This window comes from Hordeum vulgare, chromosome 3H (genome assembly GCF_904849725.1).
Source record: "Hordeum vulgare subsp. vulgare chromosome 3H, MorexV3_pseudomolecules_assembly, whole genome shotgun sequence".
Lineage (NCBI taxonomy): Eukaryota > Viridiplantae > Streptophyta > Magnoliopsida > Poales > Poaceae > Hordeum > Hordeum vulgare.
This window is the reverse complement of record NC_058520.1, coordinates 228,718,573-228,790,661: the sequence shown is the minus strand read 5'-3', so window position 1 is coordinate 228,790,661 and position 72,089 is coordinate 228,718,573.

The following is a 72,089-nucleotide window of genomic DNA, read 5'->3' as shown; positions in this document are numbered from 1 at the left end:
TTTTTGTCCTACAACCTCCACCACATTCCACACCATCTATAGTGCTATAACCATGGCTCACGCTCATGTATTGCGTGAGAGTTGAAAATGTTTGAGAAAGTAAAGGTGTGAAACAATTACTTGGCCAATACCGTGGTTGTGCATGATTTAAATTCATTGTGCAATGATGATAGAGCATAGCCAGACTATATGATTTTGTAGGGATAACTTTATTTTGGCCTTGTTATTTTGAAAGTTCATGGTTACTTTGCTAGTTTGCTTGAATTATTATTGTTTCCACGTCAATAGCAAACTATTGTTTTGAATCTAATGGATCTGAACATTCACGTCACATAAGAGGAATTACAAAGGACACCTATGCTAGGTAGCATGAAAGCATCAAAAATTCATTCTTATCACTTCCCTACTCGAGGGCGAGCAGGAGTTAAGCTTGGGGATGCTTGATACGTCCCAAACGTATCTATAATTTTTGATGGTTTCATGGTGTTATCTTGCCTTCTTTGTATGTTTTATGTACCTTTTTATATCTTTTTGGGGCTAACTTATTAATTCAGTGCCAAGTGCCAGTTCCTGTTTTTCCGTGTTTTTGACTCTTTTCAGATCTGATTTTGGAACGGAGACCAAACGGGATAAAAAATCTGAAATGATTTTTTTCCGAACGAAAGAAGACCAGGGAGCCTTTGGGCCAAGCCAGGTGAGCCCCAGGGAGCCCACAAGCTCCCACCACACCACCAGGGGGGCGGCGGTGGGCAAGCTTGTGGCCTCCCTGGCCGCCCCCTAACCTAGGTCTTGCGCCTATATATTCCAAAATATTTCGCAAAAAATCAGGGGAGCCTCGAAAATACTTTCCCGCCGCCGCAAGCTTCCATTTCCGCGAGATCTCATAGGAGACCCTTCCCGGTGCCCCGCCGGAGGGGACTTTGGAGGTGGAGGGCTTCTTCATCATAATCATCGCCCCTCCAATGACTCGTGAGTAGTTCACTTCAGACCTACGGGTCCGTAGTTAGTAGCTAGATGGCTTCTTTTCTCTCTTGGATCTTCAATACAAAGTTCTCCATGATCTTCATGGAGATCTATCCGATGTAATCTTCTTTGGCGCTGTGTTTGTCGAGATCCGATGAATCGTGGACTTGTGATCAGATTATCTATGATATATATTTGAGTCTTTTCTGATTTCTTACATGCATGATTTGATATCATTGTAAGTCTCTCCGAGTCTTGGGTTTTGTTTGGACAACTAGATCTATGATTCTTGCAATGGGAGAAGTGCTTGGTTTTGGGTTCTTCCATGTGGTGACCTTTCCCAGTGACAGTAGGGGCAGCAAGGCACACATCAAGCAGTTCCCATCAAGGGTAAAAAGATGGGGTTTTCATCATTGGTTTGAGATTATCCCTCTACATCATGTCATCTTGCTTAAGGCGTTACTATGTTCTTATGGACTTAATACACTAGATGCATGCTGGATAGCGGTCTATGTGTGGAGTAATAGTAGTAGATGCAGAAAGTATCGGTCTACTTGTTTCGGACGTGATGCCTATAGAAATAAACATTGCATAGATATCGTTACGACTCTGCACAGTTCTGTCAATTGCTCGACAGTAATTTGTTCATCCACCGTCTACTTGCTTTCATGAGAGAAGCCACTAGTAAACACTACGGCCCCCGGGTCTATTCACATCATCGTTTACATCTCTGCTTTTACTTTGCTTTGTTACTTTGTTGCTTCCAGTTCTCACTTGGCAAACAATCTATAAGGGATTGACAACCCCTTCATAGCGTTGGGTGCAAGTTGTTTGTGTTTGTGCACGATCTTGAGATACTCTTCCGCCGGATTGATACCTTAGTTCTCAAACTGAGGGAAATACTTACCGTCGTTGTGCTACATCACCCTTTCTGCTTCAAGGGAACACCAACGCAAGGCTCCACTTGCCTAGGAAGTTCCTTAAGGCGCAGCCGCAGCTGAAGGATTCCTGGTGCCGTTGACACAACTATTTCTAGCGCCGTTGCAAGGGATACACAACAGCCATCAGTACTCGACATCGTGGTATTAGCCGAAGCTCTTTAGACATTAGCAATAGAGCTTCGCACACCCAAGTGGTCTCGATTATCACCGTTCTTGTATAAGAGGTGCCAGGACTGACATCGGCCGCCCACACAATGTGCAGGAGTGCAAAGGGTGATGGGCCCATGACCCCTGCGTGCTTAGCATTTAGACCGGCGGGTTGACCTCTCTGTTGAGTCTAGGTGGGGCTGCGACATGTCGATGTTTCGAGGCCCGGCATGACCCAGGAAAGTGTGTCGGGCCAGATTTTATCGAGCGTGATGGGTAATATGTGGTGCACACGTGGAGGGAAGAAATTATCTATTCCAATAGTCGTGTCCACGGTTATAGGATGACTTGGAGTTGTGCCCCGATCTTATACAACTACAACAGTTTCGTAACTAGAATGTTTGCTCTGGGATTGCTTCCTTGCAGGGAGACGAGGAAGATTCGTTGGGCGTGACTTTTATTAATATTGTTGCAACAATATGACTATTAATTGTGTTACTTGCTCTACTCTCATCTATTGTTGCAAGACCCATGAAGATGCTAGTCTTCGAGAGGACTAGGCCTTCTCTCTTTATTCTTGCATTGCTATAGTGAGTCCACATATAACCCCTTCCGTTGATACTGATGTATACTTAGCATAGTTCTGATGTCTGTCTTGCGAGTACTTTGGATGAGTACTCACCGTTGCTTTGCTTCCCCCTTTCCCCTCGATCTGTTGCTGCGACCAGACGATGGAGCCCAGGATATGGTGTATCCCACCGACAAGGACTGCTACCCCGACAGTGCCTTCTGCTACATGGAGGCAGCTGACGACTAGGAGTAGTTTAGGAGGTTCCCAGGGAGGAGGCCTCTCCTCGTTCGATCGTTATCCCTTTTGTGCTAGAATTCTCTGAGGCATTGTCATGTTTCATGTCTGTACTCAGATATTTCTTGCTTCCGTTGACTCATGTGTTTACCGAGCTTCTGTATTCTAGCTCTCGAGGCCCTTGGCCTGTAATATGAAGCTTGTATGTATTTATTTGTGTCTAGAGTTGTGTTGTCATATCTTCCCTTGAGTCCTTTAGCCTGGTTGTACGCATTTGCGTCTATGATTAGCGTATTGTTAAATCTAGGTCGTCATAAGTTGGTATCAGAGCCGACTGCCTATAGGTAGCCCCCTTTCCAACTCCTTGGCCGAAGTTGAGTCTAGTACTTGAAAACCTTTACTAACATTGTTGTGTGGCTTACGGGTCCACATCTCAATCAGGTGGTATTAGGATGTTTTACTCCATTTGTATACTCTGGGTTCTGATCTCTCTTCTCTTTCGGGTTAATGGTTTTCCTAACTCTAACTTTAGGTTCTCGTAAATACTTTCTTCCGGAGAGCCCCGCATTCCGGACAATGGCTTGATTTGTGAGAAGACTCCGAAGATACTCTCTGATGTTATCACGAGAACTTGGGCTCATCGCTTTTGTGATTTCCCTTCCTCCATCAACCCTTATGGATGACTACATAAAAATGTTGTTCATACTTTTCTTTCCGATTGCTCTTGTTTTTTTACGAGGTGCAATGAATTATCTTATCGGGGATTCATTCGTCCTCAGTAGCGTATTGCTCTTGACCTTCCTCACCTGCTTGCATTATGGTTAATTCCATGTGTCTAGCAACCATCATTTGAATCCTTTGTGATTTTCGTGTGTTCTTATTGACTTAAAGTTTGTGTGAATGCACACAATCATCTATTCATACTCATAAATTATCTTTCTGGCTCAAGTGTCCTTCCAGACAGGAGCTGGTTCTCGATAAATAAACTTTGGTTGGTCGTCCATCTAAGTCCACTCAACTTACTTGTATTTGATTGGACCATTTGAATCTGATACAAAGACCTGGAAATCATAAATTCCTTTGGTATTTAAGTATCAATATTTTTCAGATGTCCTATAATCCGATGCCTTCCATTCTATCTCCCTTTGATTGAGAACTGATACTCACATGAGGTCCTTTATGGACAGTCAGACACACTTTTGGGTTATTATCCGACGACATCCTTTATGTTCAAAATTCTTGCGATATTGTTCCCCTGATACATAATGCCATTGGTAAGTTGTGTCTTCTCCCTCTGATAAAGTTGTATCCTATGCTTTTGTCGGCCATGCTCTGTTGTCAAGCATGTGTTAGTTACACTTGAAGTTTGTGGTATATGTTCCTAAGATGCCCCGATGGATTGAACCTATGCCTTCCTAAACCAATGTGATCCCAAGTGTTTTCACGAGTCTTACCCTTCTGGTGGTTGGCGAGATAATCTTTCGAAGCTAGAACTTTATCAAGGCGAGGAGTAAATGTGAGGTGATGCATTGATGAAGTGGGAGTCGACCTTGAACTTTGTTTTCATGCCCATGGAAACGATGTTGATCCTATCATAGAAACTTCTTGTATCAATAATCATTCATTGTATGATTGATCTTGCATCTGTGATTTGGTACTTTCCAACCATGGTTCCGAGCATGATTGTTCTTCTTTGATCCCGTATGTAGAAAAGCTAAAGTGTTTGTCATCCACAGATCAATACACCAGTCTAACCTCTATTCTAATCTACCTCCGAGTATAGTCCATGGTATCTCGAAAATACCGTGGAGCTACATAACTTCTTGTGAGGTCCTCATCAACTATAATGTTACGTTGATTCCAGTTTCCTCGTGTTTTGAGTAGTTGGACACGCAAGTACACCAATAACTGAATCGAGTATGCATTGCGATTCAACAACTTTTAGTAATCTTCCTTCTTTACGAGTTTGTACTTGATCATGTCATTCCAATCTGTTAAGCTACATCATCATCGTCATGCTAAAGCTTGACCATGCTATCTATGTCCTCCCTCCCTCAAATACATTTACAACTATGCGTTCAGCTTAAATCGAGCTTTCAACATCATGTTTGTTGTCTTGAAAGGCAATTTTGATTCTGAGCTAGTAATCTTATGTGTGGCTCCAACAACCTTTGGCTTCACCATTCCTTTGATTGATGTCGTCCCTGAACATTACATCTTCATGAAACTTCTTGATAAATGTCTCGTGATCATCATCGGCATTCTGAGGTATTGTACGGTATCAATCAAATGCAAGTTGAGAAATATCATCCCTTCCCCTTGATGAATTGTATTATCATCGACATTCTTGTTTCCTTCCCTTCAACTAAAATGTGTTGGTGTTTTGTGTTGTCCTTTGAGTTCCTTGCTAATTCAGCTTATGTTATCTTCTACCTTGGAGTATTACATTCTTTTATGCCAAGAATGTAGTGAGCATTGTTGTACCTCTTAAAGGATTCTTGATATAAAAGATACTTCTCACCATCACCATTCATTTCTTGGTCCCCGTGTTGTTCCTAACAGGAATACCGACAAGTAAATTCTGATGTATGTTTCCAATACTTCTGGCAACCATATTGCCTTGAGGTTAGCAACTGATTGTTTCATTCTTGGTGTGTTGCTTGATGACTCACCATTCTAGCATTGGTCGTGCTACTCATTCCGTATTTTCGAGTGCACCCTTCGACCAATGTTTAATTGTTGATGTTCCCTCGATCATACGTCATCATACCATTTGATTTGACAAATGTTATCTCTCTGATCTTGTAATTTTGGAAATTCATCCCCATCGAAATCTTGAGGGATTGTTGCTGAGTCCATCGGCCACACCCTCAGCTTCTCCATGTTTCCACGATGAAGCTCCTGAAAGCATTATCTTTGTGCCTAGCTCATGAACAATACGTTTGATAGAAAAAGTATTTTCCCAAAGTTCCCGTGCATTCTTGCCGTCGTGAATATGGGAAAGTTTTGTTTCGCCGCCTATGGGGTTATCCCAAATCATTCACGCATGTGTGAGGTGTTATATGTTTTGAAGATTTGCTATCTGCACTTCATATAACTTCTCTTAGCTCCCCAAGCCACTGACTGATTTGATCAAAAAAAAGTTCCTTCATAAGACCTAATCGAGGCTTACACAAGGGCCTTGATATCATCGATGATGGTTCTCAAATCAGAACTCGGTTGCATTCTGTTCTAAGAATTCCGCGTGGGCACGAATGTATTGGCATTGTGTTCATGTGTCTTACAATCCAACTCATGATCCAATACTTGCTTCTTCAGTTCATATCCTGAGAATCTTGCAGCATCATCTTTTTTTCTCAGACATCTTGAGCCTGAGGTGTCCTGACACCAATCAGATCTGAATCTCGGGCGGGTATGATGGTTGGAACATTTCCCAATAATTATAACTTTGGTCTTTATGTAAACCGGTACGGTGATGTCTTGTGTAGAATTGCTAGCCGAAGGACCAATTGTTATAGCATCTTGTTCAACAAGATTCGCCATTCTTCCATGCGGAAACTATATGACTTAATATATAAGTTGTTTTTGATGAATCCTTTGTGTATCCAAAGTCCGACCTTTACCGGATGACCATGTCAATGCTACCTCGAAGCACGGATGTGGTACTTCAAATTTCAGCAGGAACATTGGAAGCGCGATGCTAAATTGTTCTTGATAAATTATCCAAGCCGTATGGTATGGGTAAACGTCATAATTCTCTCTACCCCTTTATCAAGATGGTCAGGTACATAATGCCTATCATGTATATATACCATACTCTATTTTTCCTGAGGAAATGTATACTCCAATACTTGGGTGTGTGAACACATTTTCCTTTCCATTGATCTGTTTGACGTGCCAGTCACATTTTCCTTCCCATTGGTAATTCCCTGCTTAGGTAAAAACCTCGGTGTACAGCTCTGTCAGTAAGAAGCTGTTACTATTATGGATAACATTTCGATAACCATCGGTGGACGAGAAACTTACCTATTGGTCCGCCTCGTTTCAACAAGCAGGAACATGGTTCTATTCATCCCCCGCCCTTGGTACCGACATTGTTGTCAACATAACTGACAGGCTATCCTCCAACATGTCTTGCTACCAAACTGTCTAAGATGTCACCGCTTTGCCTACTCCCAACCCACATGGTGGGTCCATTCCCCAAAGCTCCACACGATCGAAACCTGACTCTCCTGTAAATCTTTGACTCCAAAGTATCCTTTACGCTTGGCTTCGTATGAAATTCCCGAGCCACCGTCTAGTGGAACGATCTATTCTTGTATCAGACACAATATTTATTTCATTGCTCCAACCCCCCCCCCCTTCATATCTGTTTAAGCATCAAATGATTGCCTAATCGTTTGAAAACCTCTGTACCATAATGTTGTATTCCCAATGAATTTGGTGAGTTACAACTTGAGGAATAATTCATGTCCTCTTTTTTGAGTTCGCCATCACATGCCCAACTTTGTGTAGGTACCTTCTTGCAATAGTTTTCCCTATTATCGCATTCGTAAGATGATGAAGATTCTGAAGGAAGGATGGTGGATTTATCACGATGACCTAAGTCGGAGAATTGAAGACTTCAACGAAAAGGTTAAATTTCTTTGGGAAGGACAAACAAGAGCGAAAAGACTCGTTAGAATTTCATTTCTAAACGATTCCCCCTTACCTCTACCTCTTAATTCTCGGGACGAAAATTTCTTTTAGTGGTGGTGATGGGGTTATAGTCCTAGGGTATGGTCATAGGCCTGCCCTATAAGTCCTACCCAAGGACTACCCTTCATAAGGGATAAGGCCCTTAGTCAGTTCCGACTGAATTAAGGAATTCCCATCATCCAGTCGGTTATGAATCCTCCATCACCCAGTCGGAGATGAGCATTCGGAGTGTATCAAACTAACCACTGGATTCCACTCTGTGCATCGTAACCCCCCTGGAGGGAAACGGTCGTACGTTTCCATGTGCCTTTATTAGCATTTAAGATGTACGTTACCAGTAATGTAGGCATTTATTCACCACTACTCCACCCCTGTGCACCGAACCGTTATAAAGGGTAGCGCACTCTATATAAGCCACCCTTCCCCACTGGTGCAGGGGTTAGCAATTCACTGTAATCCATATTCCACTCGACAACAAGCTGCCAAGAGCACTGAGACGGAGGGCTATTACCTCCACCGTAGAGGGGCCTGAACTCATACAACCTCGTCGTAGCTAAGGCTCTGCCCATTCTTTCAAACCCTACACATCTACTGTCAGACTTATACCCACGACAATTGGCGCCCACCGTGGGGCAGGCGTCTAAGCGACTTCCGGCGAGTTTGCGACTACATCTTTCCGTCATGTCTTCCGGTGGAGATTTGAGCATGGTTCACGAGATCCTCTTCGGTGCTCTCTCCTTCATCGTCGGAGATTTGGCATGGCTTCAAGAACGCCCCTCTCGACATCGAGGCGCTCCCTCGTCGCGGGGCTACGCACTTCCGTGCTGGTGCCCGCGGGATTCTTCTTCTCTAGCAGTCGGCTCCGATGTCGACCTACGCCGCCGTCACGCGCCGCAACAAGCGGTCCCGCCGTCCGCGGCTCCAGCGTTGGGTGCAACACGCCCAGGCGCGCCAGAACCCGTCTTCACAAGTGGCGGTCCTAGAGTCGGTTGTGGTTGCCCCGCCGTCCCAGCGCTCGGGCTCGGTTCCGACTGAGTTTCCTTCCGAGTACTTGGGTTGCGGGCCTGCAGCAGAAGTGCACATGGCCAACTCCCATGAAAGTCCCCGCCAAACTAGCCGGAACGAGCACGAGATCGGCGAAACATCCGGCGCTCGCCGTCCGCCCCGACGTTCTGCCAGTCGGCAGACTCGGCGGAGCAACGTGGAGGTGTTCCGCACACCCATCCTCAACCTGGCTGCCGCCGCCAAGATAGTCGATTCCCTTCAGTTCACTGATTCAGAGGCTGGCAGGGGGATCGAGCAAATCCGCGCTCTGCTGCACACGGCGCAGCAGCAAAATTCGGCGGTCTCCCAGTCGCACAACATGATCCACAATAGTTCTGTTCATGCGAACACGCATCGGTCAGTTCACAGCCCCGGTTCTCATCAGCGACACAGGGGAGGCAGCCGTTCCATAAATCCCGAAGATCGTCGCCTTCACGCACCCCTCCGCGGGGTGGGCCCTACGGTCCCCGACATCATGATGATCGGCGTTCAGTCGGTGACACTTACGATCCAAGGCCCGATGCGAGAGGGCATATCGCCCAGCGGAGGGTCGACAGGGGCCGAGCCCACCGCGATGGTCTCGATATGGACCGTCCGAGTGGAAGCAGGACCATCGTCTCTGGTCCCGGGTGTTTCGGTCGAGCCATCCGGTCGGCTGACATCCCTCCCAACTTTCGATTCGCGACGGGGATCAACAAGTTTACAGGAGAGTCCAAGCCAGAAACATGGTTGGACGACTACCGAGTGGCAGTCCAGATCGGAGAAGGGGATGACCACGTCGCCATGAAGCACCTCCCTCAGATGCTCGACGGATCGGCACGAGCGTGGCTGAACCAATTGGCTCCCTCAAGCATCTACAGCTGGGCAGATCTGGCCCGAGTATTCATTAGGACCTTCGAAGGGACGTGCAAACGCCCTGCTGGCCACGTGGAGCTCCAACACTGTGTCCAGAAGCAGAATGAGCCCCTGCGCGATTTCATTCAGCGTTGGACGACCCTCTACCACACGGTGGAGAACGTCACAGAGCACCAAGCAGTCTGCGCCTTCAAGGCAGGCGTGCGGTACAGAGATTTATACCTGAAGTTCGGTCGAACAGGCGACATCTCCATGAGCAAGATGATGGAGATAGCAGCGCGCTATGCAAATGGCGAAGAAGAGGACCACATCCGTAGCGGCAAGCACAAAGCAGTCACCGATGGGGATGGGAATAACACTCGGAAGCAGAAGCAGAAAGCTCCGTCCACTCGGCAGGCAGAAGTCGCAGCTGTTACCAATGCCAGGATCAAAGGCAAGGGGAAGGCTCAATTCACCCCCAAGAAGAAGCAGTTCAGTAACCCCATCCTGGACCAGCCATGTCCGATTCACACGAAGATGGATGAAGAGGGCAACGACATATATCCGAAGCATACCACTCGGCAATGTCGCCTCCTGATCCAGGGGTTCGGCGAAGGGCAACCGAGTGAAAAGGGCAATGAACAGGATGAGGAGGACAAGGAGGATCCGTTCCCCCAAGTCCATGCAACACTGATGATTTTTACTGACGTTGAGAGAAAGAGTCGACTGAAGCTGGTGAACAGGGAGGTGAACATGGCCACGCCGACCAACCCCACGTTCCTCAAATGGTCTCAGACTACGATCACCTTTGACCAGTCGGATCATCCAGCACATGTACCCACCCCAGGGAGGCAGGCTCTGGTCGTCGACCCGGTGGTGGAAGGAGTCCGACTGCGCAAAGTCCTCATGGACGGCGGCAGTGGCTTGAACATCATGTACGACGACACTCTCAAGGGGATGGGCATTCCGATGTCCAAACTCAGCGAGAGCAGCATGCAGTTCCATGGAGTTGTCCCTGGACGAAAGGCCAAGTCACTCGGCCAGATCGCGTTGGACGTCGTCTTCGGCTCCAACAAGAACTTCCGCAAGTAAAAGCTGACGTTCGAGGTGGTGGACTTCCAGAGTGCGTACCACGCGATCCTGGGCCGCCCGGCGTATGTGCGTTTCATGGCCCGTCCATGTTACGTGTACCTGAAGCTGAAGATGCCAGGCCCGAAAGGTGTGATCACTATCACAGGCAATCGGCAGCGGGTCGAGGAGTGTCTGCAGCAGGGATCGAGGATCGCCGATCAGCAAATGGCTGTCCTCGAGCTCGACGAGTACAAGAAAACAGTCGACCCCGCTGACTTGATGCGTTCGAAGAAGCCAGCTTCGGAGTCCGCATTCCAGTCGGCGGGAGAGACGAAGAAGGTCAGCATCCACCCGACGGACGACACCGCTGGCCCGACGAACATCTCCACCACCCTCGATCCTAAATAGGAAGCTGAGCTCATCCAATTCCTCCATGAGAACTGGGACATCTTCGCATGGAAGCCTTCTAACATGCCAGGTGTACCCAGGGAGTTGGCTGAGCACCGACTGCATGTGGATCCCGCCGCTCGGCCTATCCGAGAACGCCTGCGTCGGGTCGCCGCGCACAAGAGGAAGGCAATCGGGGAAGAGGTGGCCAAGCTTTTGGCAGCCAACTTCATTCGCGAGGTTCACCACTCCGAGTGGCTCGCCAATGTTGTCATGGTGCCCAAGAAGGACAAGTCGCTCCGAATGTGCATCGACTTAAAGCACCTCAATAAGGTCTGCCCGAAAGACCATTTGCCGCTCCCCAGCATCGATCAAATTGTCGACTCGACTGCGGGTTGCGAGCGTTTGTCAGTTCTTGATGCCTACTCGGGCTATCATCAGATCCGTCTGTGTGGCCCCGATGAATTAAAAACAGCCTTCATCACCCCATTCGGCTGATTCTGCTACATCACTATGCCATTTGTTTTGAAGAATGCAGGAGCAACCTTTATGCGCATGATCCAAAAATGCCTCCTCGACCAGATCGGTCGGAATGTGGAGGCATATATGGATGATATCGTAGTCAAGTCACGCAAAGGTTCCGACCTGCTGACTAACTTGGCAAAAACATTCGCCAACCTTCGTAGGTACGATATCAAGCTCAACCCAGCCAAGTGTTCATTCGGCGTTCCCAGCGGAAAGTTACTCGGTTTCTTCGTTTCCGAACGAGGGATCGATGTCAACCCCGAAAAGATCGAGACCATCGTCCGAATGGAGCGGCCGGTCAGAATACACGATGTTCAAAGGCTCACAGGTTGCCTAGCGGCTTTGAGCAGGTTTATCATTTGACTCGGCGAGAAGGCGCTTCCTCTGTACCGACTCATGAAGAAATCAGATACTTTCGAGTGGACAGGCGAAGCCCAAGTCGCATTCGACGACCTCAAAGTCCTACTTTCCACCCAGCCGGTTCTTACTGCTCCGCTCAGTAAAGAGCCCCTTCTTCTGTACATCGCGGCTACAAATCAAGTCGTCAACACTGTTCTCACAGTCGAACGAGAAGAAGAAGGCAAAGCATACAAAGTTCAGCGGCCAGTGTATTACGTCTCCGAAGTCCTGGCTCCTTCCAAGCAGAGGTATCCCCACTATCAAAAACTTATCTACGGGATTTACATGACTGCGAAGAAGGTGGCTCATTATTTCCAAGACCACTCGGTGTCTGTTGTTTCTGATGCTCCGTTGTCGGAAATCCTCCACAATCGGGACGCATCAGGTCGAGTGGCGAAGTGGGCAATGGAGATGTTATACTGCGACATCAAGTTCGAGGCCAAGAAAGCTATAAAGTCTCAAGATCTGGCTGACTTCATAGCAGAATGGGTAGAACAACAGCAACCGACCCACATCTATTCGGCTCATTGGACAATGTTCTTCGATGGGTCTAAGATGTTTTGCTCTGGTGCTGGCGTTGTGATCATATCGCCAAAGGGTGACAAGCTCAAGTATTTGTTGTAGATACACTTTGATTCCTCCAACAATGAGGCAGAGTATGAAGCTCTCCTTTATGGACTGCGTATGGCCATCGCACTCGGCGTCCGTCGCCTGATGGTCTATGGCGATTCGGATTTGGTGGTTAATCAGGTGATGAAGGAGTGGGACGTCAGGAACCCCACCATGACCACATACTGCAATGAAGTGAGGAAGCTCGAGAAAAAGTTTGAAGGTCTAGAACTCCACCATGTTCCGCGACTGAAAAACCAAGCAGCTAATGAGTTGGCAAAACTCGGATCCACTCGGAGACCAGTCCGAGTGACATCTGCCTCGAGCACCTCCACCTCCCCTCAGTTAAAGAAGATCCTTTCACGGAGGAACCAGTGCATCCAAAGAGCTCGACAGATCCGACTGAAGTCGAAGTACCTGCTGTGGTTGATTTGATCATGGAGATTCTTGCTATCATCCCCGATTGGACTGTGCCGATCATTGCATACATCCTGAGGCAAGAATTACCAGAAGACGAAGTCCAAGCCAGACAGATCGTCCGCAGGTCAAAGTCGTTCACTGTCATCGATGGCCAGTTGTACAAGGAAAGCGTTTCAGGCGTCCTTCAACGATGCATCTCCCCTGAGGAGGGACAGTTAATCCTGGAAGAAATTCACTCGGGAACCTGCGGTCATCACGCCTCTTCAAGAGAAATTGTCGCCAAAGCATTCAGAGTTGGCTTCTTTTGGCTGCAGGCGAATGAAATGGCTAAAGATATGGTTGACCGATGTGAAGGCTGTCAGTTCTACTCTAACAAGTCCCACAAGCCAACATCTGTGTTGAAGAAAATCCCTCTTGTTTGGCCGTTTGCGGTATGGGGATTAGATACAGTCGGTCCATTCAGGACAGGCCAAGGGGGATTCAAACATCTGTTGGTGGCAATCGACAGGTTCACAAAGTGGATCGAAGCCAAGCCCATCAAGAAGCTCGACGCCCTAACGGCCATCAAGTTTGTCAGGGACATCATCTCCAGATTCGGGGTACCTCACAGCATAATCACTAACAACGGAACAAACTTTGACTCGGACAGATTCAAAGGTTTCTGTATAGGCCAAGGTATCCGAGTGGATTTTGCATCTGTGGCGCATCCCCAAACAAACGGGCAAGCAGAGCGGGCGAATGGACTTATTCTGCAAGGTTTGAAGCCTCGACTCCTGCGAGAGGTGGGACATGCCGCTGGCGCATGGGTCACCGAGCTACCTTCGGTGCTTTGGGGTCTCCGCACAACCCCAAATAGATGTACAGGGCGATCCCCGTTCTTCCTCGTTTACGGAGCAAAGGAAGTCCTTCCGAGTGACTTGCTTCACAACGCTCCACGAGTTGAACTCTTCTCCGAAGCTGAAGCAGAACAAGCAAGGCAAGACGGAGTGGATCTTCTAGAGGAGGAGCGCGAGATGGCACTGACTCGCTCAACCATTTATCAACAAGATCTGTGGTGCTTTCACGCGCGACACGTCAGGAGTCGTACATTCCAAGCAGGCGACCTGGTGCTCCGAGTGGATCAGCAGAGACCTCACAAGTTGGCTCCTGCCTGGGAAGGACCCTTCATCATCTCCAAGGTGCTGAATAACGGAGCATACCGACTCTACAGCATCGACAGGCAAACGGACGAGCCGCGGGCATGGAACGGAGATCTCCTGAAGCGCTTCTACACGTGACCGTCGACTGAAGCAATGTAAAGAACAAGTATCGGTGAAATAATACAAAGCAGATTGAGTTTTTGCAGATTCAAAATTCTTCCGCGGTCGCAGACTCCGGTCTCAAAAAAAACTTAGCTGCGATCACGAATCGCCTAAGTATTAACTTTCTCCGAGTGTGCACTAAACGTCGCACTCGGGGACTTAGCTGCGATCAAGAATCGCCTAAGTACTAACTTTCTCCGAGTGTGCACTAAACGTCGCACTCGTGGACTTAGCTGCGATCAAGAATCGCCTAAGTACTAACTTTCTCCGACTGTGCACTAAAGTTCGCACTCGGGGACTTAGCTGCGATCCAGAATCGCCTAAGTACTAACTTTCTCCGAGTGTGCACTAAACGTCGCACTCGGGGACTTAGCTGCGATCCAGAATCGCCTAAGTATTAACTTTCTCCGAGTGTGCACTTAACGTCGCACTCGGGGACTTAGCTGCTATCCAGAATCGCCTAAGTATTAACTTTCTCCGAGTGTGCACTTAACGTCGCACTGGGGGACTTAGCTGCGATCAAGAATCGCCTAAGTACAAACTTTCTCCGAGTGTGCACTTAACGTCGCACTCGGGGACTTAGCTGCGATCCAGAATCGCCTAAGTATTAACTTTCTCAGGTTCTGCACTTAACGTCGCACTCGGGGACTTAGCTGCGATCAAGAATTGCCTAAGTACAATTTTTTCCGAGTGTGCACTAAGCATCGCACTCGGGGACTTAGCTGCGACCACGAATCGCCTAACTACACACTTTCTCCGAGTGTGCACTTAACGTCGCACTCGGGGACTTGTCTGCGATCAAGAATCGCTTAAATAGAAAGCTTCCTTCGAGTGTATCTCACAGATCCACTCGGAGGCTTAGCAGACCCTCAGTGAGACTCATGTAGATGTCAAGACAACTGACAATTACATGAGTAGCAGAACCTCATTGAGGCTCATGTAGATGTAAGGAGAACTGACAATTACATGAGTAGGAGAACCTCATTGAGACTCATGTAGATGTCAAGACAACTCACAATTACATGAGTAGCAGAACCTCATTGAGTGTCATGTAGATGTCAAGACAACTGACAATTACATGAGTAACAACTCACTCCGAGTACGACCTTACAGTCGCACTCGAAGACTTAGCCGCGATCACGAATCGCCTAAGTACTCAATTGCCTTCGAGTGAATCCTATAGATACACTCGGGGACTCAGCAGACCCTCAGTGAGGCTCATGTAGATGTCAGGACAACTAACAATTACATGACTAGCAGAACCTCATTGAGGCTCATGTAGATGTCAAGACAACTGACAATTACATGAGTAACAACCCGCTCCGAGTACGACCTTACAGTCGCACTCGAAGACTTAGTCGTGATCACGAATCGCCTAAGTACTCAATTGCCTTCGAGTGTATCCTACAGATCCACTCGGAGACTCAGCAGACCCTCAGTGAGGCTCATGCAGATGTCAAGACAACTGACAATTACATGCTCCGCATGTTTGCCATTCGCTTCACCAAGAAATGCCAAACAAAAACCACGAGCCAAAATCGTGTCAACAACTCTTTGGCAAAAGAAGAGAAAAAGATTCAATTCAAATTCAAAGTTCGCCTAAGGATAGTTGGCTCGGTGTAGATCAAGCTTATCCACACCGAACCACGAATATGACGGCCAACAGCAGTGGCCAAAGTTTCTTACAACCAACACTCGACATACTGAGGTAAAAGTTTTCTTAAACATTGTCAGGACTGGCACTGGGACTAGCAGGCTCCACGAATGTGTCGAGGTCGATCCCGTCTGCGAGGCGAGTGGCACTCTCAAGGAAGGTCTCCATGAAATCTTCAAATCGAAGCTTTTTGGTGTTGGCGACTTGCAACGCCTTCAGCTTCTCTTCGCGAGCCTCCTTGTAGTGCACTCGGACAAGCGACAGAGCGACGTCCGCACCATAGCGAGCCGCAGATTTCTTCCACGCCTGCACTCGGTTCGGGACCTCCTCCAGCCGAGCCATCAAGCCTTCCATCTCATGCCGAGACTCGTCTTCAGGCCAAAGCTCCTTGTCGATTCGACCGACGACCTCTGTTAGTCGACCGATGAAAGGTCCCACTTTACCCAGGCGAATGTGCGCTCGGAGCATATCCCGATCAAGAATCGACCGCTCAACGTCAGCTGCTTCAGCCTCAACGTCCATGCAAAAATCTGTAAAGACAGGACGAGCAAACAGTAAGCGCAGAATGCAATGCACAGTCCACAAGCACTCGGAAAAACAGAACTTACCACCGAGAAGCGCTATCATCTGCCGGGCCCAGTCGCTGACATAGTTTTCCTGTGCTATACACCGCCTCTTCAACACTTGCATTTGTCCCATCAGCTCTGTCCTTTGTTTCCCCATTTGCTTCACTTCAGCCGCCAATGCCTTGTTTGCCTCACGGGCCTCCTCCAAGGACTTTTCTCGTTCAGCCAGGACATCCTTCATACAAGCCAAGGCAACCATTCCTGCATTTTGTTCCCCAGCAAACTGAACCTTTTCAGCCCTCAGAGTCTCGTACGCTGATCCCATCTCGCAAGTTTTCTGCAAGTCAGCGCCAAGAGACGATCAGACAAATTCAACAGAGAAACAATAAAAATTCTAAGTTCTTCAGACCCCTGCCGACGCAAGCAGTCGACAGCGGTCTCGGGGACTACACCCAGTGGGTTCACTGAGAGTGACCCCACTGGCATGAAGCTCAAACAGGTCCGCCCTATTGAGATACATGACAATAAACAAACCTATGAGGTTACTACTACCCGACCTGAGTAAAATTACTCTCGGGGACTCATCCAGTAGGTGCACACGGAGTGCCCCCACCGGTAACATTCGAACAGATTAGTTTTTGATCTGATCAAGTTAAAGAAAATGTGTATAAAGACAACTGCCGGTGCAAGCACTGGACAGAAGTCTCGGGGACTACACCCACTGGGTTCACTAAGAGTGAACCCACTGCAAAATAATCATACTCTATCCGAGTGCATTGCTCAAACACCCACTGGGTTACAAGAGGAAAGTAAATACTTACTAGCCCACTTACTCGGATATCGTCCCGCAGTTCCAAGCTTGGCTTGTACACGGACGCGATGGAGTCGTACGCTCTCTTGGCCTCTCCCGCCATCAGCTCTGCCTGCACCATGGCCCACTTTGCAACTCCCACCTGATCTTCCGGGAGGCGCTGGACGTTGTACTGGACAGTCGACGGACCTGGCATCGTAGGAGACTCCTTGGGCATACCAAGGCCTGCTCCAGTCGGTTCAGCAGCGATCAACGTCGTTTCAGGCGATGACAACGTCTCAGTCGGAGGCGCGTCCATGTCGAGAGTAGTAACCAGCGGAACAGCCTCAAGGACAGGCACCACAGCTTGCTAAGACCTCCTCTGGTCGCCCTCCTCCACATAAATCACCCCTGAGGGAAACCCGACCGAACGGCGTGAGACCACAGGAAAAAGGCAAGACCAAAGACAGAATTCGTGATGCAATAATGTAAACTCTCGGAATCGCCACGACGCACCTGGCTGGGATGTGACAACGTTGTCCATGTCCATGGGATCGTCCCCCTGGCGTGCCGGAGAGGTGGCAGAGGTGGCAACTATGTCGAGTAAAATTCATTCGACCAATAAGCATGAGTTCAATCAAATGCTGGAAGAAGATAGAAGAACAATGCACTTACGTTGAGGTGACCAGAACTGTGACCCTCATCCGTGGCAAAGCCTTCCGAGGCTTAGATCCACTCGGTTTGGCAACCTTAGAGGGCTGACCCGCAGGCTCAGCAACAGCGTCCCTCGTCCTCTTTGTCCTCCGAGCACTCGAAGTCACGGGAACGGCTGGCGAAGTACTTAGTATCGCAGGAGAAGCTGGCGGGGCACTCGAGGATGCTGGAGGGGCCGAAGGAGCCGCGGGTTCATGACGGCGTTTAGTTCGAAGCTCTGGCGGTGGGGGTGGCGAGTTCTGCTCCTCATCTTCCTCCTCTTCTTCTTCGGACTCCTCCTCCGTCTCCCCACTGTCGGAGACATACTCGACGCTCTCCATGCTGCCCTCCTGGCTACCTTCCTCTTCCTCGGCCGGATTCCCATTCGAGACAGGAGAAAACCAGTTGGTCCACACCTGCACGAGATACAGTCGACAACATCAGACGTCAGACAGTGATTCAAGAAAGCGATAAAACTAAGACAATTGTGTGCACTCGACAAGTTGTACTCACCTCATTCGGAGGAGGGTTGTCCGTGCGGAAGGCCTTCACTCGCCGGGCCCCTCACGGGTTTTCGCAGGCGCCTGTGATGTTGAGGACCCACGACGCCACCGTCTCCCCGGTCACGCACTCGACGTTAGTCCGAGTGGAATCCTTAGGCCCCGTGTAGTGCCACATAGTGTGGTGTCGAGCTTGCAGAGGCTGGATACGCCGACCCAGAAAAACCTCCAGCAAATCTATGCCGGTGACTCCCCTTCGGACGACATCTACAAGCGCATCTACCAGAGGCTGGATCTGAATCTTCTCCGCCTTCGTGAGCGCGAGCTGCTTGGGCGGAGCCGGTCGGTCTAAGCTAAAAGGAGGCAGTCCAGTTGTGGCATTCGGGGATGCGACGTCCTGGCAGTAGAACCATGTCGACTGCCAGTTCCTAACAGATTCACTCAACTGAAGAGCGGGATAGCTATGTTTACTCTTCTTTTGGAAGCCTAAGCCTCCGCAGAGCTGGAGGAGGTGAGTTTTATCATCCGATTGGTTAAGTCGTTTGTTGGTTTGGGATCTAGCAGAGAAGATGTGTTTGAAAAGCCCCCAATGGGGAGGACAGCCGATGAAACATTCGCACAACATGACGAAGGTAGAGAGATGAGCTATGGCGTTTGGGGGAAAATGGTGGAGCTGCGCCCCGAAGTGGTTCATTATACCTTTGAAGAAGGGATGAGGAGGCAGAGAGAAACCTCGGTGCACGTGGCTGAGCAGCAAGACGCGCCCCCCCTCCCGGGGCGCCGGCTCGGTCTCTCCCTCCACCGGCAACCTCCACGACTTGTGCGCAATCATTCCGTGCTCCACCAACTCCAGCAAGTTCTCCTCCGTCACTGTGGAGGGGAGGAAATCCCCCAGGATCCAACCCGCCGGTAGCGCTTGCTGCCGCCCCTGAGCAGGAGCCGCCGCCTTCCCCTTCTTCTTCCGCGCCTCTAGCTTGCTAGTCTGCCCCTTTGTCATGGCGGAGGCTGCAGACTCGTGAGGCAGAAGGAGAAGGAAGGAGCTTGGGATGCGCAGGGGATGGCGAGAGAAGCGGGGCAAGTGCAAGTTATCCGGCGAGTGTAACGAAAAACCCTCGCCGCAGAGGTTTAAATAAGGTTCCGACTGGGTCACTAGCAGGTGGCCCCGAAATCTTATCCCCCGACCGGTTGTTGCGATATTAGTGGAGAAGATGAAGGCGCGGGAATCGAGGCGTCAGATACTACTCGATCGCGATGTCGTCATCCCCGCTGAGCGCGCGGCAACCGAAATTTGAGGATCCCGGAAAATCCGCCGCTGTCAGTTGACTGGTCACGTCAAAAGATACCACGGAAGCACTCGGTCCCTGACGGTTTGTTTCACAAACACATCCACTCGGATCATTGGTCAAAGAAGATAAAATGGATCGAGGCAGACAACGCCAAAGTCGCATCCGTACCAGTCCGATCCGTACTCCAAGCATCGGTTCGTCGTTCCAACCCAAATCCATTCGGGGACTAATGATGGGGTTATGGTCATAGGGTAGGGTGATAGGCCTGCCCTATAAGTCCTACCCAAGGACTACCCTTCATAAGGGATAAGGCCCTTAGTCAGTTCCGACTGAATTAAGGACTTCCCATCATCCAGTCGATGACGAATCCTCCATCGCCCAGTCGGAGATGAGCATTCGGAGTGTATCAAACTAACCGACTGGATTCCACTCTGTGCATCGTAACCCCCCTGGAGGGAAACTGTCATACGTTTCCATGTGCCCTTATTAGCATCTAAGACGTACGTTACCTGTAACGTAGGCATTTATTCGCCACTACTCCACCCCTGTGCACCGAACCGTTGTGAAGGGCAGCGCACTCTATATAAGCCACCCTTCCCCACTAGTGCAGGGGTTAGCAATTCATTGTAATCCATATTCCACTCGACAACAAGCTCCCAAGAGCACTGAGACGTACGACTATTACGTCCACCGTAGAGGGGCCTGAACTCATACAACCTCGCCGTAGCTAAGGCTCTGCCCATCCTTTCATACCATACACATCTACTGTCAGACTTATACCCACGACAGATGGAGAGTTGTGACATCCTCGACCTTTGCTATAGTGATCATTGTAATTAAGCACAGTGATGACCATGATCAGTACCTAATCATTTTGCTAAACAAAATATGATCAAGTTGAAAATTCGTATCTCTTTCCAAATTCCATTAAAAAGGGCATTGAATTTTATTGTGATAAAATAAGTTTGCAAACGACAAGGGAAAAATGTCGCACACTTGTGATAAATCACAAAACAAATGGTGTAAAGGAAAACAACATCACCTTGATGTTGGTGTGGACCCACCTTGCAAAACAGAGCCCAAATGCAATTTAAAAGAACTTTTAAATTCAAGATTATTTCAAACAGTTTTGGAAAGTGCCCAACTTTTTGGTGTCTATACCAAATAGTGCAACGTGAATCATGGACTAGTTCACATGTTTTACAAAAGCTAAATAGTACTAGAATAAAATAAAACAGAAAATAGAGATAAAAACAAACAAGAAAAGAAAGAAAAGAAAAAAGAAAAGGGAAAACAGCCCCCTCTCCCCCTTGGGCCTCGGCCCAGCCTGGTCCGCCATGCGGCCACAGGCAACCTGCCAAGCCACCCCCCCCCCCCGGGGCGGCAACCCCCCACCCCCACACCCACCGACACCCACTAGCCCCCGTCGCCCCCCCCCACCTCACTCCTCTATCCTCCCCCTTATGCGTTCGATCCAAATCAGGGCCTCCCCACGCCCCCCGCCCGGCGTCACTCCTTCACCTCCTCGTCGCCGTCCGCCGGCCCTCCCCCGACGCTATCGCGCACCGCCGCCACCGCTTCACCGCCTCCCAGCCGCTGGATCCCCGCCGCCCCTCCAGAGCTTCATGTCGTCCTCGTCTCCTCCCTGCCGGCCTATAGAACGCCTCGACGAACTCACCCCCTCTCCACACGCCGGTGACCCCCGGGGGCTCCTCCCTCCCCTCCTCCTCTCCCTCTCCGACCGGCCATCACGCCCCTACCTGCACGTGCTCGGCCGCGCGTTCAGGGATGCCCGCCGTCGCCGCCCATTGTCGTGCCCCTGCACCTCGCGCACTCGCCTTTGGCCGGTCGCCGACCGCGCCTTCCAGGGCCGCGCGCGCCATGCCCCCCTCTCCCCCGCCTCATGTGCTGCTCCTGTGCTGGGCATGCACGCCATGCAACCCCCCAGCCGCGCCACAGCGTCGGCCTGGCTGCTGATACTTCTCCATCGTATCTACTTTTCCAAACTCTTTCGCCCTTGTTTTGGACTCTAATTTGCATGATTTCTATGGAACTAACCTGGACTGACATTGTTTTCAGCAGAATTGCCTTGGTGTTATTTTTGTGCAGAAATCAAAGTTCCCCAAACGTCCTGAAAATTTATGGGGAGCGGTTTTGGAAAATATGAAAAATATCTGCGCCAAGTTCCACTTGAGGGGGTGGTATGTGGGCCACAAGCCCTGGCTCCGTGTGGTGAGCAAGCTTGTGGGGCCCACACGGCTCTGCCGCCCCCAACCTCAGGTCTATAAGTTCACCGCCACCACCACCTGTTCTTCATTTGGAGGGCAGATCTAGAGTCCGTCTTGGGCTCCGGAGAGGGGAAATCGTCGCCATCGTCATCATCAACCTTCTTCCCTCTCCAATTCCATGAAGCTCTTCGTCGTTCGTGAGTAACCTATTCGTAGGCTCGCTGGGCGGTGATGAGTAGGATGAGATCTATCATGTAATCGAGTTAGTTTTGATGGGGATTGATCCCTAGTATCCACTATGTTCTGAGATTGATGTTGCTACTACTTTGCCATGCTTAATGCTTGTCACTAGGGCCCGAGTGCCATGATTTCAGATATGAAATTATTATGTTGTCACCAATATATGTGTGTTTTAAATCCGATCTTGCAAGTTGTAGTTACCTACTATGTGTTATGATCCGGCAACCCCGGAGTGACAATAACCGGAACCACTCCCAGTGATGACCATAGTTTGAGGAGTTCATGTGTTCAGCAAGTGCTAATGCGTTGGTCCGGTTCTTTATTAAAAGGAGAACCTTAATATCCCGTAGTTTCCTTTTGGACCCCGCTGCCACGGGAGGGATGGACAATAGATGTCATGCAAGTTCTTTTCCCTAAGTATGTATGACGACACACGGAATGCACGCCTACATCACATTGACTAACGGGAGTTAGCCACATATCTCTCCATGTTATAACTGTTGCATGATGAATATCATCCAAACAAATCACCGACCCATTGCCTATGAGTTCGTCCTACTGCTGTTGTTACTACTGTTGCTCCTGCTGTTACTTGTCTTGCTCTGCTGCTGTTACTACTGTTGCTACTATTGTTACTTGTCTTGCTCTGCTGCAACTGTTGCTACTGCTGTCGCCTGCTACTGTTGCTACTTGCTACTGCTGTCACTACTGTTGTTCCTAGCCACTGTCGTTACTCGCTACATTGTTGTTACTACATTGCTTGCAGATACTAATCTTTTAGGTGTGGTTGAATCTGACAAATTCAACTGCTAATACTCGAGAGTATTCTCTCACCTCCTGTTTTGGCGATCAACAAATTTGGGTCGAATACTCTACCCTCGAAAACTGCTAGGATCCCACGCGCTGGTGCGCCGTCAACAACATTCTTCTAGTTTCAATTGCCGGAGAGTGCTAGCAGCATTCTTCTAGTGCCGTTGCAAAGGGGAAAAATAGTTGACATCAAGCATTTTTCTGGCGCCGAGGCCGGGGATTGCAATCAGCATTTTTCTAGCGCCCTTGCCGGGGAGGTATTGCTATATTCTCTGAGTCACTTGGGATATATATCTGCTGATCACTATGAAGAATCTGAAGGATCCAAAGACCAAAGTCTTGCCCTCAACTACGAAGGGAGGTAAGGAATTGCCATCTAGCTCTGCACTTGATTCACCTTCAGTTATGAGTAAGTTTGTGACATCACCTCCTGCTAGAAATCTTGATATGTCGCATGTGCTTGATGATGCTTATGATGCTACTGCTAGAGATGCTATGATTGATACTATGCCTGATGATACTATGCTTGATGCTATGCCTAATACTGCTAGAGATGTTATTATGCATGATGATGATATGCTTGATACTGCTAGAGATACCACTTTACCTGATGTTCTACTAGGGGTATTCCTTGATGCTCATATTGCTAGAGTTACTGCCAATGCTCGTGATGCTTCTGAAACTACCGATACTATTTAGATAGAACCTGCTTTTTCTCCTGCTAGATCTAGCTCTCCTAGATATGAATTTCCTGATATACCTAAGGGTTACGTTATGGAGGGAGAGATAGTTGAGGATTTTCTTGCGTGTAAGGATGCCTATGACGCTGAGAAATTACTTCTCAAGTGGAAGGAAAAATCTCGGGAAGCTAAGATGAAATATGACCTGAAGTTTGCCACTTCACCTATCTTTATCCCCGATAAGGATTATGAATTCTCTGTCGATCCTGAGATAATCTCTCTAGTCGAATCTGATCCTTTTCACAGTTATGAGTCTGAGACGGTCGTAGCCCATCTTGCCAAACTACACGATATAGCCATCCTTTTCACTAATGAGGAGAAGATCCGCCACTACTATATCCTTAAGTTGTTTCCTTTCTCTCTAAAGGATGATGCTAAAGCCTGGTTCACCTCTCTTGCTCCTGGACATCTGAGTAGTCCCCAGGAGATGGTCTATTACTTCTGTGAGAAATATTTCCCTGCCCATAAGAAGCAAGCTGCCTTGCAGGAAATATAAAACTTTGCTCAACTCCAAGAAGAGAGTCTTCCACAAGCTTGGGGGAGGCTCGTCCAGCTACAAAATGCTTTGCCTGATCACCCTCTTAAGAAGAACGAGATAATTGATATCCTCTATAACGGACATACCGATGCCTCTAGAGACCACCTAGATAGTTGTGTCGGTTGTGTTTTTAGGGAACGAACTGTAGAACAAGCTGAGACTCTACTGAATAACATCTTGATCAACGATAATGCTTGGACTATTCCCGAACCACCTCCTAAGCCAACTCCTAAGAAAAGAGGTATTATATTCCTCAGTCCCGAAGATATGCAAGAAGCAAAGAAATCTATGCAAGAGAAAGGCATTAGATCTGAAGATGTCAAAAATCTACCACCTATCGAAGAGATCCATGGTCTCGATAACCCGATACAGGTAGTGGAAGTGAATTCTCTGCGTAGGTTTGATGAGAGTGATATTCCTTTCGACAAACCTGCTAGCCTGTGCTTTAGTGAATTTGACAACTTTGTTGCTAAACAACAGAGTTTCAATGATTATGTTAGTCGACATTTGGAATAAAGTACTCGTATGCTTAGCCATTTAAGTGCTTGTGTAGACAGAAATGTCAATGATCTGAAGCTTCTGAGTAAACATGCCTCTATGATTACTACTCAGGTAGAACAAGTACTTAAAGCTCAGAATGACTTGCTCAATGAATTAAATGACAACTCTGTCAGAGCCATTACTAGAGGAGGCAAAATGACTCAGGAACCTTTGTATCCTGAAGGTCATCCTAAGAGAATTGATCAAGATTCTCAAGGAATCAATGCTGATACACCTAGTCATCCTAAGGAGATGAAGAAGGATGATAGAAGCCTGCATGCCAGTTCACCAAATACCGTCACACCGGAAGAACCTAATGATATTTCTGCGTCTGATGCAGAAACACAATCTAGTGATGAACATGAACCTGGTGATAATATGGACAGTGATGTTCATAATAATGCTCAACCTAGCAATGATGAGGATGTGGAGATTGAACCTACGGTTAATCCTGATAACCCACAACCTAAGAGATACGATAAGAATGACTTCACTTCTAGGAAGCATGGTAAAGAAAGAGAGCCATGGGTTCAGAGACCTATGCGCTTTCCTTCTAAGCCATCCAATAAAAAGGATGATGAGAATTTTGAGTGCTTCGTTGGGATGATAAGACCCATCTTTCTCCAGATGAGATTAACTGATATGCTCAAAATGTCTCCGTATGCCAAGTACATGAAAGATATCGTGACTAATAAATGGAAGATACCAGATCTTGAGATCTCCACCATGCTTGCCAATTACACTTTTAAAGGTGGAACTCCTAAGAAACTTGGTGAACCCGGAGTGCCCACTATATCTTGCTCCATTAAAGGAAACTACGTAAGAACTGCCTTATGTGACCTTGGAGCTGGTGTTAGTGTTATGTCACTCTCTCTTTATCATAGACTCGAGTTGGATAAGTTGACACCCACTAAAATTTCTTTGCAAATGGCCGACAAATCAACTGCTTTCCCTATCGGCATTTGCGAGGATGTGCGTGTTGTGGTTGCTAACACCACCATCTTAACAAACTTTGTTATCTTGGATATTCCCGAGGACGATGCCATGGCTGTCATCCTTGGAAGACCCTTTTTAAACACTGGAGGGGCTGTTATAGATTGCAACAAAGGCAATGTCAACGGTAATGAGCACACAGTGCACTTTCCGAAGAAACGATATCAAGTACATTGCATCAATGCTATCGAAAAGACTTCATCGATTCTCATTGGGAGCATTGAATGCCCTATTCCTCGTGTCAAGATGAAGTATGATTTGCTTGTTGGGGAGATTCATATCCCCATTGACGTGACTTAGTGGCCATTCGAAAATTCTCCGTTCTCTATTGCAATTCGAGAAAGTTTTGTCATAAGGACTTGATCAACCCCATTGACGGATTTCTTTCGATGACCATGAAATGGATGAATCGAAGAGTCACATACCTCTATTTTAAGCTTTCATTTTCTTTTGCTTAGAAGAAAAATGATAGAATTAGTTTAGCTTTTTCTGTTTTATGTTTTAGCGTCCCGGATAAAAATACCTCGAAAATAAAAGTTCTCCGATGGTCCTGAAAATCTAGTACGATTTTTTTTGGATTTTTTGAAAATTTCTGGGCCTGAGAGCTGGCCTGGGGGCCAGACCAGTGGGCCACAAGCCCTGCCACCGCCACCTACCCCCTGGTGGCGGAGTGCAAGCTTCCAGCTCCCAGCCTCTTCTTCCACCTCCAGAAAAAATTGTTTCGCAGCTCAAACCCGTGTTCTTGCTCATTTGGCTATGATTTTCGATCTCCTTGCTAAAAGCACCATTTTCCGAACCGTTTTGGGGAAATTACTCCTTGGTAAGTGATTCCTCCATTGGTCCAATTAGTTTTTGCTCTAGCGCTTTATCTTTCGTGTATTCTTGCTACCTTGGTGACCCTGTTCTTGAGCTAGAAATGTTGATTTTAACTGGTCCCAAGTAGTTTTAGCGCGTGATACAGTCTCTAGGCAGTAGTAGGAGTAGTTGCTACAAGTTGGATTAATCCTTTTTCACTTTTCTTTCGAAGTCTCTAAAAATTTCAGAATTTTTCAGAGCTAGAAAAAGGAAAAGATGAGGAGGTTCTTGAGAGGCTCTTCAAGTCGTAACCCCACGGAGAATGAGAAGAACCACCCCAAGTACGTAGTCCCTCGAGTCACAGAAGTTCGAGCGTGCGAGTGGCCAAGTGATGAATTTTTGCGCGCCGCCGGACTTTATGAGGACTTTTATTACTTGGTGGAGAACGCAGGTCTTACTGCGTTTGTTGAAGATAAGTGCTCACAATACCTCCTCCTCACCATATTTTCGTTCAAAGCTTCAACTTTTATCCGAGGAAGAATACTCCCATGGTTGAGTTAATGATATACGATGTCCCCCAGTGCATGACGCTGCAGGATTTTTGCAATGTATGCAAATTACCTTATGTTGGGAATATCTGTGACCCTCGTCCACGGGACTTGGAGGATTTCATTGGTTCTATTGCTGTTGGAGAGGAGAGAGGAGTGTCTCGCACTAGAATTGATAGCATACATTTTTCCTGTGCTTCGGTACTTCTCATTATTTATGGGAAAATGTTTGATTGGCCGTGGGGAGGCTGGATCACTTAGTTCTCCAGACCTTGCGGTTCTGCGTGAAGGCCTTTATAACGATAGGACTTATAGCTTGGGCGCTATAGTAGCTCAACGGTTGAACCTGAACCATTCTAAAGGTGTTGTCTATGGAGGTATCTATGCTACCCGTCTTGCCAGACACTTTGAGATACCCATTAGACAGGGAGAGGAAGGAGAGATGCTTCTCCCTAAGAAATATATGGATTATGACACCATGGTTCGCCATGATTTTCTAGATAGAGATGCTAGTAGACGGATGGTTTATAACCAGGTATTTAGTGAGGGTACTCGAGAGACTATTACTTTGCCTGCTCCTTCTTAGTTCAATCTTCATGCAGGCAAGTACACTATTATACCCGCGGACATCTACGCATATTGGGGCTTGGCCCAACCATAGGCGCCCGTGCCCGAGCCGCCAGTCGAGTACCAGACGCCAATTTATCAGTGGGAGACAGAGGAGCACACACAGCAGTGGCATCCACAGTCTGCTCCGGAGTATCCTGGAGCTAGTTATTTCCCACCATGGGAGTAGACCAAGCTAGGCCAAAAGCCTAATCTTGGGGGAGTATGTGTTCTCACCAACTTTACATTCATGCCTATGCTTTCACTTTGTTAGCCGGTGTTTACACTTTGCCACTGTATTATCCATGCTAGTTTATTTTCGTTTTCTTGTTTTCTTGTTTTGTGTCCTTTTGAGAAAACCCAAAAAGATTTTTCTTTCTTCTTTTGCTTGTTGGGATCTTTCCCGTGTAAATAGTTTTCTTTTTCTTTGTGTCAAGGTAGAAGATATTGGTTACAATGTTTACTGGTTCTTACATGCTTACCTTTTTAGCTTTCAAAAGAGCCATATTACTTTGTCTTCTCCTTTGTGTTTGCCTGCAGATTCAGCTTAATCCAATGCTCTTATTATCGTTCACATCGTTCGATCGTGCAAATTAAAGGCAATAATGATGATATATGATGAAGTGAATGAGACTGAAAAGCTGGTATGAACTCTATCTATTTTGTTTTTGTAAATATGACTAGCTCGTCGACCCAGATTTAGCTTTGTTGTGAGAGAACCATGTTTGCAATGACAACTTAGAGATCATAGTTTCTGATGCCATGCTTATTTAGCTGAGAGCTTATAATGGTTTGTCTTGAATGCCAACATAGATTTTGAGATGACTATGATGTAGTATGATAGGATGGTATTCTCCTTTGAATGTTTCAGGTGGCTTGACTTGGCGCATGTTCATGCATGTAGTTGAAACAAAATCAACATAGCCTCTATGGTGTTCGTGTTCATGGTGATTTATATAATGTTCATGCTTGCATTTAATGTTAGTCAAACTCATTGCATCTTGATGACTGTTGTCGGTCTCTACTTGGTCGCTTCCCAGTCTTTTGCTAGCCTTCACTTGTACTAAGCGGAATACTTCTTGTGCATCCACTTCCATACACCAAAAAGTTTTTCCATGAGAGTCCACCATACCTACCTAGTTGCGGCATCTACCTGTCGTTCCAAGTAAATTTGCATGTGCCATTCTCTAAACCTTCAAGAAATAATCTGTTTTCCATGCCCGAACCGCTCATGTGGTGACAGGGGGCTATTGATATCTTCCATGATAGGAGTGTTATCCTCGACATGTGTTTATTCACTGTCATTCACGAGAAAGGGGCCGGTAATTGGAATGCCCAGTTCCATGCTTAAATCGAAAACATAACTGTAAAACAAGACTCCCCCTGGATTGACGTTAGTATGTTCGGTACCCGAGGATTCGGCTAGCCGTGGAGTGTGATTGATTGGTGGTGGGGGAGTTAAAACTTTACTTTTCTGTTTGGGAACCGCCTATAGCATGAGTAGCATGGAAGATATTGAGAACTCTTGGTCATTGCGTTGACAATAAAAGCATGCCACCCAAAATTATTATCTCTGTTTTCAAAGCTAGAGCTCTGGCACCTCTGCAAATCAATGCTTCCCTCTGCGAAGTGCGTGTCTATTTATTTTGCTGTCGAGTCATACTCTTCTTTTATAAGCACCAATTAGAGAGCACCTCTGTCATTTTTATGCTTTGCTTTTGATTGATATTGAGTATGACTATGACTGGATCTTCGTTGCTATGAAGTACAATGTTTAGTCAGCCCTTGATCTTTGGAAGTGCTCTGCATTTATGTTTTGCGGTCTCAGAAACACCTAACGAGATACCACCTGTTCATATTGCTTCATGCTTGTTTTGATTGAAGTGTTGGTATTTGAAACTCATTATTATTTGCTCGTTAGCTGATTATGCCATTGATATTAGTTTATCATGAGACCTTTGTGTCACTTGCTTATGTGGTTAACTTGTGATCTTACTGAAATTCTGGTTATGAGTTAGACATAGTTGCAACAACAAGATCAAACAGAGTTGTCAAAGTTTTTCTTTCTCTCTCAGTTTGTCAACTGAGTTGCTTGAGGACAAGCAAGGTTTTAAGCTTTGGGGAGTTGATACGTCTCCATCGTATCTACTTTTCCAAACTCTTTTGCCCTTGTTTTGGACTCTAATTTGCATGATTTGAATGGAACTAACCTGGACTAACGCTGTTTGCAGCAGAATTGCCATGGTGTTATTTTTGTGCAGAAATCAAAGTTCTCCAAACGTCCTGAAAATTTACGGGGAGCAGTTTTGGAAAATATGAAAAATATCTGCGCCAAGTTCCACCTGAGGGGGTGGGCCAGTGGGCCACAAGCCCTGGCTCCACCACAACCCCCCTGGTGGCGGTGGGCAGGCTTGTGGGGCCCACACGGCTCTGCCGGCCCCAACCTCAGGTCTATAAGTTCACTTTCGTCCCAGAAAAAATAAAAATAGAAGTTTTCATCGCGTTTACGATACGGAGCCGCCGCCACCACCTGTTCTTCATCTGGAGGGCAGATCTGGAGTCCGTCTTGGGCTCCGGAGAGGGGAAATCGTCACCATCGTCATCATCAAGCTTCTTCCCTCTCCAATTCCATGAAGCTCTTCGTCGTTCGTGAGTAATCTATTCGCAGGCTCGCTGGGCGGAGATGAGTAGGATGAGATCTATCATGTAATCGAGTTAGTTTTGATGGGATTGATCCCTAGTATCTACTATGTTCTGAGACTGATGTTGCTACTACTTTGCCATGTTGAATGCTTGTCACTAGGGCCCGAGTGCCATGATTTCAGATCTGAAATTATTATGTTGTCACCAATATATGTGTGTTTTAGATCCGATCTTGCAAGTTGTAGTTACCTACTATGTGTTATGATCCGGCAACCCCGGAGTGACAATAACCGGAACCACTCCCGGCGATGACCATAGTTTGAGGAGTTCATGTGTTCACCAAGTGCTAATGCATTGGTCCGGTTCTTTATTAAAAGGAGAACCTTAATATCCCTAAGCACGGGAAGGATGGACAATAGATGTCATGCAAGTTCTTTTCCCTAAGCACATATGACGACACACAGAATGCATGCCTACATCACACTGACGAACGGGAGCTAGCCACATATCTCTCCGTGTTATAACTGTTGCATGATGAATATCATCCAAACAAATCACCGACCCATTGCCTACGAAATTGTCCTACTGTTGTTGTTACTACTGTTGCTACTGTTGTTACTTGTCTTGCTCTGTTGCTGTTACTACTGTTGCTACTGATGTTACTTGTCTTGCTCTGCTGCTACTGTTGCTGCTACTGTCACTTGCTACTATTGCTACTTGCTACTGCTGTCACTACTGTTGTTCCTTGCCACTTCCGTTACTCGCTACTTTGCTGTTACTACTTTTCTTGTAGATACTAATCTTTCAGGTGCGGTTGAATATGACAAATTCAACTGCTAATACTCGAGAGTATTCTCTCACCTCCTGTTTTGGCGACCAACAAATTTGGGTCGAAGGTTCTACCCTCGAACACTGCTACGATCCCACGCGCTGGTGGGCCGTCAACAACATTCTTCTAGTTTCGATTGCCGGAGAGTGCTAGCATCATTCTTCTGGTGCCGTTCCAAAGGGGAAGAACAGTTGACATCAAGCATTTTTCTGGCGCCGAGGCCGGGGATTGCAATCAGGTGCCACGGCGTCGCCCCTGGCCGATTTGGCATTAGGTGGGGGATTAACCCCCCCCCCCCATCGGTTGACACGACAGGACCACACCCCCCTCCTAATTAGAACTGTTAAAAAAGAGAATTATATATATATATATATATCTGATGAATTTAAAATAATTATTAGAATATTTAAGATGATTAATGAATTAATTAGTTTATTAAATATTAAGTTTATTATTTATTCTAATTATACTCTAGTTAACCCATCATGTTAATGAGAGTAATTAATCACGACGGTTGATTAATTGCGTTAATAAGAGCTAATTAAATCAATTAATTTAATTAAGCAAGATATGACATGTGGACCCACCTGCTTATTATTTTTGGTTATTAATTATTTAAACCTGGAATTATAATGTGTGTATGACATAGTTGCCCCACTAGTGAGTTGACGAGTCAAGCCTGCATGTTGACTACTGATGTGAGCATGACATCATGTTGATGTCATTATTAAATTATTTGAATTTAAATCAATTCTATTTAATTTTAGGATATTAAAAAAACTTTAAAAATTAATGTTCAATAATACGCAATCCGCATGAAAACAATGTGTACATGAAAGTTGATAAAAAACCGAGACGAACCCGGATACGCTATCCATTCGTGTGTCGCGCGTCCCTAGCATAGCGAACGTGGAACTTTTCCATTGGTTTCGCTTGTCGAGTAGTAGCCAGAGGCCCAAGAAATATCATCAGATATTTTCCCGATCCATCTATGACGTCTAATAATGTGTTAGTGCATGCCTAGCCCTGCATATTGCCATGTCATGCATCGTGTTGCACCTGTTGTTGTTATTTATTGTTTCTTCGCCCTCTTCTTACCGGTAGACCCCGAGACTGACGTTGCTGCCGGGTACGGCTACGCCCCTAACGACCAACCATTCGCCGCAGAGAAACAAGGCAAACAAACCCCCCTTGATCATCCCTATATCGCCTATTTCATTCTCCCTCATGCTTGCATTATAATTTTGTTACTGTTGTAGATAGATCAAATTCTGATGCATAACCTGTTTTTGATGAACTGCTACTTTACTGTACCATAATCTAAACTGTTTAGTATAGGTGGAGCAGTCATCCCCTTTGACCCTTTGTCGAGTTGCCCCCGCTTTATCGTCAAGTCTCTATCAACTGATCGACGAGCGAGGTCCCTCACATCACCGCACACCCCTTATTTGTATGACTCTGCCGAGCTACTATCGGGTACCGAGGGTGACACATCGCAAAGTACTTAAGATGCTATCTCTCTAGTGCAGCTAGTCGATCGTTGTTATCAAGGGTGATTCCTCCGTCACTACTCCCGACGATGACTCTCTCGTGCAACCCCTCAAGTGTGAGACCCTCGAGGGTGATTCCTCTAAAGTCCACCTTGACTGTTTCATCAAGCGGGACCCTTTGAGGGTGATTCCTCGGGTTCCATCTTTATGTTTTATACACACAGTTACTATGACCAACTTATAGAAACATGTTGGTGATGCGTCGGCCCTGAGGGGTACCCACGGTTTGATGATGATGACGCGTGGATGGGGAGGAGAGGCCCTTGCCACACATCCTCTAGACGGGGCGACGGGACAGCACTTCATGGGTCACGCTTGTGCCGCATTAATTAAAATGTTAATGGATTTCGGTACTTGATCTGGGTTGGTCGGAGACCTTATTCGCACTAACCGTCTACGTGGGAGAAGTTATGGGTACTCGACGTCGTGGTATGAGCCGAACCTCTTCAGACGTGAGCAATGGAGCGGCGCGCGCCCGAGTGATCTAGATTATCACCGTTCTTGTATAAGAGGTGCCAAGACTGACATCGGCTGCCCACGCAACGTGTAGGAGTGCAAAGGGAGATGGGCCCATGACCCCTGCGTGCTTAGGATTTAGACCGGCGGGCAGGCCTCTCTGTTGAGTCTAGGTGGGGCTGCGACGTGTCGATGTTCCGAGGACGGACATGACCGGGGAAAGTGTGTCCGGCGAGAGTTTATCGAGCATTACGGGGAATATGTGGTGCACCCCTAGAGGGAAGGAATTATCTATTCGAATATCCGTGTCCACGGTTATAGGACGACTTGGAGTTGTGCCCCGATCTTATACAACTACAACTGTTACTTAACTGGAATGTTTGCTTCGTGATTGCTTCCTTGCAGGGAGTCAAGGAAGAATCTCTGGGCATGACTTTAATTAATATTGCTGCAACAATATGACTATTAGTTGTGTTACTTGCTCTACTCTCGTCTATTGCTGCAAGACCCGTGAAGATGCTAGTCTTTGGTAGGACTAGGCCTTCTCTCTTTATTCTCGCATTGCTGCAGTCAGTCCACATATGACCCCTTCCTTTGATACTGATGCATACTTAGCATAGTTCCGAAGTCAGTCTTGCGAGTACTTTGGATGAGTACTCACCATTGCATTGCTTCCCCTTTTTCCCCTCGATCTTTTGATGCGACCAGACGATGGAGCCCAGGAGATGGCGTATCCCGCCACCGACGACTTCTACCCCGACGGTACCTTCTGCTACATGGAGGCCGCTGACGACCAGGAGTAGTTTAGGAGGTTCTCAGGCAGGAGGCCTCATCTCGTTAGATCGTTATCCCTTTCGTGCTAGCGTTCTATATGGCATTGTCATGTTTCATGTCTCTACTTAGATATTTGTTCTTCCGCTAACTCGTGTGCTTATCGAGCTTCTGTATTGTAGCCCTCGAGGCCCCTGGCTTGTAATATGAAGCTTGTATGTTTTTCTTTATGTCTAGAGTTGTGTTGTGATATCTTCCCGTGAGTCCATGAGCTTGGTCGTACGCATTTGCGTGTATGATTAGCGTACGATCAAATCGAGGGCGTCACACACGTGAAGGTTAATGTGAAAAGGTCCCTCAACCAACTCAGATCAGATACCCAAATCAATTAGCATTTTAATTAACTCATCATCACATTCACGCGGGAATCCACCCGCAACACACCATTCATCAAGTTCCAAGTAACAAGGTCAAGTAGCTGTGCGGCTGTAACATGAGAGGTATCCGAGGTATCACCCTCGATGGATTCTGAACAATGTAACCGTTTAGGTGGATAGGGAGGTATCACCCTCGCTGGACCATGCTTGATGGGTGGTATGACAAAGTCGTTATCGGAAGTGGCGAAGGAGGAATCACCCTCCGAGAACCATCGCTGATTAACTACACTACAGAGCTAACATCAGGAGTATGTATCGAGGTGTTACCCTCGGTGATCAATAGTAGCCCTGCAGCATCGTAAGGGGGTGTGAAGTGAAGTGTCGGGTCTTGGCTCGTCGATCAGATGATTGAGACTTGACGATAATGTGGGGCAACTGGACTATGGGGCAAAGGGGGTGACTGAGCCACCTATACTAAGTACTTTAAAGTGCGGTATAGTAAAGTAGCGGTTCATCAAAAACGGGCTATGCATCATATATAGGAGCTAACTACGACAGTATTAAAATCTAATGCAAGCATGAGGGAGAAAGAAATTGGCGATATACGAATGATCACGGTGGGTTTGCTTGCCTTGTTGCTCTGTATACAGATTCGGATCCTCGACGTTGAAGCAGTCGATCACCGGATCAACTTCGGTCTCCTGGTCTACCCAAAAGGAAGTAACGAAGGGGAAATACAATAAATAATAGAGCAATCAAACGCACCACAAAGCATGAAAAGGTAATATAGTGTGCTAGGGGTGACCTAACGCATTACTAAACGTCACACAGGAAGTGGGAAAATATGTGATGATATTTTCCGGGTCTTCGGTTATAATCATACACATGATCCTAATGGAAAATGTCCATGCTCAAAATGCTAGATGCATGTGACAAGTGAACGGATAGTGTATTCAGATTCGTTGAATTTTTCTAAGCAACTTTCATATATAAAATATTTTCATCGGAGGTAAGGTTTATTTTATATGATTTCTCACAATTCTATAGATTTTCTAAAATTTTTGGTTTTAATTTAATTCGGGTTGACCAAGTCAATTTCACTCGTCAAAAAGGGAGAGGATGGTCCACATGTCATATATTATACCTAAACAAATAAATTAATCTAGCTTATTTAATTGGGAGCCTATATATCATTAGACCAAGACTAACTCAAATAAATAATTAAACTACTATCTAAAGGGGCCTTACTTAGCCTAGATTAATTAGTACTCCCTCTGTCCCAAAATTCTTGTCTTAGGTTTATCTAGAAATGGATGTTTCTAAATACTAAAACATGACTAGATACATTCATATCAATACAAATCTAAGACAAGAATTTTGGGACGGAGGGAGTACCTAATCTAACCTAAACTAATTAGCTCACGACACGCAAACACACTCAGCCATGGCATTGGCCATGGCCAGCCGCAAGCAGCAGCACACAGTAGCACGCATCAGTAGCGGCAGCAGGAAATAGCAGCAGCAGCTAGCGGGGGGTGGCCAGGAGCAGTTGCAGCAAGGCAAGCGTGGGGACAATGCTGAGGAGCAGCAGGCAGCGAGCAGTAGTAGCGCATTAGCGGCACTAGGAGAAGCAGCAGCAAGCGAGCAGCAGCAAAACAGTAGCACGCAGCAGGCACGCATGTCCGTATTGAGGATAAGCCACAGCGGGTGCGTCTGGAGCGCATGTGTGCGTACCTGGGACGCGTCGAGCGGGGTGGCGTGCATGCGTGCCTGCGAGCACGAGTCTGTCTGTGCGGTGCTCTGGGTGCTTGGGTTAGGGCTACCCGGTATACGTTCTGGACCAGGTCCGTCGTGACGATCTGGTGCGGCCTCAGCACGCGAGCCGGGCGCGTTCGTGCGCGCGGCGGCCGCGGCGGGAGCAGGGACGATCGTGGACTCGGGAGGTGCGGGCGTGCGGGGCGTGCGCGGCACGCTACCCTGGGTATAAAACCCGTGTGGAGATCGTCTGTAACTTGTGTGGCCTCAGAGTTCGTGTTGTGGAAGGAATAGAAGTCGTATGCGCAGCAGGCGTTCGAGCACCGAAAAACCACCATCTCAGTTCATTTTCGTCATGATCGTGTCTCCGGTGATCGTTCGAGTGGCGCGATTCCATTCTCGCGCCAACAATTGGTACCAAAGCCTTGTGGGAGGTGATCGCCAGTGGCTATGGCGATGGTTCCGTTCAGCAGAGGTGGTGTGTAGGGAACGATGCAGATACCGCCTCTGACGCCAATGGGGTACACCTCCTGGGCGATCAAGGTGGAGGCCATCCTTGATGCCCAGGGGTTGTGGGGCCCGTGTTGGAGAACGTCTCACGGGAAACAAAAAATTTCCTACGCGCACAAAGACCTATCATGGAGATGTCCATCTACGAGAGGATATTTGGATGTACATACCCTTGTAGATCGCACAGTAGGAAGTGTTAACAAACGCGGTTGATGTAGTGGAACGTCCTCACGTCCCTCGATCCGTCCCGCGAACCGTCCCGTGATCCGTCCCACGATCCGCTCCGATCAAGTGCCGAACGGACGTTACCTCCGCGTTCTGCACACGTACAGCTCGACGATGATCTTGGCCTTCTTGATCTAGCAAGCAATACTGAGAAGTAGATGAGTTCTCCGGCAGCGTGACGGTGCTCTGGTGGTGGTGAAGGATCTACTCCTGCATGGCTCCGCCTGAGCTCTGCAGAAATACGATCTAGAGGAAAAACCGTGGTGTTTGTGGTCAGGCTGCCGTGGAAAAAGTTATCTCAAATCAGCTCTAGAACCCCACTATATATAGGAGGAGGGGAGGGGAGGCTTTCCTTGGGGTCCAAGACCCAAGGGTCCGCCGGCCAAGGATGTGGAGGAGTCCACCTCCAATCCTAGTCCAACTAGGATTGGAAGTTGGAGTCCTTCCCTTCCTTCCCACCTTTTTTTCCTTTTCTCTTTGATTTTCTATCTCCTACGCATAAGGCCCTTTTGGGCAGTCCCACCAGCCCACTAATGGCTGGTGCGGCACCCCTAAGGCCTATGGGCTTCCCTGGGTGGGCTGCCCCCCCCCCCCCCGGTGAACATCCGGAATCCATTCGTCACTCCCGTTATATTCCCGGTAATGCCCGAAAACTTTCGGGTAAACAAATGAGGTCATCCTATATATCAATCTTCATCTCCCGACCATTTCGAAAACCCTCGTGACGTCCATGATCTCATCTGGGACTCCGAACAACATTCGGTAACCACACATATAACTCAAGTATACTAAAACATAGCTGAACCTTCAGTGTGCAGACCCTGCGGGTTCGAGAACTGTGCACACATGCCCCGAGGTACTGCTCGGTCAATATCCAATAACGGGACCTGGATGCCCATATTGGATCCTACATATTCTCCGAATAACTTATCGGTTGAACCTTAGTGTCAAGGATTCAGGCAATCCCGTATGTCATTCCCTTTGTCCTTCGGTATATTACTTGCCCGAGATTGGATCGTCCGTATCCGCATACCTATTTCAATCTCGTTACCGACAAGTCTCTTTTCTCGTTCCATAATACAAGATCCCGTGACTTACACTAAGTCACATTGCTTGCAAGGCTTGGGTGTGCCGTTGTATTACCGAGTGGGCCCCGAGATACCTCTCCGCCACACGGAGTGACAAATCCCAGTCTTGATCCATACTAACTCAACGGACACCTTCGGAGATACCTGTAGAACACCTTTATAGTCACCCAGTTATGTTGTGATGTTTGATGCACACAAGGTATTCCTCCGGTGCAAGTGAGTTATATGATCTCATGGTCATAGGAACAATTACTTGACACGCATAAAACAATAGCAATAAATTGACACGATGAATAAGCTACATATATAATTTGGGTCTTGTCCATCACATGATTCTCCTAATGATGTGATCCCATTATCAAGTGACAACACTTGGCTATGGCCAGGAAACATTGACCATCGTAGATCAACGAACTAGTCAACTAGAGGCTAACTAGGGACAGTGTGTTGTCTATGTATCCACACATGTATTTGAGTTTCCAATCAATACAATTCTAGCATGGATAATAAACGATTATTATGAACAAGGAAATATAATAATAACTAATTTATTATTGCCTCTAGGGAATATTTCCAATAGTCTCCCACTTGCACTAGAGTCAATAATCTAGTTCACATGACCATGTGATTTCAACGAATCCAACACCCATATAGTTCTGGGGTCTGATCTCGTCTTGCTCGTGAAAGAGGTTTTAGTCAACGGTTCTGAAACTTTCAGATTCATGTGCTCTTTACAAATCTTTATGTCATCTCATAGATGCTGCTACTACGTGTTATTCAGAAATACTCCAAATATCTACTCTACCATACAACTCTGTTTTACTACTCATAGTCATTCGGTTTACTGTCAAAGCTTGCATTGACGTAACCCTTTACGACGAACTCGTTAACCACCTCCATAATCGAGAAAAATTCCTTAGTCCATTAGTTACTATGGATCACTCTTTGTACCTCTCAACAGACTTGTGGCAAGGCACACATCAGGTGCGCTACACAGCATGGCATACTGCAGAGTGTATGGCTAAGGCATAGGGGATGACCTACGTCCTTTCTCTTTCTTCTGTCGGGGTCGGGCTTTTGAGTCTTACTCATATTCACACCTTACAACACAACCAAGAACTATTTCTTTGCTGATCTATTTCGAACTCCTTCAAAAACTTGTCAAGGCATGCATTTCATTTGAAAGTTATGTTTAGCATTTTGATCTATCTCCATAGATCTTGATGCTCAATGTTAAAGTAGCTCTATCTAGGTCTTCCTTTGAAAAGCTCCTTTCAAACAACCATTTATGCTTCACAGAAATTCTACATTACTTCCGATCAACAATATGTCAACCATATATACTTTATCAGAAATACTATAGTACTCCCACTCACTTCTTTGGAAATACAAGTTTCTCATAAACCTTGTGCAAACCCAAAAGCTTTGATCATCACATCAAAGCGTATATTCCAACTCCGAGATGCTTGCACCAGTCCATAAAAGAATCGCTGGAACTAGCATACTTGTTAGTATCCTTAGGATCGACAAAATGTTCTGGTTGTATCACATACAACCTTTCCACAAGGAAACCGTCGAGGAAACAATGTTTTTGACATCCTATATGCAATATTTCATAAATAATGCAGCAACTACCAACATAATTCTAACAGACTTTTAGCATCGCTACGACTCAGAAAGTGTCATCATAGTCAAGTATTTGATCTTGTCGGAAACATTTTTGCGACAAGTTGAGATTTTCTTAATAGTGACTTATCACCATCATCGTCTGTCTTCCTTTTAAAGATCCATCTTTACTCAATAGTCCTACGACCATCAAGTAGTTGTTCCAAAGTCTACACTTTGTTTTCTTTCATGGATCCTCTCTCGGATTTCATGGCTTCCAACCATTTTGTCGGAATCCGGGCCCACCATTGCTTCTCCATAACTCGTAGGTTCATCGTTGCTCAACAACATGACCTCCAAGATAGGGTTACCGTACCACTCTCCAGTAGTACGTGACCTTTGTCGACCTACGAGGTTTGTAGTAACTTGATCCGAAGCTCTAATGATCACTATCGTCAGCTTCCACTTCAATTGGTGTAGGCGCCATCGGAATAGCTTCATGCGCCCTGCTACACACTGGTTGAAGTGACGGTTCAATAACCTTATCAAGTTCCACCACTCTCCCACTCAATTCTTTCGAGAGAAACCTTTCCCCGAGAAAGGATCCGTTTCTAGAAACAAACACCTTGCTTCCGGATCTGAGATAGGAGATGTATCCACCTATTTTGGACATCCTATGAAGATGCATTCATTCGCTTTGGGTTCGAGCTTATCAGACTGAAACCTTTTCACATAAGCATCGCAGCCCCAAACTTTCAAGAAACGACAGCTTAGGTTTCTCTAAACCATAATCTATACTGTGTCATCTCAACGGAAATATGTGGTGCCCTATTTAAAGTGAATGCGGTTGTCTCTAATGCATAACCCATAAACAATAGTGGTAATTCGATAAGAGACATCATAGTATGCACCATATCATAATAGGGCCTGGCTATGACGTTCAGACGCATCATCACACTATGGCGTTCCAGGTGGCATGAACTGTGAAACAATTTTCACATTGTCTTAAACTGCGTACCAAAAACTCGTAACTCAGATATTCATCTCTATGATCATATCGTAGACAGTTTATCCTCTTGTCGCGACGATCTTCACTCTGAAATTGCTTTGAACTTTTCAATATTTCAGACTTGTGATTCATCAAGTAAATACTCCTGTATCTACTCAAATCGTCAGTGAAGTAAGAACATAACGATATCCACTGCGTGCCTTAGCACTCATTGCACTGCACACATCAAAAATGCATTACTCCCAACAAGTTACTCTCTTGTTTCATGTTGCATGTTTTGCATGTCTCAAGTGATTCAAAATCAAGTGAGTCCAAACAATCCATCTGCAAGGAGTTTCTTCATGCGCTTATACCAGCGGGTATGGTTTGCATGTCTCAAACGTTTCAAAAATGAGTGAGTACAATGATCCATCAGCATGGAACTTCTTCATGCATTTTACACCAACATGACTCAAGTGGCAGTGCCACAACTAAGTGGTACGGTCATTATTACTTTGTATCTTTTGGCACCAATATTATGAACATGTGTAACACTATGATCGGGATTCAATAAACCATTGAGGGTAATTATTCAAGAAAATAGAATAACTATTATTATCTTTAAATGAATAATCGTATTGCAATAAACATGATCCAATCATGTTCATGCTCAATGTAAACACCAAATAACAATTATTTAGGTTTTACCACCATCCCGATGATAGAGGGAGCGTGCGATGTTTGATCACATCAACATTGGAAACACTTGCAACATGTATCGTCACCTCGCCTTTAGCCAGTCTCCGTTTATACCGTAGCTTTCATTTCGAGTTACTAATGACTTGGCAACCGAACTGGTATCCAATACCCTCGTGCTACTAGGAGTAATAGTAAAGTACACATCAATATCATGTACATCAAATATACTTTTGTCGACTTTGCCAGCCTTCTTATCTACCAAGTATCTAGGGTAGCTTCGCCTTAGTGACCGTTTCCCTCATAGCAGAAGCACTTAGTCTCGGGTTTGGATTCAATTTTGGGTTTCTTCATTAGAGCAGCAACTGGTTTGCCGTTTCATGAAGTATCCCTGCTAGCCCTTGCCCTTCTTGAAACTAGTGGTTTTACTGTAGCGACCCGACTCAAGACGAGTCAAGCCTCTGGTGTTTCCGTACCATCCCAAGATCATGCTGGTACACACACAGTACATAATGTATATATTCTAGAGTGCAATCACACAGCTTTATTAATCGAAATCTCATAAAGAGTACTTTATTACTATAAAGGATTACAATAAAGTGGCTGAAGGCCAACTCATGAGATTATCTAACAAAGACTAAACGGAAGCATCAGGTAGACGAGTCCATCCGACTCCAAGGGTATGTCGCTGAGCGTAGATCGTAGCCTCCCTCCTGGTCGGAAAAGTACTCTGCAACATGATACGTTGCAGCCGTGTAGGTCAGCATATTGAATATGCCGGCAAATCATCAAAGAGAGGGAGTAAAATAATAATCAACTATCTATACATGCATATTTGGCCGGTGGGGCTAAGATTTTGCATAAAGCCAGTTTTATCCTACAACAAAAGGGGTTGAAAGAAAAATATTACTACAATGTTTGTAGTTAAGGAGATGGTTCCGCCAACCGGTTCTCGTACCCGAATAGTTGTTAACACCCACATCATTATTAGGTTGTGTCGAGACTTCAGGGGAAATTCAATGCCTTCGGCTCAAGTTGTCCATGACCGTGGACACGGCTAATTGATTAGGTTGGGCACTCTGCAGAGTTTTGCACACGTTCCCCACAAGATTTGATCGCCTCCGGGTTTGTCCTCGCACTTCAGGGTGTTTGAAGACCGGATGATCAAAACATGGTCTTTCAACGGGTCCCTCTGAATCCCTGTCGGTGCCCATCCATTCCTACCGTTCGTCTACATCTGCTAGCACCGCCTGTCTAGAGTCGCCGCGTTGTCCAACCAAGCTAGAGCCCATAATGACTTGTGGCTGTGCAGGTAAGCCTTGAGTCTTGAAGTCTCCGTCCGTCTCTTCGAGACTGGGTGAAGCTTTCCGCAGGATGACATGGCCTCTCCAGCATCCCGGGCATCCACTGGGTTCTCCAGGGAGCCGATCAACCGTCCTTCACCCAGAGTTGCATTGCGTCCGAGGTCTTGACAATCTTGTCTTAGTACGGTCTTGATTATTATATCAACCTCGCATCACTCGTGGTATACACTCAACGGATAACCCGTCTACTCAAGCATAGCATTAAGAAATTGTCGTCCTGGGGCCAAGCATCGGGGATGTTGTGTTCCTACCACATGATACTACAACTTAAGCTAAAGTTTCCAAGAACCTAGGCAGCATGCAAATTGGGCAAAGAAGGTGATCTACTATGCATTGAAAACATAGGTAAAATAACATGATCAAAGATGACTTGCCTTGATGATAGTTGTCCTGCTCGAGCGTCTCTAAGTAACACGCTTCGCACTCCGGATGATGTGCCGATTCAAACACAAAGCACACCATAAGCAATTCAATAAATGCCACAAGTAAAAATAACGTCACAAGCAATGACTTGCAAAAGACTACGCAAAAGAGTTTATCGCGCGCCAGTATGGCAGAAACTTGTTTCTGTTTAAAACACTGGTAACAATACTTTAAAAATTATGAAACTTCTACCACAGTAAGATTTTATCACTAGAAAACAGTAGCAAACAGAATCAACTCAAGATCATTTTTCAAACTCCTGGAATAGGCAAAACAGTGTTTAAACTAAATCTGCTCTAACTTATATTTAAAAATTTCAAACATAGACAAATTATATGTTATTAAAAACTACAGGAAATTTGTGAGCTACTGGAAAAAAGAATCAATGTCATTGGACTTAGGGATAAAAAGTTGTGGCCAAAACAAAATTGAAAGTTTCTGTTTTTTGAAATCAGGCAGAAAAACATAAAACTACTAGTGCTAACAGGGAGTTACACGTGTCAGGCTATTAGTGGCTGCGGGGCTGTTTGTTGAATGGCTTCGGGCAAACTGCCTACGGCTAAGCAAAATCGCCGGCTAAAACTTAAGTGACAAATAAACATACTGGTTTTCTGGAATAAACCGAAGGGGTACCAGTGTTTTAATCCACACCGTTGCATGGGATCTAAGGGCTAAAAAAGGATGCATGCAATAACAGAGAGATGGAGGGAGAGACTACCTGCTGGCTGTAGCTTGCACCGGCAAGAATGGAGATGGCCGGCGAGGAGGGAGCTCCGGGGGGTGGGGACGTCGGATGGCGGCGGTGGGGTGCTCCTCCTCGGGGGAGGCGCTCGGGGGAGACGGAGGGGCTCGACGGGGCTGCTCCTAGGCGAGGCCGAGAGGTGGTGCAGCCTCGGGCTGCTGCGGGAAGCTCGTGGAGGTGGCGGCTCTAGGGTTGGGAAGGGGTGGCCGAGGAAGGGGGGGGCATATATAGGCCTTGGGGAGGGGTGGGCTATGGAAGGAGAGGAGCTTCGGGCAGGGTATCCCATGTACTGGGGAGACTCAGTCTCGGCTTGGTGGAAGAAGGAAGGTGATGGGGGGAGGTGGCCCGGGCAGAGAGAGGAGGGAGGCGGTGGGGAGATGGACAAGGAAGGAGGAGAGGGAGTAGGGAAGAAATCCCTGGTAGGGAGGGCTCGGTTCGGTCCCTGGTACTGGAGTAGAGAAGGAAAGAAAGGAGGAGGAAGGAAAGGTAGGAGAAGGGAGGTGACGTGGAGGAGAGGAGAGAGAGAAAGAAAGGAGACGTGGGGAGGGTAGCTCGTGTGGTTGGGCATGCTGGGTACGTGGTGCATGGCTGGGCTGAGCCCTTTGGCTCGGCCTGGCCGGTTCCCTTTTTTTTGAAAAAGAACAAACAGCAGCAAAAAAGTAAAATATATTTCCTAGCTAACAAATACTAGAAAAATATGTACTAATATATATATGTACACTAGAATAATTTGGAAAAAAACAGAATAATATATACAACTAATATATATATATATATATAATATATATATACATATACATATAATATATCTATGGGAACCCTAGTTCCACCTAATGCAAACTTTTAAAAATAGTTTTATGCAATAGGTCACACAACGAGATTGAAAAAAACTCAACTAAAAATAATTCGGAGTTTAGAAAATTTGCAAAACCAAATTGGTGACTTCAAATAATATTCGAAACATTATGCACTTTATTTGACAGGGGAGAAGTCATATTATCTCCACTCCAATAAATTTCCCAAAGTTACATAATGAATACAATTTTCAAAAGAGCAAAATAATTGCATAGAAAAATATGGAATGCATATGAATGATCTATTAACATCCGAATTTAAGAAAATTGGGATGTTACAAACCTACCCACCTTAATATGAATCTCGCCCTCGAGATTCGGGTTGGCTAGAAAATAGGTGCGGGTGGTCTCGACGAAGATCCTCTTCTTGTTCCCAGGTGGCTTCTTCCTCGGTGTGGTGGCTCCACAACACCTTGCAGAACTTGATGATCTTGCTGCGGGTAACTCTGTTGGCAGTCTCGAGAACCTGACGGGTTTCTCCTCATACGTCAGATCACTGTCAAGCTGTATGGCCTCTAGGGGCACTGTATCTCTCAACGGAACATCGGCCATCTCAGCGTGGCATTTCTTCAACTGGGAAACATGGAAGACGTCATGAACTCCGGACAATCCTTCCGGCAGTTCCAGTTTGTATGCAACTTCGCCTCTACGCCACAGAATTTTGTAGGGGCCAATGAAACGTGGTGCTAATTTTTTCCTTTCACACCGAATCTCTTGATTCCTCGAAGTGGAGACACCTGAAGATATGCTCGTTCTCCCACTTCATACGTTACTTCCTTGCGTTTGCTGTCGGCATAACTCTTCTGCCTGGACTGAGCTATCTTGAGTCGGTCACGAATAAGCTTGACCTTCTCTTCAGAATCTCGGATAAGGTCGGGACCAAAAAGTTGTCGGTCTCCAACTCCATCCCACATCAACGGTGTTCTGAACCTCCTTCCGTATAGAGCTTCGAAAGGGGCCATCTTCAGACTGGTCTGGTAGCTGTTGTTGTACGAGAATTCGGCATACGGTAAATTGTCATCCCAACTAAACCCATAGTCTAGTGCGCAAGCTCTCAACATGTCCTCCAGAATCTGATTAACTCTCTCTGTCTGCATCTGTCTGCGGGTGAAATGTCGTGCTGAACTCCAATCTTGTTCCCAAGGTTTCATGCAGTTGGTGCCAAACTTTGGATGTGAACTGAGTCCCTCTATCGGACACAATGCTCTTCGGTACTCCGTGCAGACATACGATCCTCGTCATATATATCTTGGCCAGCTTGGCACTCGTGTAGGTATTCTTCACCGTAATGAAATGAGCTACCTTGGTCAAACGATCGACCACAACCCAAATAGAATCATAGCCAGAACGGGTCCTAGGTAATCCTGTGATGAAGTCCATACCAAGCTTTTCCCATTTCCATTCGGGTATCGGCAGAGGTTGGAGCAAACCTGCTGGCTTCTGATGCTCGGCTTTTACTCTACAAACATCGCATATTGCTACGTACTCGGCAATGTCTTTCTTCAATCCTGTCCACCAGAAACTTTCTTTCAGGTCCAGATACATCTTGGTGTTACCGGGGTGTATCGAGTATGGGGAATCATGAGCTTCCTGAAGTATCAACTTCCTGAGTTCGGGATCATTGGGCACATAGATGCGATCCTCAAACCATAAAGTTTCTTGTTCATCCTCAGGAAAACCTTTAGCTTTCCCGTCTTCCATTTTCTGCTTAATCTCAGCTATCTCCTTGTCAGCTTTCTGTGCTTCACGGATCTTTTCCGTCAAAGTAGACTGAATTTCCAGAGTGGCAACAATTCCTCTTGGAACTATATCCAATTTGAGCTCTCGGAGATCATCGACTAACTCCTGGGGTAATCCTCCCACTGTGAGCGTGTTCACATAACTCTTGCGGCTCAACGCATCGGCTACAACATTTGCCTTGCCTGGGTGATAATGCAATCTCATGTCCTAGTCGTTGATCAACTCTAGCCATCGCCTCTGCCTGAGGTTCAACTCCTTCTGCGTGAAGATATATTTCAGGCTCTTGTGATCACTGTAAACATCACAACTATTTCCGATCAGGAAATGTCTCCAGGTCTTGAGAGCGTGCACTACGGCTGCTAGTTCCAAGTCATGTGTGGAATAATTCAACTCATGAGGTCTGAGTTGTCTGGATGCATAGGCTACAACTTTGCCTTCTTGCATGAGCACTCCTCCGAGTCCTTGACGAGAAGGGTCACAGTAAACCTGGAAATCCTTCTGAATGTTCGGCAATATCAGCACTGGGGCTGTCACAAGACGTTTCTTCAGCTCTTGAAAACTGGTTTCACATTCCTCAGTCCAAATATACTTGGATTCCTTCTTCAATAACTCTGTCATGGGCTTGGCAATCTTTGAGAAATTCTCAATGAATCTCCGGTAATATCCGGCAAGTCCGAGGAAACTGCGGATCTCCTTGACTGAAGTGGGTGCTACCCATTCGGTGACTGCTGCGACCTTGGCAGGGTCCACTGCTATGCCTTCTCCTGAGATGACGTGTCCGAGGAATCCGACTTCCTTCAACCAAAACTCACATTTGCTAAACTTTGCGTATAGCTTATGCTCTCGAAGCTTCTCCAGAACTAGACGCAGATGTTCCTTGTGTTCCTCTTCGTTCTTGGAGAATATCAGTATGTCATCGATGAACACCACGACAAACTTGTCCAAGTACTCCATAAATACCTTGTTCATCAGATTCATAAAATATGCTGGAGCATTAGTCAGTCCAAATGACATGACCGTGTACTCATACAAGCCGTACCGAGTGGTAAAGGTTGTCTTGGGTATATCCTGTTCACGAATCTTCAACTGATAATACCCGGATCGAAGATCGATCTTTGAGAAAACGCGAGCTAAAACTAACTGATCAAACAGATCATTGATCATCGGCAAGGGGTACTTGTTCTTGATTGTCACATCGTTCAATGCACGATAATCAACAACCATTCTTAAGGACTTGTCCTTCTTTTCAACCAAGAGTACTAGGGCTCCCCAAGGTGAAGAACTTGGGCGAATATACCCTTTGTCCAATAACTCCTTAATTTGCTTCTTGATTTCTATCAAGTCATTTGCGGGCATCCGATAAGGTCTCTTGGATATCGGGGCTGTTCCGGGTAATAGCTCAATCAAGAACTCAATCTCTCTATCGGGTGGCATGCCCGGCAATTCCTCCGGAAATACATGTGGGTACTCCTGTACAATCGGTACTTCCTCCTGGACTACTCCCGTGAGAGAGTTTACTCCCTTACTCTGTGTCGGGCGCTGTGACACGTACTTAATCCGCTTCTGCTCGAGGGTGGTGAGCAAAATTGACTTAAGGGCACAATTGATATTCCCTTCATACTTGGCCAACCAATCCATGCCTAGGATTACATCCAATCCCTGGGACTCTAATACGATGAGGTCGGTGGGAAAATTATGGTTCCCGATGTTGAGACTCAAAGCATGGCATCCTATCCCGGCTGTCATCATGCCTCCTGGGGAACTGACCTTAATAGGTTGGCTGAGGGTTCTAGTTGGCAAACTATACTTTTCCACAACTACCCTTGATATGAATGAATGTGTTGCACCAGAATCAAAAAGTACCAATACTGGACGTGAATTTAGCAAAAACTTACCAACCACGGTATCGGGGTGATCATAGACCTCTTCAACATCAATGTGGTTCACCTGAGCTCGAGGAAAAGGATTGGGCTTCATTGCTGCAGAGTTGCCGTTGCCGTTGCCGTTGCCGTTTCCATTTCCCTGCTTGTTCTGGGGACAATCAGTGGCATAGTGTCCCATCTTCTGACACTTGAAGCAAGTGATGTGAGTCAGATCCTTCTGAGCTGGAGTTGAATGCTGCTGAGTGCTAGTACCGCCATTCTTGCAGTTGCTGTTGTTGCAGTGATTCCCATTTCCTCCATGGTTGTGGCCTCCATGGTTGTGCACAGGGTGGTTATGCTGAACGTGTCCTCCAAACTTACCGGATCCAGTCCCGGTATTTCCTGAATAAGGGGTGTAGCGAGGCTTCTGCTCAGTGCCGGAGTTGAACTTTCCAACCCCATACTTTCGCTTGCGGTTCTCCATCTGCTGATGTTTCCCCTCCAAGATGAGGGCCTTATCAACCAGCTCCTGGTATTTGTTGAAGGTGGCTACAGTCAACTGAATGCTCAGCTCATCATTCAGTCCTTCCAAGAACTTTTCCTGCTTGGCCGCATCATCGGCCACATCTCCAAGTGCATAACGGGCGAGCATGCTGAATTCATCAACGTACTGGGCCACAGTGCGATTCCCCTGGCGTAAGTTGCGAAACTCACGCTTCTTCAGGCTCATTGCACCAGCTGAGACATGCGCGGTGCGGAAGGCTTGCTTGAATTGCTCCCAAGTGATTCCAGCAATGGGATAAGTGGTGGTGTAGTTCTCCCACCAAGCAGCTGCAGGGCCTTCAAGTTGATGCGCGGCAAAACACACCTTCTCAGCTTCAGAACAACCAGCAGTGACAAGTTCACGCTCCATCTTGCGGAGCCAATCATCTGCAACAATGGGCTCAATGCTGCTGGAGAAAGTTGGAGGGTTCAACCTCAGAAAAAGGGTGAGATTGTCAGCCTGGGGTGGGGGACGGTTGTTGTTATTGTTCTGGTTCTGGATGATCAGCTGCATCAGGGTGTTTTGTTGTTGGATCAACTGAGTGAGTTCCGACGGAAAGTTGGACTCAGGGGCGCGTCTCGGGGGCATCTGATGTTTGTGGAGGGGTGAGATTAGCATAGAACAATGGTCTAAGAGGAATTACACTACCCATATGAAATGCAACAAACAAGTATCACACCACATTTTATTCAATCATCACAAAGGTTCACACGAGGATACAAAATTCAATAATCCTAAACATCGGCCTAAAACGTAAAATGATAAAGTAAATTTGGTGGTCTAGTCTAAGTGTTCTCCTCAGAATAGCATGGTGTCGGGTCCTTCGATGGAGCTTTCTTCATAGTCCTCGTCGTTGCTGATCACGGGGGCTACGTCTCCTTCGGGATGAAGGTTCTCGCCCATGTCCAGTTCCTCCTCCAGGTATGCAACTCGAGTCTTCAGCTTCTCGATCCGCTCCAGAAAGTCCTTCACTTCCAGTTCATGTTCATAGTGGGCTTCCCGGGCAGCATCTTCAAGTTCAAGCTCGCGGAGTGACAGTTGCTTGATCTTCCTGGCTTCCTTGATCGCGTGATACTCCAGAGTTCCGCTGTGCTTCTCCAAGGTCTGGGCATACGACAAGAGAGCGTCCTTGGTCTTGCTTGAGATGATATCTCCGTCTTCGTTCCTCTGGGATACGGCGGATAAGTCTGGAGAAATAGGACAGCCCTTGTATTCATCCTTGATACGTCCGAGTGCATGATGGATCGCCATGTCCCTTCCGAGAATCCAGTTGGGTGCGATGAACTTGAAATCCATCGGCTCAGTGTGCGGCTCGAATGTCCTTCCGGGAATATGCACCTCGATCCTGTAGCGTGAATCCTCCGGGTAAGACGAAGTTGGCTTCCCTGTGATAGTCGGCAGAGCAATCCTCAAGTCCTTGGTGATCTGCACCAGCTCTTTTCCGAACGGTATAGTGGTGTCGGGCTGGAAAAACTCCGTGAACTTAACAGGGATGAAGGTGGCCATCTAAACATTGGAAAATCGGAGAGAAGTCAGAAATGATTAGAAGAGGAAATAGAAGATTTATAGATATAAGAGAAAATAGTTTTCTTCCTAAGGCTTTTCCATTCCTAGAGGTTACGTCCTAAGGTCAGCGTGTGCTCTGAATACCATTTCTGTAGCGACCCGACTCAAGACGAGTCAAGCCTCTGGTGTTTCCGTACCATCCCAAGATCATGCTGGTACACACACAGTACATAATGTATATATTCAAGAGTGCAATCACACTGCTTTATTAATCGAAATCTCATAAAGAGTACTTTATTACAATAAAGGATTACAATAAAGTGGCTGAAGGCCAACTCATGAGATTATCTAACGAAGACTAAACGGAAGCATCAGGTAGACGAGTCCATCCGACTCCAAGGGCATGTCGCTGAGCGTAGATCGTAGCCTCACTCCTGGATTGAAAAGTACTCTACAACATGATACGTTGCAGCCGTGTAGGTCAGCATATTGAATATGCCGGCAAATCATCAAAGTGAGGGAGTAAAATAATAATCAACTATCTCTACATGCATATTTGGCCGATGGGGCTAAGATTTTGCATAAAGCTAGTTTTATCCTACAACAAAAGGGGTTGAAAGCAAAATATTACTACAATGTTTGTAGTTAACGAGATGGTTCCGCCAACCAGTTCTCGTACCCGAATAGTTGTTAACACCCACATCATTATTAGGTTGTGTCGAGAGATCAGGCGAAATTCAATGCCTTCAGCTCAAGTTGTCCATGACCGTGGACACGGCTAATCGATTAGGTTGGGCACTCTGCAGAGTTTTGCACACGTACCCCACAAGATTTGATCGCCTCCGGGTTTGTCCTCGCACTTCAGGGTGTTTGAAGACCGGATGATCAAAACATGGTCTTTCAACGGGTCCCTCGGAATCCCTCTCGGTGCCCATCCATTCCTACCGTTCGTCTACATCTGCTAGCACCGCCTGTCCAGAGTCGCCGCGTTGTCCAACCAAGCCAGAGCCCATAATGACTTGTGGCTGTGCAGGTAAGCCTTGAGTCTTGAAGTCTCCGTTCGAGCTTGGGGGAAGCTTTCCGCAGGATGACATGGCCTCTCCAGCATCCCGGACATCCACTGGGTTCTCCAGGGAGCCGATCAACCGTCCTTCACCCAGAGTTGCATTGCATCCGAGGTCTTGAAAATCTTGTCTTAGTCCGGTCTTGATTATTATATCAACCTCGCATCACTCGTGGTATACACTCAACCGATAACCCGTCTACTCAAGCATAGCATTAAGAAATTGTCGTCCCGGGGCCAAGTATCGGGGATGTTGTGTTCCTACCACATGATACTACAACTTAAGCTAAAGTTTCCAAGTACCTAGGCAGCATGCAAATTGGGCAAAGAAGGTGATCTACTATGCATCGAAAACATAGGTAAAATAACATGATCAAAGATGACTTGCCTTGATGATAGTTGTCCTGCTCGAGCGTCTCTAAGTAACACGCTTCGCACTCCGGATGATCTACCGATACAAACACAAAGCAGACCATAAGCAATTCAATCAATGCCACAAGTAAAAATAACGTCACATGCAATGATTTGCAAAAGACTACGCAAAAGAGTTTATCGCGCGCCGGTATGGCAGAAACTTGTTTCTATTGAAAACACCAGTAAAAATACTTCAAAAATTATGAAACTTCTACCACAGTAAGATTTTATCACTAGAAAACAGTAGCAAACAGAATCAACTCAAAATCATTTTTCAAACTCCTGGAATAGGCAAAACAGTGTTTAAACTAAATCTGCTGTAACTTATATTTAAAAATTTCAAACATAGACAAATTATATGTTTTTAAAAACTACAGGAAATTTGTGAGCTACTGGAAAAAAGAATGAATGTCATTGGACTTAGGGATAAAAAGTTGTGGCCAAAACAAAATTGAAAGTTTCTGTTTTTTTGAAATCAGGCAGAAAAACATAAAACTACTAGTGCTAACAGGGAGTTACACGTGTCAGGCTATTAGTGGTTGCGGGGCTGTTTGTTGAATGGCTTCGGGCAAACGGCCTACGGCTAAGCAAAATCGCCGGCTAAAACTTAAGTGACAAATAAACCTACTGGTTTTCTGGAATAAACCGAAGGGGTACCAGTGTTTTAATCCACACCGTTGCTTGGGATCTAAGGGCTAAAAAAGGATGCATGCAATAACAGAGAGATGGAGGGAGAGACTACCTGCTGGCTGTAGCTTGCACCACCGAGAATGGAGATGGCCGGCGAGGAGGGAGCTCCGGGGGGGGTGTGGGGACGTCGGGTGGCGGCGGCGGGGTGCTCCTCCTCGGGGGAGGCGCTCAGGGGAGACGGAGGAGCTCGACGGGGCTGCTCCCAGGCGAGGCCGAGAGGTGGTGCAGCCTCGGGCTGCTGCGGGAAGCTCGTGGCGGCGGCGGCTTGTGGAGGCGGCGGCTCGTGGAGGCGGCGGCTCTAGGGTTGGGAAGGGGTGGCCGAGGTAGGGGGGGTATATATAGGCCTTGGGTAGGGGTGGGCTATGGAAGGAGAGGAGCTTCGGGCAGGGTATCCCGTGTACTGGGGAGACTCGGTCTCGGCTTGGTGGAAGAAGGAAGGTGACGGGGGGAGCTGGCCCGGGCAGAGAGAGGAGGGAGGCAGTGGGGAGATGGACAAGGAAGGAGGAGAGGGAGTAGGGAAGAAATCCCTGGTAGGGAGGGCTCGGTTCGGTCCCTGGTACTGGAGTAGAGAAGGAAAGAAAGGAGGAGGGAGGAAAGGTAGGAGAAGGGAGGTGATGTGGAGGAGAGGAGAGAGAGAAAGAAAGGAGACTTGGGGAGGGTAGCTCGGGTGGTTGGGCATGCTGGGTACGTGGTGCATGGCTGGGCTGAGCCCTTTGGCTCGGTGTGGCCGGTTCCCTTCTTTTTGAAAAAGAACAAATAGCAGCAAAAAAAGTAAAATATATTTCCTAGCTAACAAAAACTAGAAAAATATGTACTAATATATATATGTACACTAGAATACTTAGGAAAAAAACAGAATAATATATACAACTAATATATATATATATACATATACATATAATATATCTATGGGAACCCTAGTTCCACCTAATGCAAACTTTTAAAAATAGTTTTATGCAATAGGTCACACAACGAGATTGAAAAAAAACTCAACTAAAAATAATTCGAAGTTTAGAAAATTTGCAAAACCAAATTGGTGACTTCAAATAATATTCGAAACATTATGCACTTTTATTTGACAAGGGAGAAGTCATATTATCTCCACTCCAATAAATTGCCCAAAGTTACATAATGAATAAAATTTTCAAAAGAGCAAAATAATTGCATAGAAAAATATGGAATGCATATGAATGATCTATTAACATCCGAATTTAAGAAAATTGGGATGTTACATTTACTAACCATCAATAATTGATGCTCCATCTTGATTTCCACTTCCGCAGTGTCAAACATTGCGAATCACTTAAGGATCATCATATATATCCTTGATTTGTTTATAGTTCATCACGAAGCTCTAGCAGCTTAGTGGCAGTGACTTTGGAGAACCATCACTATCTCATCTGGAAGATTAACTCCCACTTGATTCAAGCAATTGTTGTACTCAGACAATCTGAAAACATGCTCAACGATTTGAGCTTTTCTCCTTTACTTTGTAGGCAAAGAATCTTGCCGGACGTCTTACACCTCTCAACAAGGGCACGAGCATAAAATCTCAATTTCATATCTTTGAACATCTCTTATGTTCTGCGACGTTTTCAAAACGTCTTCGGCGCCTTGCTTCTAAGCCATTAAGTATTGCGCACTGAACTATCATGTAGTCATCTAAGACGTGTATGTCAGATGTTCGCAAGATCCATAGACGATGCCCGAGGTGCAGCACACCGAGTGGTGCATTAAGTGCATCAGCCTTCTGCGCAGCAATGAGAACAATCCTCAGTTTTACAGACTCAGTCCGCAAAGTTGCTACTATCAACTTTCAACTAAATTTTCTCTAGGAACATATAATAACAGTAGAGCTATAGCGCAAGCTACATCATAATTCACAAAGACCATTAGACTATGTTCATGATAATTAGTTCAATTAATCATATTACTTAAGAACTCCCACTCAAAAAGTACATATCTCTAGTCATTTGAGTGGTACATGATCCAAACCCACTATCTCAAGTCCGATCATCACGTGAGTCGAGAATACTTTCAGTGGTAAGCATCTCCATGCTAATCATATCAACTATACGATTCATGCTCGACCTTTCGGTCTCTTGTGTTCTGAGGCCATGTCTGCACATGCTAGGCTTGTCAAGTTTAACCTGAGTGTTCCGCGTGTACAACTTTTTTGCACCCGTTGTATGTGAACGTTAAGTCTATCACACCCGATCATCATGTGGTGTCTCGAAACGACGAACTGTAGCAAATGTGCACAGTCGGGGAGAACACAATTTCGTCTTGAAATTTTAGTGAGAGATCACCTCATAATGCTACCGTCGTTCTAAGCAAAATAAGGTGCATAAAAGGATTAACATCACATGCAATTCATAAGTGACATGATATGGCCATCATCATGTGCTTCTTGATCTCCATCACCAAAGCACCGGCACGATCTTCTTGTCACCGGCACCACACCATGATCTCCATCATCATGATCTCCATCAACGTGTCGGCATCGGGTTGTCATGCTACTCATGCTATTACTACTAAAGCTACATCCTAGCAATATAGTAAATGCATCTGCAAGCACAAACGTTAGTTTAAAGACAACCCTATGGCTCCTGCCGGTTGCCGTACCATCGACGTGCAAGTCAATATTACCTATTACAACATGATCATCTCATACATCCAATATGTCATATGACGTCATTCGCCATATCATATCACAAGCATACCCTGCAAAAACAAGTTAGACGTCCTCTAATTTGTTGTTGCATGTTTTACGTAGCTGCTATGGGCATCTAGTAGATCGCATCTTACTTACGCAAATACCACAACGGAGATGTGCAAATTGCTATTTAACCTCTCCATGGACCACCTCGATCAAAACAAATTCAACTAAAGTTGAAGAAACTGACACCCGCCAGTCATCTTTATGCAACGAGGTTGCATGTCAAGCGATGAAACCAGTCTTTCGTAACCGTATGAATAATGTCGATCCGGGCCGCTTCAATCCAACAATACCGCTGAATCGAGAAAAGACCAAGGAGGGCAGAAAATCGAACATCATCGTCCACAAAACCCTTTGTGTTCTAGTCGAGATTACATCTATGCATGAACCTAGCTCATGATGCCACATTTGGACAACGTTGCATGGGAAACAAAAATATTCCTACGCGCACGAAGACCTATCATGGTGATATCCATCTATGGGAGGAGATTTGGATCTACATAACCTTGTAGATCGTACAGCAGGAAGCGTTAAGAAACGCGGTTAATGTAGTGGAACGTCCTCACGTCCCTTGATCCTCCCCGCGAACCGTCCCACGAACCGTCCCGCGATCCGTCCCACGATCCGCTCCAATCTAGTGCCGAACGGACGGCACCTCTGTGTTCAGCACACGTACAACTCGACGATGGTCTCGGCCTTCTTGATCCAGCAAGCAAGACAGAGAAGTAGATGAGTTCTCTGGCAGCATGACGGTGCTCCGGTGGTGGTGAAGGATCTACTCCTGCAGGGCTCCGCCCGAGCTCTGCAGAAATACGATCTAGAGGAAAAACCGTGGTGTTTGTGGTCGGGCTGCCGTGGCAAAAGTTTTCTCAAATCAGCCCTATAACCCCACTATATATAGGAGTAGGGGAGGGGAGCCTTGCCTTGGGGTCCAAGACCCCAAGGGTCCGCCGGCCAAGGAGGTGGAGGAGTCCACCTCCAATCCTAGTCCAACTAGGATTGGAAGGTGGAGTCCTTCCCTCCCTTCCCACCTTTTTTTTCTTTTCCCTTTGATTTTCTATCTCCTGCGCATAGGGCCCTTTTGGGCTGTCCCACCAGCCCACTAAGGGCTGGTGCGGCACCCCTAGGGCCTATGGCCTTCCCCGGGTGGGCTGCCCCCCCCCCCCCCCCTCGGTGAACATCCGGAACCCGTTCGTCACTCCCGGTATATTCCCGGTAATGCCCGAAAACTTTCTGGTAACCAAATGAGGTCATCCTATATATCAATCTCGTCTCCGGACCATTCGGGAAACCCTCGTGACGTCGTGATCTCATCCGGGACTCCGAAAAACATTCGGTAACCACCCATATAAAACATCGCCGAACCTTAAGTGCGTAGACCCTGCGGGTTCGAGAACTATGCAGACATGCCCCGAGGTACTCCTCGGACAATATCCAATAGCGGGACCTGGATGCCCATATTGGATCCTACATATTCTCCGAATAACTTATCGGTTGAACCTCGGTGTCAAGGATTCAGGAAATCCCGTATGTCATTCCCTTTGTCCTTCGGTATATTACTTGCCCGAGATTGGATCGTCCGTATCCGCATACCTATTTCAATCTCGTTACCGACAAGTCTCTTTTCTCGTTCCATAATACAAGATCCCGTGACTTACACTAAGTCACATTGCTTGCATGTCTTGTGTGTGATGTTGTATTACCAAGTGGGCCCCGAGATACATCTCCGCCACATGGACTGACAAATCCCAGTCTTGATCCATACTAACTCAACGGACACCTTCGGACATACCTGTAGAAGACCTTTATAGTCATCCAGTTATGTTGTGACGTTTGATGCACACAAGGTATTCCTTCGGTGCCAATGAGTTATATGATCTCATGGTTATAGGAACAAATACTTGACACGCAGAAAACAATAGCAATAAAATGACACGATCAAAATGTGATAACCCACAAGTATAGGGGATCGCAACAGTTTTCGAGGGTAGGGTATTCAACCCAAATTTATTTATTCGAATCAAGGGGAAGCCAAAGAATATTCTCAAGTATTAGCAGTTGAGTTGTCAATTCAACCACACCTAAAAGATTTAGAATCTGCAGCAAAGTATCAGTAGCAAAGTAGGGTGATAGCAGGAGTAGCAACAGTAACCAGTAGCACCAAAGTAACGGAAGTAGCAACAGAGTAACAATAGGAGCAGTGACAGTAGTAGCAGCAAAGTAACGTAGCAAGGACCAGTAGGAAAAGACTCGTAGGCATTGGATCGGTGATCGATGATTATGCCGGATGTTATTCATCATGCAACAGTTATAACAAGGAGAGATATGTAACTAGCTCCAGTTCGTCAATCTAATGTAGGCATGTAATCCATATGTAGTCATACGTGCTTAGGGAAAAGAACTTGCATGACATATATTGTCCATCCCTCTCGTGGCAGCGGTGTCCTAATGGAAACTACGGGATATTAAGGTTATCCTTTTAATAAAGAACCGGACCAATGCATTAACACTTGGTGAATACATGAACTCCTCATACTAAAGTCATCTCCGGGAGTGGTTCCGGCTATTGTCACTCCGGGGTTGCCGGGTCATAACACATAGTAGGTGACTACAACTTGCAAGATAGGATCAAGAACACACATATATTGGTGAGAACATAATACGTTCAGATCTGAAATCATGGCACTCGGGCCCTAGTGACAAGCATTAAGCATGGCAAAGTAGTAGCAACATCAATCTCAGAACATAGTGGATATTAGGGATCAATCCACGTCAAAACTAACTCGATTACATGATAGATCTCATCCAACCCATCACCGTCCAGCAAGCCTACGATGAGATTACTCACGAACGGTGAAGAGCATCTCCCCTTTCCGGAGCCCAAGATGGACTCCAGATCTGCCCTCCAGAGGAAGAACAGGAGGTGGCGGCGCCTCCGTATCGTAAAATGCGATGAACTCTTCTCCCTGATTTTTTTCAGACGAGACAGACTACATAGAGCTGGATTTGGAGGCGGTAGTGCTTTGTGGGCCCCACAAGCCTGCCACGCATGGCCAGGGGGGCCCGCACCTGGTGGGCTTGTGGGCTCGCGGCTCCACTTCCTCCGCTGATTCTTGTGCCAGTATTTTTCATAAATTCCAGAAAAATTCTCCGTAAATTTCCAGGTCATTCCGAGAACTTTTATTTCTGTGCAAAAACAATACCATGGCAATTCTCCTGAAAATAGCGTTAGTCCGGGTTAGTTCCATTCAAATCGTACAAATTAGGATCCAAAACAAGGGCAAAAGAGTTCGGAAAAGTAGATACGACGGAGACGTATCAACTCCCCCGAGGTTAAAGCCTTGCTTGTCCTCAAGCAATTCAGTTGACAAACTAAAAGAGACAAAAGAAAAACTTTTACGAACTATGTTTGATCTTGTTGTTGCAACTATGTCTAACTCATAACCATAGTTTCTGCAAGATCACAAGCTAACCACATAAGCAAATGACATATAGGTCTCAAGGTAAACTCATATCAATAGCATAATCAACTAGCGAGCAAATAATAATAAGTCTCAAACGTCAACACTTCAATCAAAACAATCATGAAGCAGTACGAACAGATGGTATCTCGCGAGCTCTTTCTGAGACCGCAAAACATAAATGCAGAGCACCTTCGAAGACCAAGGGCTGACTAAACAATGTAATTCATGGCAAAGAAGATCCAGTCACAGTCATACTCAAATACAGTTAAAAGCAAAGCATAAAAATGACAGAGGTGCTCTCTAATTGGTGCTTTTATAAGAAGAGGATGACTCAAGAGGAACATAAGTAGACAGGCCCTTCGCAGAGGGAAGCATTGATTTGTAGAGGGGCCAGAGCTCAAGCTTTGAAAACAGAGATAATAATTTTGGGTGGCATGCTTTCATTGTCAACGCAATGACTAAGAGTTCTCACCATCTTCCATGCTACACATGCTATAGGCGGTTCCCAAACAGAAAAGTAAAGTTTTGACTCCCCCGCCACCAATCAATCACACTCCACGACTAGCCGAATACTCAGGTGCCGTCCATACCAACATCAATCCTGGGGGAGTTTTGTTTGAAATTATCTTTTCGATTTGAGCATGGAACTGGGCATTCCAATTACCAGCCCCTTTCTCGTGAATGATAGTGAATAAACACATATCGAAGATAACACGCCTAGCATGGGAGATATTGATAGCCCCGTGTCACCACATGAGTGGTTCAGGCATGCAAAACAGATTATTTCTTGAAGGTTTAGAGAGTGGCACATGCAAATTTACTTGGAACGGCAGGTAGATACCGCATATAGGTAGGTATGGTGGACTCATAAGGAACAACTTTGGGTTTATGGAAGTGGATGCACAAGCATTATTCCCGCTTAGTACAAGTGAAGGCTAGCAAAAGACTAGGAAGCGACCAACTAGAGAGTGACAACAGTCATCAAAAAGCATTGAGATTAACTAACATTGAGTGCAAGCATGAGTAGGATATAAATCACCATGAACATGAATATCATAGAGGCTATGTTGATTTTGTTCCAACTACATGCGTGAACATGCGCCAAGTCAAGCCACTTGAATCATTCAAAGGAGGATACCATCCTATCATACTACATCAGAGTCATCTCAAAATCCATGTTGGCAACCAAGACAAACCATTGTAAGCTCCTAGCTAATTAAGCATGGCATCAGAAACTATGGTGTCTAAGTTGTGATTTCAAACATGTTTCTCTCACAACAAAGCTGAATCAGGAACGATGAGCTAGTCATATTTACAAAAACAAAATATATCGAGTTCATACCAGCTTTTCCAGACTCAGTCACTTCATCATATATCGTCATTATTGCTTTTCACTTCCACAACCGAACAATGTGAACAAAAATAAGAGTGCTCGTGCATTGCACTAAAGCTGGAATCTGCATGCAAACACAAAGGAGAATACAAAGTAATATGGCGCTTTAACAGATAAACAGGTATGCATGCGAGAGCCACTAAACATTGTAACCATTATCTTCTAACTTGACCCAAAGAAAAATAAAACTATTTACACGGGAAAGCTCCCAACAAGCAAAAGAAGAAAAAGAAAATATTTTTGGGTTTTCTCAAACTAGACAGACACACGAAAAGAAAACGCGAAAAAGGAAATAAACTAGCATGGATGATACACTGGCAAAGTGTGAACACCGACGAACAAAGTGAAAGCATAAGCAAGAATGTAAAGTCGGTGAGAAACACGTACTCCCCCAAGCTTAGGCTTTTGGCCTAAGTTGGTCTACTCCCAAGGAGGGAAATAACCAGCGCCGGGGTACTCCGGAGTGTACTGAGGATGCCACTGCTGTGTGAGCTCCTCTGGCTCCCACTGATAAACTGGCGTCTGGTACTCGACTGGTGGCTCGGGCACGGGCACCTGTGGTTGGGCTAAGCCCCAATATGCGTAGATGTCCGAGGGCATAATAATATACCTACATGCCTGATGATCAAACAAAGAAGGAGCAGGCAAAGTAATAGTCTCACGAGTACCCTGACTAAATACCAGGTTATAAATCATCCTTCTATTTATATCTCTATCAAGAAAGTCATGGCGAACCATGCTATCATAATCTAGATATCTCTCGGGAAGAAGAATCTCTTCTTCCTCGTGCAGTCTAATAGGTATCTCAAAATGTCTCGCAAGACGAGTAGCATAGATACCTCCATAGACAACGCCTTTAGAACGGTTCATGTTCAACCATTGAGCTACTATAGCGCCCAAGCTATAAGTTTTATCATTATAAAGGGCTTCGTGCAAGACCGCAAGATCTGGGGAGCTAAGGGACCCAGCTTTCCCATGGCCAATCAATCATTTTCCCACAAATAGTGAGAAGTACCGAAGCAAGGGAAAATGAATGCTAGCAGCTCTGGCGCAAGACACTCCTCTCTCCTCTCCTACATCAATTGTATCGATGAAAGCTTCCAAGTCCCGTGGACGAGGTTCATGAATATCCCCAACGTAAGGTAATTTGCAAACATTGCAAAAATCCTGGAGTGACATGCGCTGGGGGATATCATATAATTTGAACTCAACCATAGGAGGGTTCTTCCTAGGTTAGAAGTTAAAGCTTTATACGAAGATATTAGTGAGGAGGAGGTATTGCGGACACTTATCTTCAACGAAGGCGGTAAGGCCTATGTTCTCCACCAAGTGATAAAAGTCCTCATAAAGTCCGGCGGCGCGTAAGAACACATCGCTTGGCCATTCGCACGCTCGAACTTCTGCAACTGGAGGGACCGGATACTTGGGCTTCTTCTCACTTCCATCATCCTTGGGGTCACGGTTTGAAGAGCCTCTTAAAAACCTCCTCATCTTTTCCCTTTTCTATCTCAAGGAGGAATTTCCCAAAACAGTTCGGAGAATGGTGCTTTGCACAAGGAGATTGAAAATCCTAGCAAGAAGAGCAAGAACACGGGTTTGAGCTGCGAAACGAGTTCTTCTCGAGGTAGGAGAAGCAGATGGGAGGTAGAATGAGTGGAAGTGGTGCACGTGGGCCCCACAAGCCAGGTAGATGCGGCCAGGGGTGTGTCCACGCCTCGAAGGCTTGTGGCCCACTAGTGCAGTCCCCAGACTAGCTCTTCGTCTCAGTATTTTTCAAAAATTCAAGAAAAAATCATACTTGATTTTCACGACATTCGGAGAACTTTTATTTTTGGGGTACTTTTCCATGGGACGCTAAAACAGAAAACAGGGAAAACTAAACTAAACCTATCATTTTTCTTCTAAGCAACCGAAGGTGAAAGCTTGGAACAAAGGTTTGTGACTCCTCGATTCATCCATCTCATAGTCATCGAAAGAAATCCGTCAATGAGGTTGATCAAGTCTGCTCGACAACCCTTTTCGAATCGCAATAGAGAACAGAGAATTTTCGATTAGTCACTACGTTACCTCAATGGGGATGTGTATCTCCCCAACAAGCAAATCATAGTTCATCTTAACACGAGGAACAAGGCATTCAAAGCTCCCAATAAGAATCGATGAAATTTTTTCGATAGCATTCAGGGAATGTACTCGATATTGTTTCTTTGGAAAGTGCACCGTATGCTCATTACCGTTGACATGGAAAGTGACATTGCCTTTGTTGCAATCTATAACAGCCCCTGCGGTGTTTAAAAATGGTCTTTCGAGGATGACCGCCATGGAATCGTCCTCAGGAATATCCAGAGGAACAAAGTCTGTTAAGATAGTGACGTTAACAACCACAACAGGCACATCCTCGCAAATGCCGATAGGGAAAGAAGTTGATTTGTCGGCCATTTGGAGAGAGATTTCAGTTGGTGTCAACTTATCCAGTTCAAGCCTACGATAAAGAGAAAGAGGCATAACACTAACACTTGCTCCAAGGTCGCATAACGCAGTTCCAACGTAGTTGCTTTAATGGAGCAAGGTATAGTGGGCACACCGGGATCACCTAGTTTCTTAGGAGTTCCGCCCTTGAAGGTATAACTAGCGAGCATGGTGGAAATCTCAACCTCGGGTATCCTCCTCCTATTAGTCACTATATCTTTCATGTACTTAGCATACGGAGACATTTTGAGCATATCTGTCAAATGCATTTGCACAAAGATAGGTCTAATCATTTCAACGAATCGCTCAAAATCCTCATCATCCTTTTTCTTGGATGGTTTGGGAGGAAAGGGCATGGGTTTCTGAACCCATGGTTCCCTTTCTTTACCATGCTTCCTAGCAGCAAAGTCATTCTTATCGTATCTTCTATTCTTAGGTTGTGGGTTATCAAGATCAACAGGTTCAATCTCCACATCCTTATCATTGCAAGGTTGAGCATCATCATGAACATCACTATTGATATTATCATTAGGCTCATGTTCATCACGAGATTGTTTTTTGGCATCAGAGGCAGAGGCATCCTTTGGACTCCGGTGTAGCAGCAACAAGGTTGCTAGCGTGCAGGTTCCTATCATCTTTCTTCTTCTTTCTAGGATGACTAGGTGCATCAGTGCTAACTCCTTAAGAATCTTGTTCAATCCTCTTAGGATGACCCTCAGGATACAAAGGTTCCTGGGTCATTCTACCGCCTCTAGTGACGACTCTGACAGAATTGTCATTCAACTCATTGAGCAAGTCATTCTGAACTCTAAGTACTTGTTCTACCTGAGTAGTAACCATAGAGGCATGTTTACTCAAGAGCTTAAGATCATTGACATTTCTGTCCACACAAGCACTTAAATGACTAAGCATACGAGCATTCTGTTCCAATTGTTTGCTAACATAATCATTGAAACTCTGTTGTTTGGCAACAAAGTTATCAAATTCATCCAAATATAAGCTAGCAGGTTTATCAAAAGGAATATCACTCTCATCAAACCTACGCAGAGAATTTACTTCTACTACCTGTATCGGGTTATCAAGACCATGGATCTCTTCGGTAGGTGGTAGATTTTTGACATCTTCAGATTGAATGCCTTTCTCTTTCATAGATTTCTTAGCTTCTTGCATATCTTCAGGACTGAGGAATAGAATACCTCTTTTCTTTGGAGTTGGCTTAAGAGGTGGTTCGGGAATAGTCCAAGCATTCTCATTGCACAAGATATTATTCAATAGGATCTCAGATTGTTCTACAGTTCGTTCCCTAAAAACACAACCAGCACAACTATCTAGGTGGTCTCTAGCAGCATTGGTAAGTCCATTATAGAATATATCAAGTATTTCATTCTTCTCAAGAGGGTGATCAGGCAAAGCATTTAGTACCTGGACGAGCCTCCCCTAAGCTTGTGGGAGACTCTCTTGTTCAACTTGTGCAAAGTTGTATATTTCCTGCAAGGCAGCTTGCGTCTTATGGGCAGGGAAATATTTTTCAGAGAAGGAGTAGACCATATCCTGGGGGCTACGCACACAACCAGGAGCAAGAGAAGTGAACCAAGTCTTAGCATCATCCTTTAGCGAGAAAGGAAACAGCTTAAGGATATAGTAGTGGCGGATCTTTTCCTCACTAGTGAATAGGGTGGCTATATCGTGCAGTTTGGTAAGATGGTCTACAACCGTTTTAGAGTCATAACCGTGAAAAGGACTAGATTCAACCAGAGTGATTAACTCAGGGTCGACAGAGAATTCATAATCCTTATTGGTCACAAAGATAAGTGAAGTAGCAAACTTCGGGTCGTATTTCATCCTAGTGTTTAGAGATTTTGCTTTCCACTTGAGAAGTAACTTCTCAACATCATAGCTATCCTTACACGTAAGAAAATCCTCAGCTATCTCTCCCTCCATAATATAACGCTCAGGCATATCAGGCAATTCAGGCATAATAGCAGGTTCTACTTCAATAGTATCAACAGTTTCAGAAGTATCATCACATCTAGGAGCAACTCTAGCAATTTGTGCATCAAGGAATGCACCTAGTGGCAAAGCAGTATCAAGCATAGCATCATCAGGCAAAGCAGTATCAAGCATAGCATCATCAGGCAAAGCAGTATCAAGCTTAGCATCATCATAAGCATCATGGGCAGCAGAAGTAGCATCATCAAGCACAGGCGACATATCAAGATTTCTAGCAGGAGGTGGTGTCGCAAACTTACTCATAACTGAAGGTGAATCAAGTGCAGAGCTAGATGGCAGTTCCTTACCTATCCTTGTAGTTGAGGGCAAGACTTTAGTTCTTGGATCTATCGGATTCCTCATAGTGACCAGCAGACCTAAATCCCAAGTGACCTAGAGAATATAGTTGTGCTTCCCCGTCAACGGCGCCAGGAAAAGGTCTTGATAACCCACAAGTATAGGGGATCACAAAAGTTTTTGAGATTAGAGTATTCAAACCAAATTTATTGATTCGACTCAAGGGGAAGCCAAAGAATACTCTCAAGTATTATCACTTGAGTTGTCAATTCAACCACACAAAGAAGATTTAGTACCTGCAGCAAAGTATCAGTAGCAATGTAGGGTGATAGCAGCAGTAGCAACAGTAACCAGTACCAGCAAAGTAATAGTAGTAGCAACAGAGTAAGAGTAGCAGCAGTGATAGCAGTAGCAGCAAAGTAACGTAGCAAGGACCAGTTGGAAAAGACTCGTAGGCATTGGATCGGTGATGGATGATTATGCAGGATGTTATTCATCATGCAACAGTTATAACACGGAGAGATATGTAACTAGCTCCAGTTCTCAATCTAATGTAGGCATGTAATTCGTATGTAGTCATACGTGCCTAGGGAAAAGAACTTGCATGACGTCTATTGTCCATCCCTCGCGTGGCAGCGGGGTCCTAATGGAAACTACGTTATATTAAGGTTCTCCTTTTAATAAAAGAACCAGACCAACGCATTAACACTTGGTGAATACGTGAACTCCTCATACTGTGGTCATCTCCAGGAGTGGTTCCGGCTATTGTCACTCCGGGGTTGCCGGGTCATAACACATTGTAGGTGACTACAATTTGCAAGATAGGATCAAGAACACACATATATTGGCGAGAACATAATAGGTTCAGATCTGAAATCATGGAACTCGGGCCCTAGTGACAAGCATTAAGCGTGGCAAAGTAGTAGCCTAGTGTCTCAGAACATAGTGGATACTAGGGATCAATCCCTGTCAAAACTAACTCGATTACATGATAGATCTCATGCAACCCATCACCGGACAACAAGCCTACGATGAGATTACTCACGAACGGTGAAGAGCATCACGGAATTGGCGATGATGGAAGGTTGACGATGACGATGGCGACGATCTCCCCTCTCCGGAGCCCAAGACGGACTCCAGATCTGCCCTCCAGAGGAATAACAGGAGGTGGCGGTGCCTCCGTATCGTAAAACGCGATGAACTCTTCTCCCTGATTTGTTTTCGGGTGAGACGGACTAAATAGAGCTGGATTTGGAGGCAGTGGAGCTTTGTGGTCCCCACAAGCCTGTCAGGCGCGGCCACGGGGGCGGGCCTGGTGGGCTTGTGGGCTCATGGCTCCAATTCCTCCGCTGATTCTTGCGCCATTATTTTTCATAAATTCCAGAAAAATTCTACGTAAATTTTCAGGTCATTCCGAGAACTTTTATTTCTGCGCAAAAACAACACCATGGCAATTCTGCTGAAAACAACAATAGTGCGGGTTAGTTCGATTCAAATCATGCAAATTAGAGTCCAAACCAAGGGCAAAAGAGTTCGGAAAAATAGATACGACGGAGACGTATCAATATGCTACGTATATAATTTGGGTCTTGTCCATCACATGATTCTCCTAATGATGTGATCCCGTTATCAAGTGACAACACTTGCCTATGGTCAGGAAACCTTGACCATCTTTTATCAACGAACTAGTCAACTAGAGGCTCACTAGGGACAGTGTGTTGTCTATGTATCCACACATGTATTTGAGTTTCCAATCAATACAATTCTAGCCTGGATAATAAACAATTATTATGAACAAGGAAATATAATAATAACTAATTTATTATTGCCTCTAGGGCATATTTCCAACAGCGCGGTGGCGGCGGCACGTGCAGAAGTGGACGCTGGGACGTGCAAGACGGAGCGGGCTATGCTTCTGACGGCATTGCAAGAAGACCTGCTGATGCAGGTGGCGTCGAAGCTCACCGTGAGGGAGGTGTGGGACTCCCTCAAGGTGCGCTTTGTTAGCGTCGATCGAATGAAGGTCGCGTGGCTGGCGACGCTACGCAGCAAATTCGACCGCTTGCGGATGGATGATGGCGACGACCTAGATGCGTACGCCGGCAGAGTCTACGGATGGTGGCGAGGTATGAAAGGCTTGGAGCGACCCTCGACAATGCGATGATGGTCACGAAGCTGCTCGACATGGTGTCGGACCGCATGTACACGGCGGTGCCGGGTATCAAGCAGTTTTGGGACATCGACGCGATGGCGTTCGAGGAGGCTTTGGGGCGTTTGGAGGCTTTCGAGGAGTGGATGCGGTGGCGTGGTCAGGGAAGCGAGAGATAAGAGGAGCAACTAATGCTCACGGCAACACAGTGGCAGTCTCGGCAACGGCAGCATAGTGGCGGCTTCAACGACGACGGCGGAGGCAGCAGGACGACGTCGAGCGGCGAGGGAAGCGTCGCGGGCGTTGCTACGGATGTGGCCAACGCGGGCACTTCCAGCGCGAGTGCCCGAGGCCACAGAAGGAACAAGATCCGTAGCAGCAAGCTCTACTCGTCGACGGCAACGTCGAGGATGATGGACTCCTCTAAGTTGTATCTTAGGTGTGTGTGTGTTGGGCACAAGCCACAGCGGGCGCGTTGGGAGCGCGTGTGTGCGTAGCTGGGACGCGTCCGGTAGGGTGGCGTGTGTGCGTGCGTGCGAGCACGGGTGTGTCCATGCGGTGCGTTGGGTGCGTGGGTTTAGGGCTTGCCGGTAGACGTTCTGGACCGGGCCTCTCGTAACGATCTGGTGCGGGCCCAGCGTGTGATCAGGCGCGTTCGTGCGCGCGGTGGCCGCGGCGGGAGCAGGCAAGATCATGGACTCAGGAGGTGGGGTCGTGCGAGTCGTGCACGACATGCTACCCTGGGTATAAAACCCATATGGAGATTGTGTGTAACTTGTGTTGCCTCAGAGTTCGTGCTCTGGAAGGAATTGAAGCCGTATGCGCGGCAGTTGTTCGAGCGTCGGAAAAAAAACACCATTGTCGTGTCTCAAGTGATCGACGGAGCGGCGCGGTTCCATTTTCGCGCCAAAAGTACGTGCACATACACTCGCGGACAGCAGCAAATGGCGACAAGTCGAGTCGTAAACGAGGGGAATTCGGCGAGGGACTCACCACGGAGCTCGTCCACGTGGTTACGAAGCGCGGGGGTGACCGGACGTGACGAGCTCGATAATGCAGTGGGATGGCCGTGGCAGAAAACCGTCTCGATGCCGAGCATACGAGTCGTCCCGGCTTGAGAAAGTCCCCGGAATGGACGGATCCGGCCGCGGCGGACCTCCTGGACATCCTCTCATCGATGGGGAGCAAGGTGGTCGCGACGATAAGGTCGTGCATGGCGACATGAGCTCGGGTGCGCGTGGGGAAGTAGAGAGAGTGAGGGAGGGGGATATGGCAGCTAGGGTTTGTCTAGGTGTCAAGGGTGTCCTCCTTATCCTTCTAGAGGGTCGTGGATGGTCGAAGTGTGGTCGAGGCGTGGCCATGGCCGCGGGATGGCTGCCACGCCATGGCCATGCCTCCTCGTGTGTGGTGAGGAAGGAGAAGGCCCTGGTGGGCTGGGCCACATTGTACTGTGCAGTTAGGCCTAGTTATACAGTAACCTAGGTTTCTTTTTCTTTTTAGTTTTCTATTTGAAAGTGCGTTATATCGACTAGAGGGGGTGAATAGGAGATTTTTAGAATTTCATCACTGAGGAAATTCCTTTTGAGTAAATTCCTCACTAATGAATAACTTGCAGCAGAACAAAAAAGGATCAGGGGTGCAAAGTATCACTACAACAATTTTCAAGATGAGGAATATGAAAAACAGTTTGCACAGTACGCAGGCATAGAGTAAGCAGGTGATGATTAACTCTCGGGAAGAATTTGAGGTTGAGGAAATTCAGAGGAAGTCTTCGGCAATTTCTTCAAACAGAGGCAATGAAAATCTTCAACATACAATATTGAGGAATTGAAAGAGTTGAATAAATAGAACCCATATCACAGTGAAGACTGTGTTTTGATGACCCAGTTGCAACTGCTGTGACAGTTGTACATCAGGTTTGGAGCGGCTTGGTATTGAAACCAAAAGATACATAGTCCTGAGACACACAGTCCCTATAGTATTCTCCTTGAGCAAAGGACACACAGTCCTAACTCAACTCTCGTGGTAAGTCTGCAGGGCAGACTTCCAAACCCTCACAAACTTGGTCAGCCGGCGATCCACAATTGACTGCTGGATTGCTCTAGACCATGACGCCTAACCGTCTGGAGGATGCATAGTCCTCAAAGATAAAAGGCTTAAGTCCCACACAGGAACAAATTCTTCAGTGATGCTTAATCACTTAGTTTTTGGTTTGTGGTTTGGTGTTTGGGGTATTTCTTCACTGATTATTTACTCTGTGAGCATCAGTGAGGAAATATTTGTCTATGTTTTGTATTTATTTTCTTCACCAAATGACTTTTGTAGTATCGGTAACTTGACCCATCAATCATATTGCAATATTAGATACTGCCACCAAAAAGTTTGGGGGAAATTGAAATAGGTTTGGATACTTTAATAAGTCAAAAGGCCTCTTATCTATTCTTTTGGCCTATGTTTTAATTGTTTTAGAGCTTTTAATTACTTGCAAAAATGTTGCTTTATATTTACAAATGCCTAAGGAATATTTGTAACCTAACCATGATTTAGTTTTCAGGTTTTTGAATTCCTTATTTCACCTTTTATTTGAATATTAATTTTTTAACTTGTAATTTTTATTTTGCCTTTGATTTTTATCAGTGGCATTTTGGCTGAATCAATCTTGCTGACATGACACCATTAGCGTGTGATTATTGTAGCTTAACTACGAGGGTGTCACAATATCAAACCATTATGTTTTGTGCTGTTGAGTTTGTCGAGCTATCATGATCTATCCTTCTATTTATATGACATGTTTGATGTACTCATTATCAAGTAAGGGGGAGCCTGTGTCCACAATTAGTTCACTATGCATACAATAAGGGCGAGCTTTGCAACAAATCTCTGCTAAGCTTCATAAGTCTAATTTATGAATTTTGAGTGATATATGTATGTTGTCATCAACTGTCAAAAAGGGGGAGATTGAAAGTTCAATCATGCCCTTAATCATATTTTGATGTTGTTGACAACATACACATTGGGAACTAATCACCTGTGTCAAGTGTGTTTCAGGTTTAGTTCCCATGTGATTACTTGTATGGATCATAACTAACATTTTCATGATACTCAAGTACAGAAAAACAAGACAAAAATATCAATCATGCCCTTAATCATATTTTGATGTTGTTGACAACATACACATTGGGAACTAATCACCTGTGTCAAGTGTGTTTCAGGTTTAGTTCCCATGTGATTACTTGTATGGATCATAACTAACGTTTTCATGATACTCAAGTACAGAAAAACAAGACAAAAATATATATCTCTTTTGGTTTACTATTGAGTATACGAATCCCGCAATAATAAGAGGGGATCACTGATTCTCGCGGTAGACTTCCTCAAAAATCCAAGAAAAACCCCATGGTTGAGTTCCTCTCTTGACTAAATTATTTTGGCTTCTGATGGCTCGGACGTCCAACATTCTCCGGACAACCGACGCTTCACAGCTCTTGGATGTCCAACGCCATCAGAGGTCGGGAGCTATCTCACCAGCATTGAATCGTCGGATTTCTGGTCCTTCTGATCGACCGACCTTCGGACGTTTGTGTGTGCACGGAAATCCGACGCCATCCCAACAGAACCAAAGTGTCGGACATTCGGTCCTTCCATAAATGCATTACCTTTCACAAAATCTTCATATAATTTTCCATAAATGCATTGCCTTTCACAAAATTAAGCCACGTGATCCTAATTTTGATGAATGTCTATTTGAGCTTCGTGAGCTCGTGCGTGCTAAAGGAAATGGCATTACCATTAACAATGTCATTGTTGAAGCCATTCACATGCATAAACATGAACATTGTCATAGCCAAAATTCTAAGGAAATTATTGATTCTTATGACGAGGATATTCCATCTGACGATGAAAATGTGGAATATGGCTACTACAATGAAGATGAGGAGCTTGACATTGAGTATGAGAAGACCACGAGGAACCTTAGTCTTGTGGCGAACCTTTTGAGACTACATGCTGGAGGAAAAGAGTGGATACTTGACACTAGATGCACCGATCACAGGACCGAATATAAATACATGTTCCATGAGATCACACCAAACCATGGACCTCGAAGGTATGTGACTTTTGGAGATAACTCCAAGGGTAAGGTACTTGGTGTTGGTAAGGTGGACATATCTGATGATAGATCCATTCAAAATGTCATTCTTGTTGAATACCTTGGCTAAAATCTTCTTTCCGTATCTAGACTAGAAGACTTTGGTTTTAATGTGCTATTTACGAAAGTTGATTGCCAACTGTTTCATAGAGACAACAATAACACGGTCTTTACCAGTTTTCGCAAAGGTGATCTATACTTTGTCGATTTCACTAAAAAATCCAAACCTCGTACATGTGTTATTGCAAAATCTTCTAAAGGTTGGTTAAGGCATAGAAGGCTAGGACATGTTGGTATGCATAACCTTGACAGGCTTATCAAAGGTGATCATATTCTTGGTGTTAAAGATGTTATCTTTTACGAAGATAGACTTTGTAGTGCTTGTCAAGAAGGAAAGCAAGTTGGTGGAAGTCATCCCGTGAAAAACATCATGACTACAACAAGGCCACTCGAGTTGCTTCACATGGATCTCTTTGGTCCCGATACTTACAAGAGCCTCAGTGGAAATTCTTATGGTTTAGTCATTGTTGCTTATTTTTACACATTTACGTGGGTATTCTTTCCTGATAATAAGTCGCATGTACAAAAGATCATCAAGACATTCGCTCGGAAAGCCTAAAATCAGTTTCAAGTGAAGATCAAGAAAGTTTTGAGCGACAACGGAATGTAGTTCAAGAACACAAATGTGGATAATTTTCTTGACGAAGAAGGTATCTCACATGACTTCTCGGTGATGTACACACCTCAACAAAATGGAGTTGTTGAGACAAAGAACCTAACTCTCATAGAGATGGCTAGAATGAAGCTTGACGAATACAAGACGCCAAGACACTATTGGGTAGAAGCCGTGGAAACAGCTTGGCATTCCATATACCGACTCTACTTGCACAAGTTTCTCGGTAAAATGGCATACGAGCTACTCTCCGTGAACGTACCCCAAGTTGGATACTTTCTAGTATTCGGCTCTAAGTGCTACACTCTTGATAAGCATCATTGCTCTAAATTTGCTCCGAAATCCCATGAAGGTTTCCCACTTAGTTACGGATCAAACTATCACATTTACCGTGTCTAAAATAGCTTCACTCAAAAAGTTGAAGAG